General features: G+C 39.4%; 1 protein-coding gene across 2 annotated transcripts; it reads left to right on the forward strand.

Annotated features, from left to right (window-relative positions):
• The first annotated feature begins 4,145 nt into the window (after positions 1-4,145).
• DAPP1 (dual adaptor of phosphotyrosine and 3-phosphoinositides 1) lies at positions 4,146-58,362 on the forward strand. 2 transcript variants are annotated; one of them, XM_033178242.1, is made up of 9 exons: positions 4,146-4,452; positions 23,747-23,869; positions 28,311-28,444; positions 41,459-41,589; positions 49,786-49,833; positions 51,213-51,275; positions 51,978-52,063; positions 54,287-54,374; positions 54,809-55,004. In XM_033178242.1, exons 1-9 carry the CDS (start codon positions 4,352-4,354, stop codon positions 54,872-54,874), a joined length of 840 nt encoding a protein of 279 aa, XP_033034133.1. In that variant the 5' UTR covers positions 4,146-4,351; the 3' UTR covers positions 54,875-55,004. The 2 variants fall into 2 exon arrangements, with proteins under 2 accessions (XP_033034133.1, XP_033034126.1); XM_033178235.1 differs by lacking the exon at positions 54,809-55,004 and adding an exon at positions 56,344-58,362 and having other exon boundaries at positions 4,151-4,452.
• The last annotated feature ends 2,586 nt before the right edge of the window (positions 58,363-60,948 follow it).

Raw genomic sequence — 60,948 nt, forward strand, 5'->3', positions numbered from 1 at the left:
TACAAGGAGATTCCTAGGACACTTGGGTGCAGGACAAGGATTCCCCTCTACCCCAGGGTCTCTGTTTTCCATCTTTCCTGAAGTGGATTTTATGAACTACACAGCAGTGCTACTTCTGGAAAACTTTATCACACTTGAAGTGATATCAAGAGATTAAACCAAGTGACTGAACTGACAAATAGAAAAAATACTTCACATTAGAGAATGAAGGGTGAGAATGGAGTTCAGGACTAAGTGTTGAAAGTGAAAGGTAGGAAAACAATAGAGAAGAGAAATAAAGAAGAAGAAAAGAGGAAGGTTGGGAAGATTTCTGCTTGGTTTGTCTCTGGCAGATGTCTTAAGTGTGGTTGGGAAGATTTCTGATGGCTTCTTTCTGGCAGATGTCTTTGGAGTGCCTGGAGATGGTGCCTTCTGGTTCTGCTGTCCACACTCAGGCCAAAGCTTTCCCTGGCTGCTCCCAGCCATTGTCTGAGCACGATGGGGCTACTAGATCTGGCTCTTTCTGCCCAATGCAAATGCTTGCTCTGGGCCAAATCCTTGCTCTGGGGCTCCCCATGGGCCTGACTGAAGTTTTCTTAGAAATGCAGTCCAACGTTCTATCTACCCAGTTCCTCCCTTCTCTCTCTCTCTTCACAGATGTCAGCTTATCCTGAATTGAATAATTGATCCCTAAAATTCTTATCCACCTGGAACCTTAGAATGTGATCCTATTTGGAAATACAGTCTCTGCAGATGGAATTCATTAAGATGAGTTCATAATGGGTTAGGAAGGGTCCTAAATCCAATGACTGATGTCTTTATAAGAAGTCCAGGTGAAGATGCAGAGAGGAGAAGGTGGTGTGAAAATGCAGGCAGAGGTTAAAGTACTGTGTCTACCAGCCAAGGAATGCCAAGGATTGCCGGTGACCACAAGAATCTGGTAGAGGGGCCTGGAACAGATTCTCCCTCAGAGTCTCCAAAGAAACCCATCCTACCAACACCTTGGTTTAGGACTTCTGACTCCAGAACTGGGAGGCAATGCATTTCTATTGTTTTTAGCCATCCAGTGTGTGGTGCCCTGTTGAGGCAGGCCTAGGACACTCACACACAGCTCTACATTGTGGTCTGAGACTCACCCTGTCTGTTCTTCTTCTCACCCCTGTCCTTCATAGGACACATCCACCCAATAAATTCCCTGTACTTTTCATTCCCTGTTGGTGCCTACTTTCCAGAAAGCCTATACTGCCACACACCCCAAAATTTAAAAAAGAAGAAATCCAAGTTTTAGGCTTTCAATCAAAAGCTTCAGAAAGAGACTCTACCACTCAGTCAACAAGAATCATTGAGCTGCTAGTTCTCCCCGCGTACTGTGCTGAGTGAAACAGGTATAAAGATGAACAAGACAGAAACTCTGCCGTTAAGTGCTCTCTCAGTCCAATTAGATGAGAGTTTTGTCTTGAGGGACACATAACAAAACAAAATAAAATAATCTCAATACAGTGGCAAAAATGTTGTCATCAAGATATGAAGTACTTTAAGGCAGTGCAGGTGCTTAGCAACACGGACAGTCACCTGACCCCGTATACAGAGGGAGTAGCCAGGAAACACCTCTCAAAAAGAGATAATATTTATGCTGAGACTGGAAAATGCAAAGGAGTTGGCTGGACAGAACATAGAATAGAAAAGCATTCTAGGCAGACAAAGAGTGTGGACAAAAGCACATAGATTATTTTGGAGACTAAAATTAAGTTGATCTTAAGTCTCATCCACTTTGGGGAAAAAAGAAAGGAGATAACATGGTCAGATAGCTTCTCAGAAGTGGTCTTAGAATTGTGCTGCAGTTGAGGATACAATGTGGAGTTGGGGACATATTTCCTAAACCTCCCCCAACCCCTGACCCCTTACCAGTTAGACTCACTTCTTGTTTTGCATGGGATTTTCAAGACTCTGTATGCAGTTGGGTTTTAGACATAACAGACATGACTGAGGGTCTAAGGCATCCAGCAGAACTCTGCTTAAAATCACCACCGAAAGGAAGCCTGCAATACCTGTGTGGAAAAAATTCACTGCTGTGAACCAGCACCACTGAAAAGAGATTGTTGAAATAATAAGTAAATTACGTGATTTTTAAAAACATACCTTGTACTTGCTTGGAAGCAAAAGTTGAGGTCCCTTTAATAAACATACTGGATGTAGTGGCTCACACCTGTAATCTCAATATTTAGGGAGGCCTAAATGGGAGGATTGCTTGAACCCAGGAGTTTGAGACCAGCCTGGGCATCTCTAAAAAATAAATAAATAAACAAATATTTAAGAATTATATCATTTGAATAATGTATAACATATATTACCAAATATTTTTATGAAGTTTCATTTTGTTGAAACTATCTAGTAAGCCTCCTACAGCTGTTACCACTGCAAAACTAAGTGTGCAGTTAGTGGAGCGGGTGCGGTGGTAGGGATACTGGGAAAATTGAGTAAATGACAAAGTGGAACAATGACATCAAAGGAGAGGACAACAGATAGGACAGCAGCATGAGAAAGGGAGAAAGACTGGAAGATTCAGAGAGAAAAGCGGGACGATCTTAGAAAATTCTGCTACTTGAGCTTCCAAAAAAGTTAAGAAAAAGAATAACCAAAATTGCTAAAAATGGGAATGAAATAGATACTAAAACACCAAATAAAGGGCTCTAGAAAGGGAACAGGAACTCTAGTGCACAGGTGGTTCCCCTGTTGCTGCTGTGTGCATATTCAGTATCTCCCTGGCCTGCACTGGCCTCTCTGTTTGAGTGAGCCTTGTCCTCCTCTGTGAACAAACTGTAGCCAAAAGAATTTTAAGTGCTCATTTAGTCAGTTACACATGTATTATCAGAGCTTAGTCTTCAGCAGACTGCCTCTAGACACTCAGGAATTTCTCACTGGCAACCAGCGTTACCCAGGGTCTCACCGATCCTGGGTGAACAGTGGTAATAGGGAGGAATATGAAGGATAGAACCATGTGAGGTGAACAGCAGCCTCTTGCAATCATCTAGTCCTTTAGGAACAGCTCTGCTGTGCTGCTAGTCCTCAGGCCACACTGTGAGAACAAGTTACAGAGCACCCTGGTGAGTGCTGAGTGAGTCAGGGAGTAGAGATAAGAAGAAATAGAAAAGGAGAGGGAGAGAGAGACCTGTAGGTACATAGAAAAGGCAGGAAGCAACATATGTCCTTGACTCATTTGATACTGCACTTTGTCCTACTTCCCAAGGATTCAGTCACTGCCATTTACCTTTAGCATTCCAGGCAGATAGAATCCCCCTCTACATATGAATCTGGGCACAAAGCCATGCAGGTGTGAGTAAGCCCATGAAGGAAGTGGCACTCAAAGACTCCAGGAGTTCAGGCCAGGCACAGTGGCTCATGCCTGTAAGCCCAGCACTTTGGGAGGGTGAGATGGGTGGATCACCTGAGGGTGAAACCCCGTCTCTACAAAAATACAAAAATTAGCCGAGCATGATGGTGGGTGCCTGTAATCCCAGCTACTTGGGAGGCTGAGACAGGAGAATCACTTGAACCCCGGGAGGCAGAGGTTGCAGTGATCTCAGATCACACCATTGCACTCCAGACTGAGTGACAGAGCGAGACTCTGTCTCAAAAAAAAAAAGAGAAAAGAAAAAAGAAAAAAAGACTGCAGGAGATCTAATACGCCCCATTAGGTGAGCACCAGAATGGCCCCTTGTAACTTTTTCCTACCTTCTTCTCTCCTAATTCTTCTTCCATGGAGGAAACAATAATTATCTCTGAATCATCCCTATTCAGAGAATTGAGGATATATTAGAAGGTCTGGGTAAACAAGCACAAATATTACAAAAGTGCTAAAACAGCAAACTTCAGGGTTGAACTTGTGGTCTGCTTCTGTTTTTTCTACCCACTCTAAAGGTGTTCCTGATATAGAAGCTTCCTCAGTGTTCCCTGTGTTGGTGTATAAGACAGAAAGAAGATTGGTAAAAGAGTGCACTCATCCTTCCCTGAAAACCAGAGGCTGATAGCATTAGGGAGAAGCTAGGGTTTGGCCCCACACAAGCAGTTTGCACTGTTGTCCAATCCCAGGTGGGGTGACTGCCTCTTCATTTCCTTTGATAGCAACTGCCTGTTGCGTGATGCAGTGTGGGTGTCCTCAGAGGTAACTACCTAAGTTTGCATACTTCCTGACTGACAGAACACTCCTGCCAGTGCCTCCAGGCCAGGGTGGTGGGTTTGGTGGGAGGAGTAAGTAACCAAGTTTCACTTCCTTGCCTTGGAGACTCAGAGCCACAGCAGGCTGCTGTCTCACAGAGGGAGAGGGTGGCAGGAGCAGCCGAGTTGTCTCTCTCTGCCTCTGTGAAGGGCGCGAATGGGCAGAGCAGAACTTCTAGAAGGGAAGATGAGCACCCAGGATCCCTCAGATCTGTGGAGCAGATCCGATGGAGAAGCTGAGCTGCTCCAGGACTTGGGGTAAGGGAGCAGATCTCCTTTCAAAGTGCCTAGTGGGTGGACATTGACTCCGCACTCCCACCTTCATGCTTTGATTAATGACTATCTTCAGCACCTTGTTGCCCTCTGCCACCTCAACCGTTTATTTTTTTCCACTTTATTCATTTGTATCTGTTAAGTATCTTCCTGTTTGGGGCTAATTCCGTTGGAAAAGCCTGCATTATTTTTCTAGATGTGAAAACAAGTAGGTTGAGAAAATAGGGAAAAAAATCAAATGTTGGACATTCTTTGAGAGGAGGGACAGAATTGGGATATAGAGGTGACGTTGCCTGGCTTCCTTGATGTTGCTCTGGTTTATGAATAAATGTGTTGTTCAAGAGTTTCCAGCACTGACCCAGGGACAGTAAAAGGACCGTGTTGCTGGTAAGATAAACAGAAAGCCTACCCTACTGTAAGGGAGAGGGACTTTTTCAAAAGATAGAGAATGAGGAAGTTTCTGCAGTAGTCTTCCTTGTATGTTTTTTCTCCTGATACTGCATTTGGGAGCTTTTATATATGTCCAGAGGGCCAACTTTGAGCCTTTAAATACCAATAATCCATGAAGAGGATAAAATTTCTGCTTCAAACAGGTAAGCATAGGTAGGTGGAGTCATCGGAGCTCTGTCTTTGAGAAGTGACCCAGATGACAACTCATCCGGGTATTTAATAAAAGAAGCAAGTATTACACAAGAGAGGAATTGGGGATTTCCTAGAGAAACTGAACCTTCTGCCTAATGCACTGGGAATATCCCAATGAGGGTGGCTTTGGCACCTGTGCATGAGGAGAGGTAAAACCTGTACCTTCTGCCTGGATAAATAGCTCTAAATCTTGATAACAATCCAATGACATGGGAGCTGTTGTCATCTTCATCTTAACAAAGGATGAAAACAAGCACCAAACAGGTTTGAATAACTTGCTTGCTAGTCACATATCAATTACATAGAAAAACTGGGCATCCAACCTGCCACAGGCTATGTCCTAAACTGAAGAAAAACCAAAATAGAGTTGAAACCTCTCTGTGTTAAGGCTGCAGAGATTGTATCTTTTTATGTTGTATTACTGTAAAAATTTATCAGTAATTCCTGTCTTTAGATTATAAAACTGAGGTCTCGGAATTGAACTCTACTTTCATTGGCAAATCACATAAAACACTTGGAATTTTCATTAAAGAAAACTCCCCTTATTAGGAAGCCAGAGCTCTAGAATCTCTCTATCCCTCTAGATTGAATCCCCAAACAGAAGAGGCAAAGGGCCCTTCTGTGAGCATCCAGCACAGTTTTCACCAAGTCCAAACGCTGAAGCTGAACTGTGGCCCGCAGTGCCTTATCGAACCATTAAGCTACAATGCTTTACATGTTCTGTTAACTGATTCCCAGCCCACTGTAATAGAAAACCCCAAAGGAGGAGACAGAAGAATTTATTCAATTCTGGTCGTTTAGTTAAACAAACAATCCTAGAACCCAGAGTCTGTGGTTGAGTACTGCGGGAACATGCTTAGATGACAAAGATGAATTAGATGCTGTCTCTGTGCCCCACCACGATGCCAATAGCAAGAAGCAACTACAGGTGAACCCCACGGGGGAAATAGGACTGTGGACTGTGTCTTTCCTCCATGTGCAAAGAATAGACATTGAATACAAAACCGGGTCACACCACTTCCCTGCAAAAAAAGGATACATTCATGTCCAGATTTCCCTATTTCAGAAGGCCTGAACAATTATTAAACACGAGGATGATTTCTATAGCAATGGGCAACCTGCAGTTATCTGGGAAAACTGCTCTACAGTCCAGGTTCTTGACCTTGGCTGTGCTCTGGAACAACCCAAGGAGATTTTCCTTTTTTTTTTTTTTTTTTTTAAAAAAAAAAAGAAAGAAAGAAACACTCCTGACACCCAAACCACAGACTTGACAAATGATTTCAGTATCTCCGAGGGTGAGCGTTTTCTTGTCAAACTCTCCAAGTAATTCCAAAGTGAGACCCTAGGTTGATGATCACTGCATAGAATATGTATCCACGAAATGCATTAGGTAAATGTGGTCTTATTTTTCATTTTAAGTCTGTTGGGTGTGTACTTGAATCTTAAAAGTACTAATAAGTGTTGATATTTTGTTTATTGGTTTAGGGGTGTTTCGATTAGCAACTTTATTAAGGTGTATTTTACATATCATAACATGTACCCGTTTCAAGTGTACAATTCAAGACTTTTGACTAACTTTACAGAGTGATACAACTGTCACCATAAATCAGTTTTAGTACATTTCCGTTCTCCCAAAAAGAACCCTCAGATGTAGGGTTCTTATTTAAGCATACTCAATAGTGTGCTGGAAAAACACCTGGGGTGAGTTGAGGGGTGGAGAAAGGCCTGATTTCAAGAATTTGCCTAATTCCCTGGTATAAATACTCCCACTATAGACAATTTCAAGCTGCCAACAATTTAACATCATTGACTTGAATATTTAATAATCAACTTGTGCCAGTACTTGCCCTGCAGCACCTCACTGATACACTTTTTATAGATAACAATTTGAGAACTCTTGACAATGACTTGTTGCCTCTGCTAGAATACTGAACGTAACTCAAACATAATATTAACTTTTTCTTTGAATCTTTAACCACTGGTGAGAGAGAATCTCTACCAAACCTTCTGATTAATTTAGTTTCCAAAACCTCCTTAAAAACAAAATGATTTAATGTAACTGATAGATAAAAGTTGGCTGGTTTTAATGACTTAATTTTTCAATTATTTTGAAGAGGTTATTTGAGTAGTCAGATAAATCCTTATGTTTATATTTTTGATAGACATAAACAGATAAGTTAGTGGTTAAATTACAGAAATATCAGAAGTCTTTGTTCTTGGGCATCTGTTTTTTTCAGGCTCTTGAATATGTAAATCCTGTAAATTGAGCCCTGAACTGCAGCAAATCCATCACTTGCCTTTCTAGGACATATACAACTTGCTCAGAGTACAGGTTTATTATTTTCTAAAATACCTAAGTCAAGCAACACCATGCTTTTCCATGTCTCATTTACACAGTGTCAGCCTAAAAATGTTAATTTTCTTTCATCTAAAATACATTCATGTGTCCAGAAGCAAAGGAGAAATAAAACCATCTTAAATTGTTGCTCAGCTTTGCTTACACTTTGCAGGGGAGGGTACGGGTTTAGGGGGAAGAGGGGTGTGGGGAGGGCAAGAAGTGAGGGGCATAGAGAATCAGAGGAGAAGAAGGAGGTGGACCATGAACCAGGAGATGAGTCAGGCTGTTTGCTGCTTGCAAAATGAAGAGATGGCAAAGTTAAACAAGTAACAAATACTGGAGATATCACCTAAGTAACAAACTGGTAAAGAATAGCTAGTAAAATTAATGAAAATTCCAGCAATTCTTTGGCTTTAACAAAGGTTACTATACTATTTCTACATATAGCTCTATATAAGTATAAACACAAAAGAAATAACATAAAATGAAAATATTTTAGCATACTTTACAATTAAATATTCAAATGATCTAGTCAGTCATAACTCCATGTGAGAAACATAATAAACATTCTCTTTTTTAGATATTTTCTCAAATTGGAAGTTGTATAAGAAAGTGCCAGTGTTTGGCTGGGTTGACCAGTGCCAAAGAACTAGATTCTAAGCTCTGAATATTTAAATTAATTGATAGCTAATTCTTCACATATAAGAGAAGGTTAGAGTAGATCATGGAGCAGCAAACCTTTTTTTATAAAGGTCTGGGTAGTGAACGTTTTAGGCTTTGCAGGCCTTACAGTCTCTACCTCAACTACTCACATCTGCTGTTGTGCAAAAACTACAAGAGAACACAGAAACAAATGACCGTGATGGTGTTCAAACAAAACGTTATTTATATACTGAAATGCAAATTTCATGTAATTTTTATGAATCACAAAGTATTCTTCTATTTCCCCCAAGCATTTCAAAATGCACAGCCATTCTTGGCTCCCGGTCCATACTAAAACAGGTATCTGGCAGGAATTGACACTCAGCTGGTGATTTGCTGACCCAAGGAATAAATTATAACAAACAAAATGAGTCCCTATTATAAGGCAGGCATTTTGTAGACAGTAGCTCTTGTCTTCAAAAGGCATTGGTATTCCAGCTTTACATAGGAAGAGACTCAAGAGAAGAAAAATCAGGTTGCCTACAGTCTCGGAGTGTCTGTGTTCAAAACCCATGCTGGCTTCACAAACCAGGTTGTTTCCCGGCTGTGATAGTCCTAATTTACTGATCACCTATTATGCACCAGCACCATGCCATTCACATGCATAATGCCATTTAGCCTTCACAAGAACACTTTCAATACGATATCACCATACTCATTTCATAGATGCAAAAGGTGACTTCAATAAGCTAAGTATACAATCCAGATCACAGACTTTGTAAGTAGTGGAGCTGAGAGACACACCTAGGGACTTACCTCAGAGCTTTCCACTGCGTGGTGCTGCTTTGTAGAGCCCACTGGTCAAGGGTATATATTCTAATAATGGCAATTAGTAATTATTGGATGCTTGCCATGTGCCAAGCACTAGTTTAAGCCCTTTGCCCAGATGAACTTGTTTAATTCACACATTGCTGTGAGGTGGGTATTATTACTAATGTCATCCCCATTTACAGATGAGAAAAGTAAAGAACTGAGTTTTAATCACATGCACAAGTTTCCATTCTAATATACCTTCAAATCCAAGTGTTTTGCTCCAGAGCCTTCATGCTTGATGTAAACTAATGTAACCACTAATGTAAACTGGTTTGCATCAAATTTCTCTCATCTTATTATACTAGTACATGTTCGTAGTGCTTAATATGAACTGAGAGAAGCAAAGAAAGTTCGTGATTATAACAAAGTTTACTATAAAAGACATTATTCTTTCTATTCCTCACATAATATACATACACATGTACACAAAGCCAGGCCAGCATCCTAGTTAATCAGATGTTATTGAATTTTGTGTAGATTTCATTTTCAGGACTAGAAAAATTTATTCAGCTAGGAAACGTATAGTAAAGTCAAAATTTCAGTGGAACCTGTTTACAGAGGTGTGAGACCAACTACAGCAATACAGCTTGTTCCTCTTCTGTGCACAACTTTGTAATCTTGGATTCTAAAAACGGAAGGTAGTTCTTCTGTGGTTGTATAGTGAGTACGTAACTAGTGTACAGTTCCATCTCTTCTTAACTCAAGTGAATTTCCTCTTCAGTTGTGGTGTTTTTCTGTTCCTCTGAAGGGTGACTTCCTTCTACTTACAAGTGGAAATCTGTCCCACAGATTGTCCATGTTGGGTGGAGTAACTTTGTTTCATTCATTCACTCTTCTACTGGGTCATAGATCTATCTGTTGAATGATGATGCCAGGCAAGGCAGCATAGTGGAGACTACAATAAAGAAGGCATGGCTGTGCAGAGATGGAGGATTCATATGCGTGTAGAGTTAGAATGCAGTGTTGTGCGGGCTGAGGGCTGTGACAGTGTCTAGACAAAACAACCTCCTATGGAAGGCTATTTCTCCACAGTGGAAGTGGAAAAGATGGCCTTGGAGCTGATATTATTTTTGTCAGTTGAAGTTAGAAAATATGACATTTTCTACAGAGAAAACGGTATGAATAAAGGAGTGATGGTAGGAAAATATGCAAGGATTTGGAATCGAAAAAGCTCACATGAACTCAAACCGGCCCAGTCCCCAGGACCCATCTGGTTTGTTAGCATTCAGGTGGTCTGGTTCTGGTCTCTACCTCCATCAGTCTCGTCCTATGAGAAGCTTCTACTTGACTTTTCTCTTGTAATTCTGCTTTCATGACCATACTCTTAGACATTTCGTTAAAGCCTGCATTAATTTCTGGCTCCTACCAACTCCCCTAGAGGATCAATTCCTATTCTGAGCCCATAGACTTCTGGTTTCTACTCCCTGATGGAGGCCTGCCTCTACCAGGAGCACAGTGCACACTGCTGGGCCTTATTGGTGTTCCTTGCTCACCACCTGCTTCTCTATGCTCATGCTCCCCCTGACCCTGACCACTAGCACCTGCCCCCATTATCTGTTGTTAGACCTTCTTTGTTTAAAAAATGTTTATAACTTTAAAAAGCATAAGAGTAATCACTTGTTTTGATAACAGTATGATGGTTATGTGAAAGAATGTAACTTTTTAGAGATGCATGTTTGATTAGGGTTAAAGTGTCAGGATATCTGTAATTTAAAACTGCTCATCAAAAGACTCAAAATTAAATGTTGTATTAAAAATGTAGCAAAAGGTTAAACATTCTTCTGCCTAAAATATAGGTATTATTCAAATGCAGTAACATTGATGCTATTTTTCTATTTTCCAGTATATCTGAAATTATTTATAACAAATAGTTGAAAATAAGTTATATATTAATTATTAAAAATTAGAGAAATAAAGAGAAGCATCAAAACATAAAGAAAAGCACTAAAATGTCAGTCATGTACTACCACCTAAAATAACATTGTTCATCTCAATTCCAGGTTTTAAAAAATGTTTTTCTGTACACACATGCACACATATACAGAGATTGAATTGTAATCATATTATGTGTATAATTTTGCTTTTGCTTTTTGGTAGGACATTTTTCCATCATCTCCTTCTTGATCTGTCTCCAAGTAGGCTCTTGTTTCCCTCTGAAAGCATGGATATTTGGGTTGATCTAGATTCCAGAGGGCCTAAAATAGATTTGGTCAGTAAACAATGTGGACTCACTGAAGGTTTGTAGGAATGTGGAAGTACATAGTCATCATGTTTTGTTTTTAGGTAGATTAATCTAGTAGTTCAGCATGATGGGTGGCAAGGGGCTAGAGCCAAGATAATGAGTTAGTGAGGGAGTTTGCAGATTGGTGAGTAGGAAACTAGAGTGCCGACCTGGGAATAGTCAGGAAGGATCAAGGGTAGAATCCAGTCATTCCATTGAGCTAAGCAAAATAAGCGATTCATGTCCAAACAAAACTAATTCTACTGCTTTTGTGTACATTTTCAAAAAGGTATCAGAGAAGTTTTGAAAACCTTAATGTCTCACAAATATAACTCATTGTTTGCTTTATCATTATAAATTTCTAAATTTTCCTGGATTTCATGTTACTGCTCCTAGAGTTCTGACTTATACAAGTTGATTGTATGTTTTAGGTTGATTCATCAGATAATCTTGAAACCATTTTGCAGATGTCAGTCCTGAGGTACTAAGAGGTTTAGCCACCTGCTTTAGGCTAGAGCACAGTAAACTCCTTTTAATGGTGAACTCCTTAGGAGCAGGACAGTGGGTTATTCATCTTTGCCTTCTCCACCCGAGCATACCACTTGATAAAGAGCAGGTGTTTAAATGTTTGTTGAATTGCCCCAAGTTGAGTCAAGGCCAAGACCAGAACTCAAGCCTCCCCGACTTAAGCCAGTGAGCTTTCCACTGCACCAGCGCTGATGATGTACTTGCATCCATCACTTTCAGACTCAGTCCCCATATGTCCGGTGGTTTTTACTAATGGAATAAACTGACATTGGTTAGAGGTATTGCCTGAACTATGGAATAGAGAAGAGATAACTAATGAAACAAGAATCTGCCTGTATTTTTTACAGACCCCAATGTTCTTCTAACTCTTTCTTGTAACTGAAGCTTCCTGAAAGTGACCCTCTCTGTCTCCTATACTAGCCCACAATGGTAGGTTGTCAATGGCAACCACAGTTCGAAGACAATTACCCTGAACCAGCACTTTATGAGGTATAAGTTACAAGAGTAACCATAGTAAGCCCAGAGTCAAGATTGATTTTACTTGAAGATGAGCCCTCTTAAGAGAACTTCTGATTTTCATTCCCTGCCTAGTCATTCTAGACCTTTTCAAGGTTTTTTCCAGTCCAAATAAAATGGTCCCTGAGCCTCATTTACTGGGGAGCAGTGGTGCTCTTTTGGTCTTGCAGCCATTCCTGCATTGTGAAGGCTTCCTTGGGGACCGAACAGAAGAATCTCAGCACAATGAGATGCGATTTTCACCCCTCCCCCAAGTTGTGGCTCTGTTCCTCAGGTCTGTCCGTCTGACTTCCCTGGGTTTGTTGGTCCATCTCTGAGTCAGGCTCTGTGGATTTTTCTTTATCTTTAAAGACACATCTTTGTCTCTTATTGTTTTCTCTGCCCCTGTCTCCTGGATCACTCTTTGGGTCTGTATGTGTGTTCCCTAAGTCTCTGTCCCCATGTGCTTTCTGGCTATCTGTGTGAGCTGGCAGGTCTATCTTGATCTCTTGAGTTTTGTGTCTCTGTGTTTCTATCTGTCTGTATGCAGCTCTTTGACTTATTTGTCTCTGAGTCTTTGTGCCACTCTGTCTCTGAATCTCTGAGTCTCCATCTTTGTCTGTCTCTGTGTTTTCATCTTCCAGAGCTTCTTGCCTCATTCCTCAGACTTCTTCACAAACAGGTTCATTCTGATGCCAAACTACTACAGAATTATCTCCTCCCTTTCAGTTTTGATTTCCATTAGCTGAGCCTTGACTCCCACCAAAAAACTTGGGATCTGCCTTTAACTCACAGATCAATGAGATATTTGCATACTCTGTCTCCATCATCACTCAGGTCTGTTTTCTAAAGGCTGGGGCAGCTGATCTCACCATTTAGCTCTGCTCTTAGCTCATGTAAACATGGGCGTTTAGAAAAGTAATTTTGAAAGATACAGCCCTGCTGCTTCCATCACAGAAACCTCCCTATTGGAGAGACTCTGAAGAATCTCTTTGGCCTCCCCTGTATATAACACTACACCTGTATGAGACCATGTAAGAACTTCCAAAATCCTTTATAAGGCCTCTGCTTGATTCTCTCTATTTAAACAGGTCCATTGCTATTATCAATGGAAAAATAAGCCCACACTTGTGAACATGTGACTTAATGGGCTTGTGTGAGCAACACCATCTTTTGTAGATATGTCACGACCTGATTCTAATAGAAATTACAGCACTGGTAGCTCTTGAGTTACATAAGACACCCTAAACCCATGATTTCTAATGGCATAGAGGGCCAAACACTTTACCTTCCACAAAATCAAAGTATCTAGCACCAACCCTATGAACAAATGAGCATGAATGAAATAAGCAGCCAAGCAATCCCATGGAATAGTTCAAGTGGTAAGAACAGATTAACCCTTAGAGTGTGAATGCCTAACAGATTCATCTTATGCTCTACCACCATTGTGTTCAGAAAGATTGTGAGGCTAAGTATAGGCTCAGGAAGAAAGACACATCAATTAGCTGTGCCATGTATGACCTTAGAGAAGGGGTGTGGCCCATATGTTATGCATTTGTCATCTTTGGTCTAGATAGTTCAGAGGGGTGTCAGTGTCATATAAAAGTGAGAACAACTTTGAAAATGAAGAAATAAGAGAAAATTTTCTAAAGAAGAATGCTTTTGTTGGCTGTTCAACTCCAGGGCGTTTTGGCTGCTTTCACACAATCAGGAATTTTTGTTCCCACTTTGGGTTGAAATGTATGTCCTCTTTATAACTGTGATGAAACAGAATTGAGGGTCTATTTCATGTATCTTTTCCAGGCAGGGAAAAATATATCAATAAATATGTGAATAATCTATAGACATGAGTTACTAAGAAATTTTGTCATCAAGAAATGTACTATCTAAATGGATGTGTGGCATGTGTTTTAAAGTGCAAGATTGCTTTCTGTGTCCACCAGTTCTTCCAGAGTTCTTTTTCATCACTCCCCAACAGGGACCCTGTGCTCCAGATAGGCATTTGGTTGCCCGTATACACCAAGCACACCAAGCACACGTCAACTCCAGTGCCTTTACTTATGTCATTTCTCCTCTCAGAATGCCTCTCACTGCCTAATGAAACCTATATTCATTCTTCAAACTGCAGTTTATCATCTTCCTGCTCCATGAAGTTTTCCCTGATCATTCCAGCCCACTGTGAGCTCCCCTTCCTATGCTATAATATCTACTGTCCGTATCACTGAGATAGCAGCTATTTGGTGATTCTTCTACGTTAACCTGCAGATCCTTCTCTTTTCCATTCTGTTGGTACTGAAAAGCCACTTAGTACTTTGCTTTGCCCTTCTCTTCAGATGCCAAATTCTGTGAACTCGAACTGTTCACATTCTTGAAGTGAATTAAAGTTTTCAGGTCTAAGAGTCCTTCCCATGCATGCTCCTCAAACTCTAAACTGCACAACAATCACGTGAGACTTAGCAAGTTGAGGGAGGGGCCTGAGGTTGTGTGTGGTCCAGGTTGGCTGCTCGTTAGCATCTCTTTTCACTTGGTATTTCCCAGTAGTAAAAAGTTTCTTATTGCACTTGATTTTAAAACCATCACTCTTATAAGTGCAGATGAGGAAAATGACCTAATTGGAAGTTTTAATCATCAGTAAGTCCAGTGTGAATCAGCTGTGTGATGAAATTGTGAAGAAACTAATGCAATCTCAGGCTGCTTTATGTGTGCCCAGCAGCCAGAATAAGGGAGCTCCTGTGCTGCTTTGTTTTGCAGGTTAGAGCTTAATGTTAAGGTAGATTTTTTAAGTTTGAAAGGTTTTCAGAGGAGATGAGGTCTCTGGATGATAAGGTCCCTGGATGATAAAGGAACTGAAAGCATGTCATAAAAGGAAAAGTTGAAGATGATGGAAAGAGAAGAATGTGCATTCTAAATGCTTTCAACTCTTTCTACATGTATCATCTATGTAACTCCAAGGAGTAGCTCTGAAACCATCTGCTGAAAGCCATACAGCAAAAAATGGCAATTCAATGTAGCCCAAGAGTTTTCTAACCATGAATCATGAACATATGGACTGAGCTTGCCTATACAAGTACTGAGTTCCCCATCATTAGCAATATGTAGGCAAAGATTGGATGAGTCCTATAGAGTTTAGAAATTATTCAAACACTGCGGTTGTGCATTTCTGACAAGATCCCAGGTGATGCTGATGCTGTTGGTCCATACATTGAGTAGCAAAGCTTTGCATTGTTGTTCAAACACCAGGTACAACCCGTTAGTAGGCTTAAAGAGAACTTAATGGGTCACATGAATATTTGTTCAAAATAAAGAGAAAAGAAAATTTTCAAGTTAATAACCTATAGAAAGATAGGTGTTATGTCCTGTAACTTTTTGGTTTTTTTGTGTGTGTTTGTGACATATGTATGTTTATATGTACACAGAGTGATATAAAATGTATTTTATACTGTGAGTCAATTCAAAAAATTTAAAAGGCTCTCCTTTAAAGAACAGAACAAATGAGGTATAAAGTTAGATTAGTAAATTAAAACAATAAAACCCAATGGGATAAGAAACTATGAAGTTTCCACTATTCTGGAGCAATTTTCCAGAAGATTCTAGCTCAAAGAGGCCCCAGAATGAAAGGAAAGGAAGTTGAACTGAGGACCAGCTTTCTGGATCCAGCCTGTCTGCATTCTCTGTGGCTGGGTTTATTTTCTATATCTTACTAAAAGGCAGCTATGAAAATTCTTCAGTGGGCGGGTGTTTCCTAGTTTTTTATTGTATCATGGAAAGGATAATATCACTGTTTCCTTCAAGTTGAATTGCTGGTTTTCTTTTTTTTTTTTTTTTTTTGACACGGAGTCTCGCTCTGTCGCCCAGGCTGGAGTGCAGTGGCTGGATCTCAGCTCACTGCAAGCTCCGCCTCCCGGGTTTATGCCATTCTCCTGCCTCAGCCTCCGGAGTAGCTGGGACTACAGGCGCCCGCCACCTCGCCCGGCTAGTTTTTTGTATTTTTAGTAGAGACGGGGTTTCACTGTGTTACCCAGGATGGTCTCGATCTCCTGACCTCGTGATCCACCCGTCTCGGCCTCCCAAAGTGCTGGGATTACAGGCTTGAGCCACCGCGCCCGGCCGAATTGCTGGTTTTCATAATCTTATAAACCCAGTACAAATATTCCTTTGGAGCTTGATTAGTCTTTTCTCTGTTGACGCTATCAGCCCTAGACATAATTATGGCAATGTGTGGGCCTTGGGGAAAATGGAGACTATAACATTCTTTCTAATAGGAGTTTCTTACTCTTTTTTGCTTCTTCAGGGAAAATGAGACTAGAAGAATTTTTTTTTTTTTTTTTTAGTTTCAAAAAATGAACCTATTCCCAACTGCGTAACAGTGTGTTCCTACCACTTTGCACAATGTCTAGCATATTCATAATACATTGTTTAATTTAGCAAATGTAGCTCATTTTTTTTTCTGTAAAAGTTAAAGAATTGCATAAAAAGTTTATAAAAGAAGAAAATTGTTCCAATACATGAAAATAAGAAGGTTTTCTGGCCAGGCGCAGTGACTCACGCTTGTAATCCCAACACTTTGGGAGGCTGAGGTTGGCGAGTCACCTGAGGTCAGGAGTTTGAGACCAGCCTGGCCAATATGGTGAAACCCTGTCTCTACTAAAAGTACAAAAATTAGCCAGGTGTGGTGATGCACACCTGTAGTCCCACCTACTCAGAAGGCTGAGGCAGGAGAATTGCTTGAACCTGGGAGGTGGAGGTTGCAGTGAGCCGAGATGTCACCATTGCACTCCAGCCTGGGTGACAAGAGCAAAACTCTATCTCAAAAAAAAAAGGAAAGTTTTTTTCCTAGGCATTCTTACTAGTCACCTTGATGGATGAGAAAACTCAGGTTGCTGCTTGCCAAGGGGTCACATAGTGAATAAGTTAAAAATTGTCGGAGCAGATGGACTACCTGAGGGAATGACCAGAGACAAAGGCATGGCCTCTCCTCACCAACAATTATAAAAATTTCATTACCAATCACATTGAGAAGCTGAAAATAGCTTTTCTATACTATCGAGAATTTTTTTAAAGTGTTCTAGATGAAAGAATTAATTATCATTCCATTCCCTCTATAGAAAATTATATTATTAAATTATTACATGAAGAGACAATCAAAGACCAGACAGCAAAACTATAGAGAAAAAAATTATAACATTTGATTCAACGGTTAATTAATAAAAATAAGTTATTTTCTCTGTGTTGTGATGTTTGTGATATTTTTCAGTTTTTAAAATTTGTAATCTGTGATTTCTCATTTTAAATCAATATTCCTTTCTTTTTTGTAATTTTGTGTAATTTTTCTTAAAGAGACCTCTAGATTTTATAAGCTTCAAGACCATTCAAATCTGCTTCTTATCTCTAATAATTGGAATATTCAATTTAGTTCTGGACCAGCACAGTGGCTCACACCTATAATCCCAGCACTTTGGGAGGCCGAGGCGGGCAGATGACCTGAGGTAAGGAGTTCAAGACCAGCCTGGCCAACATGGTGAAACAGCATTTCTACTAAAAATAGAAAAATTACCCAGGTGTGGTGGCACATGCCTGTAGTCTCAGCTACTAGGGAAGCTGAGGCATGAGAATTGCTTGAACCCAGGAGGCAGAGGTTGCAGTGAGCCGAGATCGTACCACTGCACTCCAGCCTGGACGACAGAGCAAGACTCCATCTAGGGAAAAAAAAAAAAAAAGAAAATCGAATATAGATCTAATTATAGAAACTTTAAGGTCCATGCAATTAGATTTTATGTAATGAGCTATTGAATATGCATATTAAGCCACAGGTGGCTCTATAAACATCAAACAAGGAACTGTCAGTATCCAGTGCCACATATACAGCCTCAATGTCCTCCAGCTTCATCTCTCACCATGCCCGACTGTTGTCCTTCATCACTCACTTTGAATTCTCACATGACTGCATGATATTCTGATTCTCATACACACCTGGCGTTCTCTCACTTCTAGGCCTTTGCTGCTGCTATTTCCTCCCACGTTATATCTCCCTGAACAACTGCTACTCCAAACCCCACCAGACTTTTAATGGGAAAAAGCCAAACTCTCTCTTCCTCTCTCTTTCTCTCTCTCTCTCTCTCTCAATCTTCACCTAAGTGCCTAGGCCAGTCCAAGTACTCAATAAGCAGTAGTTGAATAAATGAAGGAAAAAGACAAATTATTAATAAGGTTATCTCTGGAAGTTGGGTTAAGGAAAAAATTAGCTATTTTCTTTTTTTCTAATCAAATTTGTAGTTACTCAATATAGAAATCTTTTTCTTTTTCTTTAGAATAAGCTAAATTAGAAAAATCTGATCAAGCTAAAGTCCCCTTTGAACCAATTCTGGTTTCTTCTACAAAGAAAATCATACTTATGAATTTGGTATATATTTTTTTAAACTCTTATTTTATGTTTTTATATATCTTAATATGTAAGTGCATTTTTGTTGTTGATTTTTTATAGGGGAACGTGTTAAAACTAAGTGGTAGCGTTTGGTGCCTGCAACTAGTTTTTCTAACTTTACAATATATGTTGGAATCTATCAACTTTGGTGTGTGTGTGTATACATGCACATCTTCAGTGATTCTCGGCGGGGGGGGGTGCGGTTGTGATTGACATCATGAACAAGATAATTCTTGGTTCTTCAAGACTGTATCATCTGTAGGATGTTAAGCATCCCTGACACCCTCTCACAAAATAACAATAGCACCCGACCTCCCTGCCCTCATTATCTGGCAACCAAAAATATGCTCACACCTTTTCAAACACTTCTGATTAACTTTTTACATAATCTCATCCTTTTAGCACTCAGCTTTATTTATCATCTCCATGTTGATGGACATTTAGGATGGCTCTAGATTTTTTACTCTTACAAACAGTTCTGCAGTGAACACCCTTGTTCATATTTTCTTCTGCTCATGTGTGGGTGTTTCACTAGGCGGAAACTAGAAGAGGAATCACTGGTCATATGTGTAGGTTCAGTTACACCCTATGTGCTAAATTCGCCTCCAACTTAGACCCTTATCAACAATGGACAACAATAGCCATTGCCCAAATTCTCCAATACTTAATACTATCTAACCCTTTCATTATAACTGATCTGGTGGATAGAGAAAAATATCACATTATTGTTTTAATCTGTATTTCTCTGATTAACAGTGAGATTATTTATTTGAAACACATCTTTCCTCTTCTGAAAAACACATATACTTTCTCTTCGTTACATGTATATATTTTGATTTTTACTATATATCCTGTATAATGAGAATAAAAGGTAATACACACTTAAAAAAAAAAAACAGGTTATCTTTCAAGACCTATACAGATGTTGGCTCATTCATGGAATCTGATTTTGATCCTTCTCCTCAGAACATCCCTTGGTACTTTATTCTCTCTTGAATATCGTTTGCAATATGCTTGTCTTATCCTCCTGACTAGATTAATGGTTACTTGTCACCCAGTATGAGGCTTTTTCATTTTTGTTCCCTTTGACCTGCCTAGCACAATGCCTTGCATAGATTTGAAGCAATGATTGAAGGCAGAAAAGGTTGATTATGGGAAAACTAGCAACTTAACTCTATTTTTAACTTTTATGGACACAGTCTTGAGTCATCCTTATCAAAACTGGACATATTTCTACAAACGATACACAATGTCATTAGGATATATATTCACTCCCCTGGAAGAAATGCTCATCAGAATGTTCCTGGAAAGGAACGCTTAGCTCAATCAAAAGGGGAAGTTTAGGATTTTATGGAAAAGCTATTTGGGGAATGAAGATCCTTATTGCACCATTGACATCATGGAATGTAGGTGGCTGCCTGGAAAGCTCTATACTGGGCTTGCCCAGGCCCTGGAGTCTGTAGAATCCTGAAAAGGCAATATTGACTCAAGCAAAGCTGCCACCAAGGAATTGCAGTCTCCAAGATTTTTCCAGACTGCAGCATAGTGTGATTCTTCCTGCATTATATTCAAGTATTTCTTATGTATTTATGGTATATAGTTATTATTTTTTAAGTTATCATTAAAACATTATTAGTAAAAACTGTTATCAGGCTATATAATTAGATGTCAGAAGAATTCTATAAATGCTTTAAACACAAACTTCCAATTCTATTGAAAAGAATCCAAAGGAATGTCCAAATCCTTTAAGTGTTTTGGAATTTTGCGAATCAAATATTGCTTTAAATAAACAACTGTTATCAGGCTATATAATTAGATGTCAGAAGAATTCTACAAATGCTTTAAACACAAACTTCCAATTCTATTGAAAAGAATCCAAAGGAATGTCCAAATCCTTTAAATGTTTTGGAATTTTGCGAATCAAATATTGCTTTAAATAAACAATCTACTGGCTCAAACTGAAACTTATGCTGAAATGTTTATTATAAAATTAATTATTGGCAAAATATATCTAAGTTTTAATAACCTTGTGGAAACTTCACCTATCAAAAAGAATTAGAATTTTGGCTTCAATTGAACTTGAAGTTTATTATTGCTTCACTTACAATTCTTCCAATTGTTCTTTGAAAGCATTTTGTAGTGAACAGATTTGAACTTGTCTGGGAATCACTTCAATGAATGGAGCTGCTTTGGGTAAATAGCTCTGTGATTATTCTTATAAAATGTGTTTCATGCCATTGCTTCCACTAGCAAATATATTTCTAATATAGGATGAAAGCATCTCTGCCCCAAAGATAAAATATGCTAAGAAACATGCATTAGGAAATGCAGATTTAGAAAATAGGTATCCTGGAGACTTATATAGAAACTTCCTTCCACAGATGCACTTGCGTTTACTCTTTATTAGGCTAAAATTTTACGCCACAGGGATGTCACAGTGGATGCCAATGTGGTTTGTGACAGCAAGATCCCTTAATGCCAGAACCAGGCTATTCCTCAAAGCGTTTTTACACTATACACACCTCTTTAATAGCATTTAGTTCATCACACTGACACTTGTGTAATTGCCTGTCTCTTTCGTCTTCACTGACCTAAACTGTGGTCCCTAGCAGTCAGCAACTGCCTCTGCTATCTAGCTTTCTGTTATCTAATCTAAATAAAAAGTAACAAAAATTATATTTGAGCAATAAGAAAATCATGCCACAGAGAGTAAACTGAAAGTTACGGCTTTGTGGATCTCAGTGGCTTCCTGGTAGCAATTAATGCATACTAAGCACAGGCTTTATGAAGCACATCACCCGTGTTAATGTGTGCAGGACTCACAACTGGCCTATGCGGTATGCCTACTTGTCATACTATTTTATTTATTTATTTATTTATTTATTTATTTATTTATTATTTTTTTGAGACGGAGTCTCACTCTGTCTCCCAGGCTAGAGTGCAGTGGCCTGATCTTGGCTCACTACAACCTCCGCCTCCCAGGTTCAAGCGATTCTCCTGCCTCAGCCTCCCGAGTAGCTGGGACTACAGGCATCTGCCACCACTCCCGGCTAATTTTTGTATTTTTAGTAGAGACGGGGTTTCACCATATGGCCAGGCTGGTCTCGAACTCCTGATCTTGTGATCTGCCCGCCTCGGCCTCCCAAAGTGGCTTGAGCCACCGCGCCCGGCCTTGTCATACTATTTTAAACATGAGGAACCAAAGCTCAGATTGGTTAAGTAACATGTCCAAGGCCATACAGCTAGTAAGAGGTACCAACTGGATTGGAACCCAGGCAAAGCAACACCTGGGGCCACAATCCTAATCATCACATTGCATGCCTCTATGACATTGTTTAAAAGAATGTGAATGACCTGTCATTGGAGAAAAGAAAGATGGTGCAGAGCAATATGCCTAGAAAATAAAAATAATAAATAATGCTCTTATGTTTGTAGAATCAGGAGTGGGGGTACACACCCAATGCCTCTAGATGTGTAGACTATTTTTTTTTTTTTTTTTTTGAGATGGAGTCTCGCTCTGTCACCCAGGCTGGAGTGCAGGGGCGTGATCTCGGCTCACTGCAAGCTCTGCCTCCTGGGTTCATGCCATTCTCCTGCCTCAGCCTCCTGAGTAGCTGGGACTACAGGCACCTGCCACCATGCCTGGCTAATTTTTTGGCAATTTTAGTAGAGATGGGGTTTCACCGTGTTAGCCAGGATGGTCTCAATCTCCTGACCTTGTGATCCTCCCACCATATGTAGACTATTTCTTAAGAGGAAGCATGGGAAAATGGTTACCATGGTGTCCTCTAGGAAAGTAGCAGGGAGCCTGAGGGCCAAGGATGAGGAAAACATGTTTTGCTATGTCTCCTTTTGGACAATTTGGACTTTTTTTTTTCTTTCTTTCTTTTTTTTTTTTTTACCATAGATATATATTACCTTTTCTAAAACACAAAGATCAATTTGAATCTCCTTGTGGCATTCCCTAGCTCTTCAGATGTTTGTCAGGCTGAAACAGTACTTGATGGCATTTACTTCATACTATAATTGCTTCCATCCAGCTTCGTTTCACTCATGACAATAGACTTCAGTATTATAGCTCAGAGGTTTCGCCATGAAAAAGTACCACACTTGAAAAAGAGTGTGAGAAACCAAAAAAGAAAAAAGGAGGAGGCAATTTGTCAAAGCCTATTTTGACTTGGACTTTAAAAACCAATTCTGATTACAAAGCAACACTGTATTAGTTTGTGAGGGCTGCTATAACGAACAACCACAGCTGGGCAGCTGACTATAAGAAATCGATCGCCTCACAGTTCTGATGGCTCAAGGTCGGAAATCAAGGTGTCAACAGGATTGGTTCCTTCCAAGGGCCGTGAGGGAGAACCTATTCCAGGCCTCTTCCTGTGGCTTGCAAGTGACTGTCATGTTCATGTGGTGTTCTCCCCATAGGCAAGTCTGTCTTCTGATTTCCCCTTTTTACAAGAGGAAATCAGTCATATTGAATTAGGGTTCACCCTAATGACCTCTTCTTTTTTTTTTTTTGAGATGGAATTTCACTCTGTTGCCCAGGCTGGAGTGCAATGGCATGATCTTGGCTCATTGCAACCTCCGTCCCCCAGGTTCAAGTGATTCTCCTGCCTCAGCCTCGCGAGTAGCTGGGATTACGGGTGCCTGCCACCATGCCAGGCTAATTTTTGTGTTTTTAATGGAGACGGGGTGTCACCATGTTGGCCAGGCTGGTCTCAAACTCCTGATGACCTCAAGTGATCTGCCTGCCTCAGCCTCCCAAAGCGCTGGGATTACAGGCGTGAGCCACCACACCCAGCCATGACCTCATTTTAACTTGGTAAAGACCCTGTCTCCAAACAAGGTCACATTTTGAGGTACTGGGAGGTTAGCCCTTCAACATAAGAACCTTCAGGACACAATTCAACCCATGTCACACTACTATTAGTCAACTCCGTGCTCTCCTTTCAACCCCACCCAGCAATTTCCTTGTCCTGATGTTGGGGCTGAGAGCTGGATCTCTGGGCTACTTATCTTGAAGAATGTTGCTAGCTAATCTTTGCGAGGAAAAGCCAATGCAGGGGAGTCATGCCATGGTTTGGCCTGAGTGAAAGCGCTGTTCCCTCTTTTCTAGGTGGTATCATGGCAACCTCACGCGCCATGCTGCCGAAGCTCTTCTCCTCTCAAATGGGTGTGACGGCAGCTACCTTCTGCGGGACAGCAATGAGACCACTGGGCTGTACTCTCTCTCCGTTAGGTAAGGTGCTTCAGGGCTCTATGACTTCAGCATGGGCTCCTCTGTCACTTACTGACTTTATCATCACTCAAATTGTCAGATAGCAAAACTTCCCAATTCCTGTTGGACCACCAGGTTAAAGGATTCCAAACTCTAAATGATGAAGGTATAAAATACATTCCTGCTCCATTCATTAGCAGGAAAAAAATTGTTAAAGCTGGAGGAGACATGAGGAATTATTTGATACAAACCTTTCATGGGGCTGTTGAAGAATCTGAAACCCAAAGTGGTGGAATGTCTGGTACCCCAAAAATCAACAATAGAAACAGTGCCAGAATCCAGATTCCTGACACCTGGCCGAGTGCCCTTTTCACTATTCCCTGATTTATCTGTAAATGCAGAATGATTTATGACTGTACAGCTTTCATAGTCACAACCTCAAGCAGGCAATATGCAACTTTAAAATTTTTCCTATAGTGGGCTAACTTTTCTTATTGAGTCTCCATTTCTCCCAAATGGTGAGAAAGTTAATCCAGTCCCCACCAGGTTCATCCAGCCAAATGCAATCATTGTCCAGATCTTTCAGGTCCTCCCCACCCCACACCCGTTTCTTCCCGGCTGGCACCGCAGATCAGAGAGGCTGACCCAGCTTCTGGTAGTCAGGGGAGGTGGCTGGTTCTCAGTCAGGATCTGACACTCTGCCTTCCACTGACATGCAGCAAGTTTTCTTGGGTTCTTAGGCACTTCTCCATGGATTAGGCAGGGGATGTGAGGACTCCTTGAAATTTCCCTCAGCCACCCACCCATTAAGCTCAAACTGTTATTGTGTTACCGTTCTGATGGCACTTCCATATACCATGGAGAGTCACTCTTCCCTTCATAGTGCAGTCCCTCAAGCTAATCTGGCCTCAGAGGCTCTCTCACTTCTTTCCCACTCTACACGGTCACTACTTGTCACTAACTCAGTAGCAGCATTCACACTCTGTCTTTGGGCTCCGGGCCTTGCTTCTATATTCATTTTCTATGCTACATAACAAATTATCAAAAACTTAGGGACTTCAAGCAACACAACTTGATTATCTCAGTTTCTGGCTGGATTCTCTGTCCAGGTCCTGCCAGGCTGGAATAAAGGTGTTGGAGAAGGTTGTGGCTCTGATCTGGCATTTAGTGTCTTCTTCCTTCACTTTCTCCTTTCCTCTTCATTCTTCATCCATTTCCTTGCTGCCCTAGAACTGAGGTCCTCACTTTCCTTTTAGCTGTCAGCCAGAGGGGCATTCTCAACTCCGAGAGGCCACCCACAGTTCTTTGCCACATGGCCCCCATGGCTGTTTACCACATGGGTGTTTACTTTCTTGCATGCCAGCCAGAAAACATCTCCCTGACATTTTCTTCTATGAGCAGCCAGAGAAAACTCTCTGTTTTACAGGGCTCATGTGATTAGTTTCAGGCCCACTCCGATAATGTCCATATCTTAACATCAACTGACTTGGGAATTTAATGACCTGCAAAATCCCTTCCCAGTAGCATGTAGACTAGTTTTTGATTGAATAATTGGGATAAAGTGTATACTCCACAGGCTGGGATTTGGGGCCATCTTAGAATGCTGCCTGCCACAGTTCCCATTCCTGGAACAGTGAAAATCTACAGGCCTACTTGAAGTGGGTGTGCGAAACAGGTAGAGGGTGATGGGGTAAGTAGGGGTCACAGAGGAGAAAAAAGCATATTCATTAACATTTCTCATGTCACCCTGTTATATTTTATTTATACATTTTCTAAATAACATAGATGAAACAATTACTAATCCAAGATGGCATTCTGTTTGAGTGGCAACAAGAATTGTGCTTTCTCTGCTCAATAGCAAATGTTAAAAGTCCATCTAATGGTTGAGTTGTAGATGCTTTATTGCATACACCAGAGGTCCCCAACATTTTTGGCACCTGGGACAATTTTTCCACAGACCGGGGCAGCAGCAGACGGTTTTGGGATGATTCAAGTGCATTACATTTATCGTGTGTTTTATTTCTGTTATTATTACACTGTAACATATAATGAAATAATTATACAACTCACCGTCATTCAGTATCTGTGGTAGCCCTGAGCTTGTTTTCCTGAAACTAGATTGTCCCATCTGGGGGTCATGGGAGACAGTAACAGTTCGTCAGGTATTAGATTAACATCAGAGGCACACAGCGTAGATCGCTTGCATGTGCAGTTCACAACAGAGTTTGCGCTCCTATGAGAATCTGTTGCCTCTACTGGTCTGACAGGAGGTGGAGCTCAGTGAGAATGCAAACAATGGGGAGCAACTATAAATACAAATGAAGCTTCACTAGTTCACCCATCACTCATTTTCTTGCTGTGTGGCTGGCAGGGGGATGGATGGGGACGCCTGGCATGAATCTTCCAAAAATGAAAGTTAATTAACTTTTGACCTATGTATGTCTCATCTGAGCAATTAGATCATAAGCTTTTTATAAATCAATGACATATATTTCATATACATAAAGAATAAATTATTGATTTTCATTACAAGCACTAGAGAATGCTTATATTAAAAAAATGACCAGCAGAGGTGACAAAAACCACAGACTAATTCAGGAGAATGACTATTTTTGTTTCATGAACAAATATTCACTTATTTGTTCATTCTTTTGCTGATGAATATTTGAAAGCATTGATTCTGCAACAGCCACTTTGGTAAGTGCTGTAGAACAGTGGTCCCCAACCTTTTTGGCACCAAGGGCTGCTTTTGTGGGAAATGGGGGTTCAGGATGAAACTGTTCCACCTCAGATCATCAGGCACTAGATTCTCATGAGGAGTACGCAGCCTAGATCCCTCACATGTGCAGTTCACAATAGGGTTCAGGCTCCTGAGACTCTTATGCCACCACTGATCTGACAGGAGGCAGAGCTCAGGCGGTAATGCTCACTCACTGCTCACCTCCTGCTGTGTGGCCTGGTTCCTAACAGGTACCCAGTCTGCAGTCCCAGGAAGGGGGACTTCTGCTGTAGAAGATTCAAATACCTTATTTTGGGGAATTATAGCCTCACAGAGCCAAAAAGACCACATACAAGTAACATACTACAAAGTAGAGGTTGATAAATAACATAAAAGAAAGCAAGATAAGTGTTTAGGTGGTTCAGAAGAGAAAAAGCAATTAACTTAAGCTGGAATTATCATGTAATACTTGACAGAGGAGGTGGTACTTGAACTGCAACTTAATGAGTGGCTGGGATTTCTGCCAGCAGAGACAAAGAGAAAGACTGTTTCAGGAAAAAGTGTGAACTAAGGGATAGAAGTGGAAATTCCTTGAAGAGCAGTAGGTCCAGTTGGACTAGGGCAGCAGTTCTAAAGGTGTGGTCCCCAGACTGGGTGTGTCACCTAAGACCATACTAGGAATGCACAGTCTCAGGCCCCACCTTGGATCTACCAAATTTGAATCTGCAGGGGTGGAGGTGGAGGTGGCAGCAAGCTGGGTTTTCACAAGCCTGTCAGATGATTCTGATGCATGCTAACACTGTAGCATGGGCTGCACTGAGAGGAATAGCAGGAAGTGAGGCTAGAAAGATAGAATGGGGTCAAATAAAGTGGAGAGGCAGATATATATATACATATATTATTTAATACTCTGCTCATTTCAAAAATGAAGTAGAAAATGACAATGTAGGAAATTTGATATTTTATTCAGTAGGCAGTGGAACATGCATGGGAGGAAAAGAGCTGGGCTCACATAACTAATCAAGCGACAGAGCTGAATTCTGATTGACTCCCAGACAAGCAAGGGAGAAAAGCCCAAGACAGAGGAGAGTGTGGTGAGGGTGTCATACGTCATTTCTGTCATCATTCCTATTCTCTGCCCTTCTTAAACTCATGCCCCATTAGCAGCATAATGTTCAAGGACTCTTTTGGTAAGTCTAGGAGTAGATAGGGAGAACAGTCTCTTGTCTTCCATTAGAGTGAAAAGTTGAGGCAGGGCGTGGTGGCTAACACCTGTAATCTCAGCACTTTGGGAAGCCGAGGCGGGAGGATCACCTGAGGTCAGGAGTTCAAGACAAGCTGGGCCAACATGGCAAAACCCAGTCTTCACTAAATATCCAAAAATTAGCTGGACATCAAGACAGACACCTATAATCCCAGCTACTCAGGAGGCTGAGGTCAGAGAATCACTTGAATCCAGGAGGCGGAGGTTGCAGTGAGCCGAGATCATGCCACTGCACTCCAGCCTGGGCGACAGAGCAAGACTCTGTCTCAAAATAATAAATAAATAAATAAAAGTTGAAAACAGCACACTTTGCCAAAAGAAACTGGTGATGCTCTTTAAAATTGTCAGTGGTTTCAATGATTTTCTAATTCTCAGCTCTTAGAAAGGGTTAATAGTGATGCTAACATCTAAGATCATATTTCCCTTCAACAAGGTATTTATTTGTTAAATAACATTAAATACTTATTTTTCCCTTTTAGGGCCAAAGATTCTGTTAAACACTTTCACGTTGAATATACTGGATATTCATTTAAATTTGGCTTTAATGAATTCTCATCTTTGAAGGATTTTGTCAAACATTTCGCAAATCAGCCTTTGATTGGAAGCGAGACAGGTAAGCTATGAGCAGACATTTGACCTACGAAATACTGTTTCAGGATGGAGGAGAAATAAGGCAGATTTCAGTTAAAGAATGTCATAGTTGTCATTTATATTTCAATATTATCTTGAGGAGAAAACAATGTACTTTGTATAAAGTAGATATTTTCTCAGAGTGTGTTACTTAATGGATTGATTAAAAGCATTTCTTTAAAATGGGTTGTCCATTTAAAAATAACATACACAATACACACAAAAAGAAGAAAGGTAAAAATGACTTTTTGATACCCATAATTTCAGGTATGGGCAGTTTGCATATGAGTGAGACCCACAGAAGTAAATTTTAAGCATTTTAAAAATGAAAATTCGGCCGGGCGCGGTGGCTCAAGCCTGTAATCCCAGCACTTTGGGAGGCCGAGACGGGCGGATCACAAGGTCAGGAGATCGAGACCATCCTGGCTAACACAGTGAAACCCCGTCTCTACTAAAAATACAAAAACTAGCCGGGCGAGATGGCGGGCGCCTGTAGTCCCAGCTACTCGGGAGGCTGAGGCAGGAGAATGGCGTAAACCCGGGAGGCGGAGCTTGCCGTGAGCTGAGATCTGGCCACTGCACTCCAGTCCCGGCGACAGAGCGAGACTCCGCCTCAAAAAAAAAAAAAAAAAAGAAAATTCCCACTTAAATGTTCACAGGGATCGCTGAATATTGAAAATATTGACTAGGAAGTGCTCTCCTGAGTTATAAAATTCTGTTTCTATTGTCACAGTTTTTTAAATAAGATTTTAAGCTAGACTTAATTATGGCTGGAAAAGTTTGAATTTTCCTGTTTGAATAGTAAGAGAATTAAACCAGAAAATTCATGTTTAAAGAATAAACACCAAAAACAGTCTATCTTGGCACTTGAATTATCTAAGATTGAATATCTTGTTTATTTATATTATTTTAATGAAGTAAAAGGTCATACCTGTATTTGTGATACAGAATCACAACACTTTTGTCCTAAATAATGATAAATCTCAGTTAATCAAAGACTAGGAAATTCCAAGAACCTGTGACACAAGAGGAACTCAAGACTTAATAACACAACCGGTTACCATGAGTTTGAACATATGTGTTTTCTTGGCAAACTTGCCAGTGGGCTTTCTGTTAACTTCAGTGTGGTGGGAAGAGGTGGCATCATTGGCTTCTGTCTTTTCTGCTATTTATATGGCATGGATAGTCTCTGATGTGACTCAGACAGTGTCTAGTATACATGAAGTGCACAACGGAAAACTGGAAAATCGTTGCTCTGCTTTGTACTGACCACACCAAGCCTAAGACAGAATAATCCAAACTACAAACTGAAGCTATAACCTTTTTTCCCTTCTTTCTTCTGGTATAAATTCTCCCAATCAACCTTGAAAATTACTTCACCATTTAACAAGCAGTTATTCTCATGAACAAATGGCCAGTGGAGGTATATTTATTTCCATTGCTACCTTGGCCTTGGCAAGCATTTCAGTTTCTCAAATCCCTTCACTTCAGTCTCCTTTCCTACTTGCTTCCAATTCTATACTTGATTTTGTTCAGTTATTGGTCACAGGCAATGGAGAGGAGATTTTTAAAGCCAGGGCTTTGTTTTGTGTACCTCTAATTTTTGTCTTTCATATCTGCCAGGTCCTGGCCCATTGCAGGGCATTTTGGGTGAGTAAATAAATGAATAAATGGATAACTCTAAGTAAGAACTCTTTGTAGCCTTTGGAGCCACTAGAGTTGCCATTTTTCTGCTTTCTCTTTTTCCTCCAACCAAAGACAGCTCCCTTCCTTTAAACTCTTCTCCTAGACTCTATTTTCAACTTCTTTGATCATTCCCTGTGCTCCTTCCTGACCTTCTCCAAGTTAGGGAAAAGATACATATTCTGACTACTGGCAGATTTCAAAACATTTAAGATCAAAGTGAATGCAGTGCTTTCTGGTTGAACCTTTCTGGCACTGATCCAATTACTAGGCAAGAGGATCACCTAAGGATGCTCCAAAATAAAGATGTTTTGATATTGCATTTGGGACAATGATAAGCTTCCTTGTAAATAACACTGTTCTGAGTAAAGAAGCCTTATGATTAATGCATTAGGGATTGTAAGGATTTGTAATCCAGACTTCTACAGTAATTAGTCTAAAACTCAAACTTGCTATGTTATTATCTTGGCTATAATTACCATTTTATTTATTACAATGTAACTCAGGAACCTAATATTTTTATCCTCTCCACTGCCTCTCCTCTGTTCTACTCATTACCCAACAAAGCATTTGCTGCTGTTTGAATTCCTGCTTCCGGCCCCTGGTGCTGATGGATATGCACTTGACTTGCTGGCTTCCTGCCCTTGAGTTAGAGTCCGCTAGCTTTATTCCTCTTATCTGTCCCAGCCAGATGAAGGGAAAGCCATCAGGGCTAGGAACAACAGGCAAAACCCATGACAGATGAGTGTTCAAATCTTGCCCCTCTGGGAGTAATAAGCCTTGGGAAACAAGATAATGTGTTCAAGTCATGATGACTTGTAAGCCCAGAAAGTCCTCGAGGTTACAGAGTCAGCATTGCAGACTATAAAGAATGGTGAATGGAACCTGAGATGCCACCTTCTAAAAATAGGCCTTTTCTTCTGTTCCTTTAAGCATGGGCTCCTAGTATTGGCTCCCAGTGATCAGAAGATCTTCAGACTAATGATTTCATGTTCACCATTAGATGAAGTACGAATACTTCTTATAGTTTATGTCTGATTAACATCACCAGGAAAAGCATTTGTCCACACAATGGACAAGCCCCTCCCAGGGCTCTCAACTTCAGATTACCAGAATGAGAAGGACTAGAATTGGATATTTCAGGCCACTCCTGTCAGTCAGACCCCGTGCAGGCCCAGCCTCACCCTGCAGGGCCTAGAGGGTAAGATTATTAAAGAGAGACTTTCTTATAATACATTTATCTACTGGCACAAGTGGCATTACCTTTGAGGGCAACATAAATGATATCCAAATAACCAAAACTTTACACTTTTGCCTTGCAGTTATATATAATGCCTTCAGTAGAGTGAAACCCAGAATATTTGATTCTGGGTCGTAAGAAAATCTTTCCACTCAAAATAGATAAAAGTGTTGACCTAAGGGGATTAATGCTATTTTAAGATATCTTTTTTTTCCTATTCCCTACTCTTTACACTTCCAGGATTTCTGTTTGCTAATCTGAAACGTAAGGATTTCCTAAACAACATCTAAGCCTCCTGCCAACTTTAAGAGTATGTTATGATAATTTCCCTTTCCCTTGTCATAATCTCTATTTCATCTCTCTAATCTCCATTAAAGTTCTGTTCACTCTAATTTCTTTTTATCAATACTCATAAACACTCTTAAGATACTTCCAATTCTCAAAACCTAATAATTCCTGAGTACATGATAGAGATATACAATGTACTCTCTTGCTTTATTTTTCTCAAGGGCCCTTTTACCTTCTGATGTATATAGTTCACTTAGTTTTTTAAAAATCCTTTTTTTTCCACACTAGTGTGGAAACTCCATGAAGAAAGGGATTTTTGTCAGCTTTGCTTCCTGCTGTGTCCCAGGACCTGAAAAAATAAGTACTAATCATTTCCACAGTATGTCGGATGCCCCATTCCCAATGCCTGCATTGCAGTTTTTTATGGCAACACCAAAACTAGCAAACTTGTGACAATTTTAACTTTCAAAGTTTATAAAAGCATAATTTGAAATGTTGTTTTGTGTTGCATGTATGCTCAGTGATGATTAAATTCAGAATTTGCCTTTCATTTGTGATAGTGTTGCAGGACTTTTCCTTACTTCAGCTAAAGATTGGGTCCCTCTCCGTCCCACAGCCACAAAAATTTAGGCTTGCAGATGGTTTGAAGGGTGAGTGAAGCAGGGTTTTATTGGATGAAAAGAAAGAAAAGAGGGCCTAGCCAGTGTCTCTGCTAGAGCGCTGCCTGCCGAACAGTTTGAATTCTATGTTCCTCACAGGAAGAGGAAGGGCCAGGTTCCTCCCCGCTGCAAAGGGCGCGGACTTCCTAAGGCTCCACCTCAGTGGGCAGGCCAGTTGGAGTTTTTCTGTCTTAATAGTAGGATATCAAATAAAACATATTCATGTCTGTGCATGAACTCTAAACTAAACTCAAATAGATTAGAAAATTTGAGAAACTTTTTTATTAGTATAAATATGTTTGGTCCATTATTAATTTTGTCATATCCTCTTAGAATTAGCTAAGTTTCATATATATAGTCTTGAAAATGTAGATGGCATTTATCTTTATGCTTAAATGTCTAAATATGATTAGAACAAAAAAATTACTTTTACCATTACCTTTTGTTTATATTTCAATAATTCTTAACATGAAATTGCCATGTATAATTTATTATATTGTGTTGTGACTGTAATCACCTAACTGGCATGCAAAAGTATAATACATGTTAAGTTCTATGTTTGTGCTTACCCTTTATAATAGTTGGTTCTCAGTTTTAAAGATCTCATCTGGTTTTTTTTGTAAATGTCAAATCTCCATTTCTCTTTTTGTTTTGATATGGGGATTCCCAATCTTTTGACGACTGCTACTGCTATTATTATTTTATTTTGTGACACTACCCAGGTGGCGTTTTTAAATAATGCGGTTAAAATTAATTTTAATTTGAGAACTGGGTGATTCTTCAGAAAACAACTAGTGACAGCTTAGAATTTTGCCAAACTTCTTTAGTTTATGTTTGCCAAAAATACAAAATGTTCTCAGTTGATAGATGAGTTTTGTTCAAAAAAGGAAAAAGCAGCTGAGAAGGGAATTAAGGCCAACATTTTTAGTGTTTGCTAGTTTCCAGGCATTCACCTACATCAACTTATTTCATCTCAACCACCCACAATAATGCATACAACAGTCCTATTTTCAGATGACGAAATGAAAACTCAAAGGTTATAAGTTACTTGTCCAAGTTTTCACTGCTGGTAAACATTAGGGCTGGGACTGGTAAACATTAGGGCTGAGATTGGAATCTGGGCTAATCTGGTTCTAAAGCATAGATGCTTTCCATGCACCTTGCTATCTTCTGAAACTGGTCCCACAGTAACAATACATTGTTGCCATGGTACGGCATGATCTTAAATGGATTTGGAAGAATTCAGAACTGATATTGGAATCTGGGCTAACCTGGTCCTGAAGCATAGATGCTTTCTATGCACCTTGCTGTCTCTTGAAACTCGTCCCACAGTGGGACTGCAATACATTGCTGCCATGGCACAGCATGGCCTTAAATGAATTTAGAAGAAGTCTTGCCACAATAATGTAATAGAATGATTGTAGGATATGGTCAGGCTATAACACATGTCTTAGTCCTATCCCTCAGTCTCTTCTTTATCTCTTCTTTAAAGTCTATAATAGTGTGTTTGGTACATGAAGTCAACCTATTGTTCTAAAGAGGGTGAATCAACTTTAACTTCTGCCTTTGTATTTATTGTTATTCCCATTTTATTTACATGAATTGCTATTTCAGAAATTATACTAGAGGAAATTTTAAAACATAAAAAGGCTGACAAGAAAACATCCCCCCAAATATTCAGGTTCATCTTAGTCATGAGTCTCCGGCAAGGATATCAAACAGCCTATCTAAGTATAACAAGGTAAAATAAAAGTTAAAGTTTGAATGAGAAACTGAAAGAAAGGGAAAATGAGAGGTAAGATCAAATGACAGCAGGAACAAAGTATTTCAAATGAATATTTTACATTTACAGGAAGCAGTACAAGCATTTGGTAACTAAGCTTCTCGATGTTTTGTTCCCCTTATTTGGGCCTGTATGCTTAACCAGATTTACAGGATGTTAGAGTTGAAAGGGAACTCAGGGACTTTTGCATTTTTCCTTTATAAATGAAGAAACTGAAGTCTGCTTAGAAATGGGGAAGCAAAAACTCACATCTCCTTTCCTCAAACTGCCTCCTAAAGAATCCATTTCTTCAAACTTTGATTTATACGTGTCAACTCTTGCCCACAATAGAGCACAGTAGTTGACATGCTCTAGAGGTTTCCATGGTGACTACATTGAGGCTGAGAATAATTATGGTATAATGAGTAAACACACGAATTATAAGTTTCAACTCCAGCCTCTGCCATTTGCCGGCTCTGCGTGTCTCCTCAGGCAAGTTACATAATCTCTCTGAGCTTCAGTTTCATCATCTTACGAAACTGATTTGATGGTCGTAGCTCATACTTTAATGACTTATTGTGAAGATTGAGTGAAATTAGGCACATAGGACATTTGGAATGATTCTTAGCATAGTATAAGTATTCAATAATTATTATTTATATTTAATAAAACCCTTTTATGGTTATTAATTCCATTAGATGCTATGCAAAAGCTGTACGTTCTTTGATAAATCATTAAGAGTTAGTTTAGGGACAATTGAATTTCCATTTGTCAAATGTTTGTGATGTTCTCTTCAAACTTTAATCCAGTTCCATAGTGGACTCACATAAGTGGTAGAATCAAGTGAGCACTCCAGAAAGAGTGACTTGACTTGGATATTTGAACAGAATTTTCTCCTACACTGACTAACTGATATGCCTCTCCTAGTTCAGTACACTTCATCCTATGAGAGTGGAAATTAAATATTAAAGCCCCTTCACATGTAAATGAACATGGCTTAAAGTCCATTTGCAAAGCAGGTGGCAAAGAAGGAAGGAAAAAGATCTTGAATAACCCTATTCTCTCCTGCCAACCCCAATAAATCTACTTCTTATTGGAAGGGGGGGGAGAGAGGAACTCATTATGCCAGTTGCAGAGCTTGTTTTCTGAACCTGAGGGCAGTAATGAAACGTGGATGGGCATGATCTGATTTTAATTTAATTCAACAAAGTGTTTTGAGTGAAATGGCACTGTGAGCCACTGATAATATAGAAAGATAAATCAGATATTATTCTTGCCTTCAAACACCTTACAGGATAGCTGGGGTACCTGATGAATAAGCACTGACCTCCCTGCATAAAATAAATACTCTAAACAAAAGTCTTTCTTTAGGAGTTTTGTGTGCCCTGTGCTACACTCTATTTCAGATACCAAACCAATGCCTAAGAATTGAGACTGTTCTTACTCTCTTTCTGAATTTCTGCTGGAATACAAGATAAAGGGTCCTTCAATGTAATTTCATATTATTGCATACAGTTATGTATGTAACTCTTACACAGAGTTACCATTCAGTCAAAGTAAATGGAAATGCCTGCTGCGGTCCAGCTCTGAACATCTCAAAAACATACCTCCGCTAAGCATGGCTGAAACTGGGTTTCATGTCAAAGGCAGGAAAAAATAGTCACCTTTACGTAGTTCAGAAACTGAAGTGAAACTTACAGCCAAGTTTCCAAGGCCTGTGGTTACTGGTCTTCCTCCCTCTTCTTGCTCTGCTACCCCTGCCTCCTGTTGCCTTTTTCTAAATCTCCCAGCTGAGTCCTGGAGTTCATTTGGTCTGAATCTCAGTAAACCAGAGTCCCTTTCATTCCAAGCTGAGGCACTATCTTGGACCTTGGATGCAGAGTATTAAGAGTCTGTGGTAGCCACAGTAGTTAAGTTTGTTTGTTTGTAGTTTGTTTGTTTGTTTTGAGACAGAGTCTCACTCTGTTGCCAGGCTGCAGTGCAGTGGTGCCATCTCGGCTCACTGCAACCTCTGACTCCCTGGTTCAAGCGATTCTCCTGCCTCAGCCTCCCGGGTAGCTGGGATTACAGGCACGCGCCACCACTGCCCGGCTAATTTCTGTATTTGTAGTAGAGATGGGGTTTCATCATGTTGACGGGGATGGTTTTGATCTCCTGACCTCGTGATCTGCCCCCCTCATCCTCCGAAAGTGCTGGGATTACAGGCATGAGCCATCGCACCCGGCTGATAAGTTTCTTTTGATTGGAAATGACAGAAATCAACTCTGGCTAGCTGTTTTTTCTTTTTTTTCTTTTGTCTTGTTTTTGATTTTGTTTTTAAGTGAGTAGGGTACAAGAACAGGAGAACAGGAGCAGAATTTTTTTTTTTTTTTTTTTTTTTTTTTTTGTGATAGAGTCTCATTCTGTCGCCCAGGCTAGAGTGCAGTAGCATGATCTCGGCTCACTGCAACCTCTGCCTTCCAAGTTCAAGCAATTCTCCTGCCTCAGCCTTCCAAGTAGCTGGGACTACAGATGCGTGCCTCCACGCCCGGCTAATTTTTTATATTTTCTTTTTTTAGTAAAGATGGGGTTTCACCATGTTAGTCAGGATGGTCTCGATCTCCTGACCTTGTGATCCGCCCGCCTTGGCCTCCCAAAGTGCTGGGATTACAGGCGTGAGCCACCGTGCCTGGCCCAGGAGCAGAATTTTTGAAAAGGATATTAACAATATACCCCCTCAGAATTTAAGGGCAAGTTGAACAACCAAGAGACAACAAGGAATCTGCTTAGTAATCATGGCAACTCTGAGGCTTTTAGTCAATTGATGTGTCTGTCTTAATTCAGCTCTGATCACCTCAGAAGTGTACCTCCACCCAGTCTTTCTGAAACCAAGTTTCATGTCAAAGGTAGGAAACAATAGTCTACTTCATGTAGTTCAGAAATTGAAGTTGGTGGACCTTCCCTCTAGAGAAGTAATTAAGTGGATACCCAAGAAGTGAATCCAATTAGTGTGACCAGATCAGGTGTTTGAAGGCAGGGCCAGGTCTGGGGGTATTACATGGTTGTAGGGAATCTATCTCTGTACACCGGGAGGTATAATCTCTGCAGAAGGGGAACTCATTAAGCCTCACAGCCATGCCAAGAAGTCTGTATATTGGCTTTTCCTTGGGCAAGAATAGTCAGCTAAGGAGAACTGTCTTTTAGGACACCAGATTTGTATCAATATAAGTTGCCATTTTATAAGTACGTTGTCATCTTCTTCATCTCACAATTTAGTTTAGCTTCATTTGTGGGGTTACTAGTTAAAATCAATCTACAGTCAGATCTACTCTCCTGGTTGACTCCATACCATTTTCCTTTGTTTTACTCTTGTTGAATTAAACTTTAGAGGAGATTTTGAAAATAGAATTTGGGTTCCTCCACTAGAGATTTGAAGAGCTGTGCCTGCGATTGTTGTCCTTTCTTGCCCTAGGCCTGGAGAATTGTGGACCTGGGAGGCTGGTTCATCCCAGGCTCTTTCCTGGCTCAAGCCTGCATTACTGTAGCATTCATTCATTAATTCATTTACTCATCTGCCTTCATTATGTCAGAAACTGTATCAGGTGGTATGGATACCAAGATAAATTTGACCCATATGTGGGCTGAAGAGGCTCACAGAGGTTGGAAATGCACACATTGGAAAGGCAGTGACTCTCTAATACCAAGAGGTAACAACACTGCAGGCTCAGGCAGTAGCCCAGCCCAGAGATCCTTATCCTGCAGCACAACTGGCCCCGGCGGCCATTTCTCCTACAGGGACTGATACTGTGGTAGCAGGATAATGCCCCCACAAAGACGTCCACATGTCTCCCTGGACCTCTAATATATTGTTACATGGCAAGAGGGAATTAAGTTTGCAGATGGTATAAAAGCAGCTGATCAGATAACTTTGGGGTGGGGAGATTATCCTAGATTGTCTAAGTGAGACCATTATAATTGACAGGGTCCTCATAAGTAGTAGGGAGCCAGAAGAGGGAGAACCAGAAAGATGGCAGCAGGAGAAGGATCTGACTGGCTGTTACTGGTTTTGAAGACAGAGGAATATGGCCACAAGTCAAGACATGAGGGCACCTTTCAAAGCTGGAAAATTCAAAGGAATGAATCCTCCCTAGAGCCTCTACTAGGAAAGCAGCCTTGCCAGTTTTAGACTAGTGAGACCCATTTTGAACTTTTGACTTCCAGAACTGTAAGATGATAAATTTGAGTTGTTTTAAGCTATTATGTTTGTGGGAATTTGCTACAATAGCAATAAAAAATTAGGCCAGGCACGGTGGCTCACGCCTGTAATCCCAACACTTTGGGAGGCTGAGGTGGGTGGATCACCTGAGGTCAGGAGTTCGAGACCAGTCTGGCCAACATGGCGAAACCCCATCTCTACTGAAAATACAAAAATTAGCCAGGTGTGGTGGTAGATGCCTGTAATACCAGCTACTCAGGAGGCGGAGGCAGGAGAATTGCTTGAACCCAGGAGGCAGAGGTTGCAGTGAGCCAAGATCATGACACTGCACTCTAGCCTGGGTGACAGAGCAAGACTCCGCCTCAAAAAAAAAAAAAAAAAAAAAATTAACACAGGTATTATTATGTAAAGTGTGTGTCTGGTCATATCAAGTGAGTACATCTTTCTGGAGTGTCATTTAAAGCATTGTTTTCATATTAAGTATTCAATATATGAAGTAGAATGAAAATTAAGCATCAACTTTGAAGATAAAGCATATGAGTTCAAAATGTATCTAATTTGGGAGCTGCTTTGATCCCTAGGCTTCAATTCTCATCTCCTCTTCTGCAGGGTGAAAGTGTTTAAGAGGCACCAATTTAACTCTAGTAATCACAAGTTGTAATTACTGGACTACCACCATTTTTATTCCTGGCAGAATGTTGCATCTAGGTCTTTTTTAAGATTTCAAAATTCATGTCCCCAAAGATGCAATCATTCAATTTTTATTTAAGGATTTAAAAATATTATGTTAAATAATAATAATATCTAATATGTTATAATTTTCCCACCAACATTTATTTGGTGTCTTCTGAAAGAAGCATAATTATTCTCACTAGTCAGAAAAGGAGCAGAAGCTTGTAATGGTTGTCCAAGGCCAATAAGTACTGAATGGCAGTAGTGACAATTGAACCCTGTTCCTCTGCCTGTGCATCCAGTGCTCTTTCCAAGGGTCCAGAGTGACTATGAGGCACATCACTGAGAGTGTTTCTTAGGGGTAGGAGCCAGCGCTGAATTTACCATGCATCTGCAATGTGAGCACTGTGTTCACAGAGCCCCTGAGTCTGCACAGCGGCTACTCTTGATATAGGTACTGCTTTTTTCATTCTGACTGTAAAACTGTAGTTGGCCCCTTCTCCTCATATGACTGGCTCTGTTCTTATGGGAAGATCACATCGACAAAAGAGAGCACAGACAATGCACAAGAATGGGACCGTTCTGATAACGGCGAAATCCACTTTTCATTGTGATCCCCATGCCGCAATACCAATGAGAGGCAGAAAGAGGAGGGGCCGGAGGCTTTCATTCTTCTCTGAGGTCAAGATCAGACACCCTCTTCTGGCTTTTCTCAACAGCTTTTCATTTTACAGCAGCACCTTATCTGGGCCCAAGTGTCAAAAGCCACAGTTCTGTGTTTGCAGTTAGATATTGCATGTACTCAAGTATCACAGAAGGATTTTGTTTTGTGTAGATTTTTCTTTTTTTTTTTGAGACAGAGTCTCTCTGTTGCCCAGGCTGGAGTGTAGTGGTGTGATCTCAGCTCACTGCAACCCCCGCCTCCCGGATTCAAGCAGTTTCCCTGCCTCAGCCTCCCGAGTAGCTGAGACTACAGGTGCCTGCCACCATGCCCAACTCTTTATTTATTTATTTATTTATTTATTTATTTTGTATTTTAGTAGAGACAGGGTTTCACTATGTTAGCCAGGATGCTCTCGATCTCCTGACCTCGTGATACACGCGCCTTTGTCTTCCAAGGTGCTGGGATTACAGGCCTGAGCCACTGCGCCTGGCCTGTTTTGTGTAGATTTATCATTAACATTAGGGTGTTTTTTAACCACAAAGGAGATATTTTTTATTTTCTCTCTCTTATTCTAATTCAGGTTCTCTACTTTCCAGAATCTTTCAAATATTTTCAGACATCCTTCCTTATGACCCTTGGAAAATATCACCCTCTCCCAACCCCACCTTTTTTATTCTCTATCCCTTTACCATGTCCTATTCATTTTTTCCATAGCACTTCTCACACATAAAATATTTTTTTTAATTTTTTTCTGTCTCCTCTACCTAGAACATAAGCTCCATAAGAGCATTTAAACTTCTTTGTTTGCTGTTGTATTCCCAGTACCTAGACAAGTGCCTGGCACAGTGCAAAGCTCTGTAAATATTCGTTGAATGAATTGCTGAATTCTTTATATCTCTTCCATCTCTGGTACAATCTTAGGCCTGCTATAGAAAAGACCCTAGTAAAATTAAAAGCAAGAAGCTATAGCAAGGAAGAAAAAAAAAATCCCCTTACGTTGCCTCTTTTTGTAGTTAGTTTCTGATTGACTGATTGATTGAGGGAAGGATTTCAAGAAGGAGATGTCAGAAGCATAGATGCAGAACTGCTCTGAGCCCTTGGAACAAAGTTCCCCAGTCCCCCATTCCTGGTCCCCTGGGCTGAGCCCTTTTTCTGCCTGAAGGCTCCCTCTCCAGGTGGAAGGGGAGGCAATCACTTGTGAGTACCAGCTTGTTCAGGTCATGTTCACTTAGTAATGCAAAGACTTTGCTTGGTTACTCTCATTAATTGGGTAGTATCAGAGAGTAGGGAGAAAGCTCACTTTTTTGAAATCTACTAATTTGTTACAAGTTTATTCTGAAACTGGCAAAAATAAGGGCAATGGAATAGATCTTCCTCTACCCCAGTACATTTGTTTAGTCTTGTTTTCATGGCTTTCATAAAGCCTTCCTGGAAAACTTCCAGTTACTCCTTAAGATCTAAGTCAAACGTCATCTCCTTTACGAAAGCTGTCCTGAATCCTTTCATGGAAAGGTTATTCAGGCAGTCTGGGGACTATCATCATGCTTCACTCGCATGGCTGCCATTGGTCTCATCACCCTGTTCATTTAAACGACCATATCTGTTACCAGTTCTGAGCACCAGGAGGCCAAGGAGCATCTCCACCAAGCTTTGTATCTCAGTGTCCAGCTTAAGTGCCTGACACCTAATTGATGTTTGATAATGTTGAGAAAATGAGTGAGGGAATACGTGAAAAAAATAAAAGACTTTCCAATCCAGCCACAGTTATCCAGTTAGCATTTGGACTTTCCTTCTGGGAACACTGTTCGATTATATACTTTTTGTCTTCATTCAGGCACTCTGATGGTTCTAAAACATCCCTACCCAAGAAAAGTGGAAGAACCCTCCATTTATGAGTCTGTCCGGGTTCACACAGCAATGCAGACAGGAAGAACAGAAAATGACCTTGTGCCCACAGCACCTTCTGTAAGTGACCTTCAATGTCACCACAAGCTCTCTTACTGTCTAAAATCAATCGAGTTCAATAAAAGTTAATAAGAATGTATTTGTTCACATAAAAATTCTAGTTTGGAATATAAAACTTGGAAAGGAATGTAAGATTTGAAGCCTATAACTCAGTTCATCTGGTCCTGGGTAGATCATAAAAATTACAATGCAGCTGGACATGGTGGTTCATGCCTGTAAACCCAACACTTTGGGAGGCTGAGGTAAGAGAATTGCTTGAGCCCAGGTGTTGGAGACCAGCCTGGGCAACATAAACATCTCTACAACAAACTTTTAAAAATATTAACTGGGCATGGTGGCTTGCACCTGTAGTCCCAGCTACTCAGGAGGCTAAGCTGGAAGGATTACTTGAGTCAAGGATGTTGAGGCTGCAGAGAGCTGTGATTGCGCCACTGCACTCCAGTCTGGGTTACAGAGTGAGACCTTGTCTCAAAATGAACAAATAACAGCAATACAATAGTAATAGGATTTTAAATACTTCGAAAATGGAACTTAAATCTCTGTCCTTAGTTAATCAAACAACTTCATAGTAGAATGGGAAAGAGAAGTTTGCATTCACATAGTTTACTAAACTGTTTTCTTCTACAATTTTCTTATATTAAGAAAATATATATTTTTAATATTTCAACTACCTATGGAAGACAAATATTCTCCACCCTTACTATAAAAACTCAGTGTATTATTTTGTCTAGCTTTTTTCCTTTACTGACTGAAGTTTACAGACAGAAAACACTTGTGCTTCTTTGCAACGTGAACCATTGTTCAGTTTCAGTGCAACCGGGGCACTCATTGTTTGTCCAAGAGTCCATTTATGTTTGTTTTGTGAACTGTGACTCTGCAGAGGTTCCTCTCCAACACCCCTTTCCCTTCATTCTTCTGAAGGCGCTTCTATTTGTTGTCTCTTCCTTGTTTGCTGAATACTACTGGTATTAGAACCTCGATTTGGGCAGATGATGAAGAAGATAATACCCAAATAAATATCAAGAACTAATTCTGGATAGTGATTATGACACTGAAAAATAATCACTTGAAGATATTCAGCTACAAAGTATATTGAAATAAGTGTAACTTTCTATATCTGCAGTACTTTTCTCTACCCTTGACCAGAGAGATCTTTCTTAAAAAGAAGCCTTGCCACGTGACCTCTGCTTTACATCCTTTGGTGATGCTGTTTGTCTTCATGGCCCACCTGGACCCTGCTTGGCTCTCTGTCTTCATCTCATGCTACTCCCACATTCACACTGTGAAACCTGTCTCTCTCAACAATGTACTCCTTCTCCTGTCCCTGCATCTGAAATGCTGCCAACAACATTGCTATCTACTCATCCCTCAAGACTGCTATCAGGGATCAGTATCTTCCAGGAAGCCTTTCTTCACCCCCTCTAGCTTCTTTTACAACGCTCCTCTTCTGTGCTCCAGAGCACCCTCTGTTTGCCTTTATTCTAAACTTACCATGCTGTGGGCTAATTACCTTCACATCTCTCTGCCCTCCCCACCAGCCAGAAACATCTAAGGACATGAATCATTGCTTGTCCTTGCAGCTTTACAGCCTAGTCTGGCTCATGGCACATCTTACATTTTCATTGCAGTGCTACATCTCCTCAGAAATAAAAATCCTGAAAATTGACTGAGAAAGTTATTTTGGCTTTGTTAGAAGTGGAGGAGAAGGCATCATAACTCAGAACTTGAGAAATTTAGGAACACAGGACAATAAATAGTCCAAAGGCAGAAAAGAGCAAAGAACAAATCAAGATCTACTCTGCAACCAATTCTTATTTCCAGTTGACCAGTCCCTTCATAATTTCCTCTTTACCCATCCTTACCCTTAATATAGGTCACCAGTCACTTCAACATCTATTTCATGTGCACTGTTAGTTTAACTTCACATTCTCCTCTGCTACACTTCCCCTAAAGGTCTCCACTCAAGGTCAATCAAACCACATCCTACTAAGTGTGTTCTTTATCAGCAATAAAATACAGATAATACCTAATTTGTGAGATTGGTGTGAGCAGAAGATATAGTATCTTTATGCAGAAATAAGCCTCTTTAAAGCACATTCTGGAAACCTTGTTACTTACCTTCTTTGCTCACTCCAGCTATCAGATGGATTCACCTCTTTTAAAATGGAGTTTTTAAAATAGTGGTGAGTGATTGATTGACAATGACTTGAACTCACACTGTATAACGACAAGCTTATGAAGTTGATTGTACATCACTATGGACAAAAAAAAACTGTAAAGGTTTCCTAGAGGATCTGAAATGTTTCTCATTACTTCTTATTGGGAAATCATTGGTGACTGGACCAGCATAACTGGGGAAAGAGTTCTGGTCTGATCAGAATGCTCTTGTCCCTTATTGAACACAAGTTCTAAGCCTTCATTTGCTTCCCCAAATGACTACATGATGCTGCACCTCCATCTCCAGTCTGAGAGCCCTGAGGGTTTTCAGACTTCTGCATTTTCCTTTTGGGGTGTAGTTCTGGCTCAAGGTTTAGCAGTGGAGGAAGAGAATTAAAAGAACTTCTTATTTGAAGTGAAAGTGAAAGATGCCCCACTGCCCAGAAATGCAGATGATTGTGTAAAACTGTTTAACATCTTTTAGTAACTGCATTTGGGGAAATTGCTATTTATGTCTCATAAACAACATAGCATTTAGTTCCCATGATAGGATTAAATTTAATTAATTCATTTATTAAACAAACTTTTTTTTTAAAGTTTTTCTAATACACTCACAACTGTTTTAAGCACTGAGAGTTTGGCAGTGATTTTGACAACGGTCCTCCTCCCATCACTGAGCTCACATTCTAGTGAAGATCACAGATAATAATCAATGCAGTAATCTAATACCAGATGGTAATACATCATGAAAAGAAAAAGTAGGATAAGGGGAGAAGAGGGAAGCAGGGGAGGCCTCTGTGAGGAGGAACCATTAGTAAGAGATTTCACTGAAGGGAAGGAGTGATTCATGTCAAGATGTGGAAAGAGTGCTGCAGGCAGAGGAAATCGTACAAAAGCCCTGGAGTGGGAACTAAATTGAGGTGTTTCAAAGGCTAGAAAGAAGGTCAGAATTATGGGATGAAGTGAGCTAGAGGAAAAGTTGTAGAAGGTGAGATTATTGAGGTAATGAGGGGTCAGATCACATAAGGCAATGGAGTTTTCAAAGAGCAGCACCTCCCAGCTGAACATTTAGAAATATGAGTGTTTCTGCTGGTGCAATGCTTTGCAGCACTACTATCATGAGTGAGTGTCAAGAGCCATGAAGAGTCTGACTTTACCCTGCTTGCAAGCTAACAAGTTAGTCTGCTACAATTTCATGGATGCTGATGGATGACACAAGACTTCTAGGTAAGAGATGAAAAATAGTTTGTTATTCACAGGAAGAGCAAGAGCTAGGATATCAGTATTTGTGCTAGTTCCCTGTGCTGAGTCGAAGTTCCCAAAGGGCAACACATAAAGGGCCAGTTGATATCCATAATGGGTTGCCCTACAGGAGAGGAATCCTGAGCCTTGGGAACCCAAATCTTTTCTAATGATCAGTAGACATGTCATTTGCTCTGAAGCGAAATATTTCTGTATTCCAAGGCTGCTTGTATAAGCATGCTTTAAATATCAGTCTGCAACAAAGAGCTGTTAATGCCTTGCTCATAAGACATTTGGAAACATAAGAGACCCGTAGAGAATTGTTTCCCAACAGTGATCAGGGGCCAACTATTCTTCAAAGAATGGTAAAGAATTATCTTGCCCAAAAATCTCAATAGTACTTTTTGTCCATAACATAAAAATTCTTTACCTTCTGAGCTTGTTTAAAAAAAATTATTTTACACGGATTGAATGTGATACATGAAAGAAAGAGTAGCAGAGTCATGGCAGAGAAACCCTGCTATTTACTGAGAAGACTGACTCTGCTGGAGGGGTGGGTTGGGGGGATGAGAAAGAAGAGCTCTATTTTGGACATGTTAAATGTGAAATACCAATTAGTTGGTTGGTAGAGATTGAAATTAATATAGTTCAAGTTCCTGACATAATAGGTCCTATCTAAAATGTTAGTTTCCTTAGCTTCCCTTTTGTGGTATTTGACATTTTTAACAACTCCCTCCTTCTAAAAATTCTGTTTCCTTAGCTTCAGCATTATCTTTCTCTTTTTATTCTGTAATCTTTGACACATTTTATAGTTCCTCTTCTTGGACACTTTCCTTGCATATTGCCCTTTTCCAGTATTTTGTTTCTGAAACTCTTCTCAGGTTTAATATTTTGTTGTTTATCCTTTCAGTCTTTTGTGTGTGTGTATACACACACGCACGCACACACACACACACGTAAAATAATGAGCTCTTCATTGTAGAGTTGTAATATTCTTGTTTAATTAACTATATATTTAGCATTTTTTTCATGTAATTACTTAGTTTTCTAAAACACCATTAAACAAATTCCATAATATTCCATTATTTGGGTATATCAGTTTATTCAGTTAATCTGTTATTACGTTTTTACATGCTTTTTTATTTGAAATAATGTCAAAGTTACAGAATAATTGCTAGAATAGTACACAGAACTTGGTTTTCCCCAAGCCATTTAAGAGTAAATTGCCTACATGGTGCCCTATCACCCTGAATAATTCAGTGTGTGTTTCCAAAAATAACGGCATTTGCCTACATGACCACATAGAGCCTTTCAAACTAGAAAATTAACATTGAGGCCGTGCCACTGTTTCATCCACAGATCTAATTCAAGCTTCACTAGTTTTCTCAGTGAGGTCCTTCAGAGTAAAAGGATCCAGTTCTCAAGCACAAGTTGCACTTATCTGTCCTGTCTCTGGAATATTCTTCACTTTGGAACACTTCCTCAGTTTTTCCTTAATTTGGTGACTTTGACACATCTGAAACTTAAAGGCCAGTTATTTTGTAAATTGTTCCCCAACTTTGGTTTATATGATATTGAATCATGATTAGATACAGGTTTTTTCATGTTGGGTACAAATACCACAAAAGTATGCTTTGTTTGCACTCCTCACTGCATCCTCTCAGACATAACACAATTGCAATCTGTCCCACTATGGTGTGTTTGATTCCTTAAGTGGTGTCCGCCAGGTTTCTTCACTCTAAAGTCACCATATTCCTTTTGTTATTAAAAAATATTTGGGGAGAGGTTGTTTGAGACTATAAAAATATTCTGTTGCTTATTAAATTTTTACTCACAAATTTCAGCATTTACTGATGTTTCTTGGCTGTTTTAATCATTACTATGATTGTTATCAAATGGTGACTCTCTGATTCTCTTATTCCTTTTTACATTTATTGGTTGTCATTCTACTGTAAGGAAAAGCTTTTTATTCTTCAAAATTTTCAATCATTTTATATCAAATGGTTATAATCCTAACTATCATTATTTATGTTGATCCTTCAAAATTTCTCTGATTTGGCCAGTTGGAGAAAGAGCCCTTTCAGTGATATCTGTGTTCATACAACCTCAAAATTTTTTTCTTTTTTTTTTTTTTTTTGTCGCTCTGCACTCAGTCTCCCAGGCTGGAATGCAGTGGTGTGATTACGGCTCATGAAGCCTCGACCTCCTGGATTCAGGTGACTCTCCCTCCTGAGCCACCTGAGTAGCAGGGTCTACAGGTGTGCACCACCACTCCTGGCTAATATTTGGTTTTTGTTTTGTTTTGTTTTGTTTTTTGTAGAGTCATGGTTTCACCATTTTTGACCAGGCTGGTATCCAACTCCTGGGCTCAAGCAATCCTTATGCTTCGGCCTCCCAAAGTGCTGGGATTATAGTTGTGAGCCTCCGTGCCTGGCCTGGCCTCAAAATTCTTTAAGAACTTTCTTACTTTCTGAATAGCAAGATGATTCAGATGTATCTTGTTCTTTCTTTGTACGCTGCTCTAGAACCAGCTATTTCTCCAAGAAACCCTGCTCTGTTTCAGCAGAATAGTACTTTAGAAATCGACATCTAGCTACTGTGTGCTTATTGTTATTGGGATGTAACTCTCCCAGCCCACTCACGAACAGAGCTGGGAAGATATGTATGTATACACACATGTACACACACATACTTTTACATCTGTATTTATCTGTCGATTCATTCATCCATCCATGAGTTCACAACAATACTTCCAATACCACAAAGTTCATTCTAGTTTTTTCCCTTCTCCCACAGTGAGAAAATATGGATCTTATCATCCTCAGTACACTTACTTATGTGATGATCAATTGAATATAAGAAATCTCACATCGCTGTTTCTACTACCCAACCCCTACCCCGACACTCCAATCACCGAGTTATGCTTCAATGCCCAGTTCCAGGTCACTGCTGCTCCCACACTCACTACAGATGCCTACCTAGCTCAACTTGGCTCTGAAACTGTGCAGTAGCTGCCCAATCCACCCCTTCAGGCAGAAGCCCTCCACACCCTGCCAGGCTTCAATGCCTCGCACACAGCTGCTGCTGCCACCGTCATCGCCATTGTCCATACAGAGGCTCCCTGTGCCCTGCTTGGGCTCCACCACCTTGTACTAAGGTGCTTGAAAGCCCTCCACACACACATCAATGCCTGCCTTGCTTTACCTGACCTGTTGGCTTCTGATTACATTTAAGGCTGGGAGACAAGTAGGTAGGTAGGATGGCAGAAAGGATAGTCCTTTGTTTTTGAACATTTAGGTGGTACCCCAATGGGGGCTCTTATAAACAGTTTTTCTGTTACAGATCATAGATTTTTAAAGATAAATCTGCTCTATAATTATTTACTTTCTTACCATCTTGAGACCCTGAATAAAATTAATAGCCTCAATGCTTTCCCATGCAGCCTTCCACTTATCTATCAAAACCTTAGAAAAATACTACACTTATATTATATTGTTTGGGTGGAGGTAAGATGGGATTATTCCCTAGCTTGATTTCAGTAAATAATTCTATCAGGATATTTTATGTGATAATTTACTCCTAGTTATTTTGCCTCTACAGGTTTTAACCTGTAGCAGCCCAAAATAATTACTTTTTGCCCTTCCATAACACCTAAACTCAATTGTGCCAATTCAATGTCTTTAATGTCAAAATAAATCACACTGATTATGAGATATCAAATTCACCAGTAATGATTAATATTATTTAAGTGAACATTTGGGTAGTTTATCCTTAATTTTATATCATAAGATTTTAAAAGAAGTGTTTGCTTATTTCCTGCTTTGACTCTTTTTATTGTGGTAGAGATGGTTGTTCCTCTTTTTATTTGGTAGGGAGAATTCACCTCAGAAAAAAATATTCTGGAAATTACCATAGAAAGAACCTTGGTGTCAACCAAATCACTTCCCAATTTTTGTTAATTTTGTTTCTTACTAAGACATATGATGACATCACATTTGAACAAAATATTCTACTAGGAATTGAATTGTTTTCTGGAATTTATGAAATGATAGATTTTTTGATGTTAGGCTACTTGTCTTATGCAAATTTCTGTTCACACAATTCTCTACCCTTCCTTATAATTCATAGGTGCTAGCTAAGTGTGTGCTGTTGTTTTTACCTTTAAATTAATGACAACATGAGTTAAAAGAACTGGCTCATTCTTATTTCAAAGTCATTTTGGATAAATCAGGTGTAAATAAATCTACACTCCTGACAGTCTTTCTCGGAACATGGATCTCAAGGGAGTGTAGGACCTGGGGAGGAGGATTATGTGATAAAATAAATGGTAAAAATGCTGTTTCTAAGGTTCCCTCTTAAAAATTTACAAAGTATATTAGCATAATATAGACTGTGGGAAGCCCTGAAGTAAAACATTCTTGTTTTCTTAATCCATTCTCCCAAACATATTGACAATAGATGTGTGCGTGTTTATGTGCTAATAACCCTGTAACAATCCAAACAGCTGGATTTCACATGACACACTGACAAACACAGACTTTTATAAGTGAAACGATGTGGTTTACTGTTTGCAAATTGCTAACTAGAGTTAGTAGCTACCGAATGAGGCGGGTAGATCCAATCTGAAAACAATCTCTCACCGCACATGGAAGCTTTTCAAGTGCCTAGGTGAAAAATCATAGACAGTAATTTAAAGATCAAATGCAAACAGTCTTCATTTAAAAATAGGACAGGAAAGGAAGGACAAACGTCCTGTTGTGACAGTTCTGGGCTTCATTCAGTGCTTTTCTTTTTCAGCTGGGCACCAAAGAAGGTTACCTCACCAAACAGGGAGGCCTGGTCAAGGTAAGGAAGTATGATTTTGCTCATGCCAGCCACAGAAAAAGAGAACACGTCATGTAGACTCAATTCGCATCTTGATGGTTTTTCTTGGAAGCATAATTGCCTGCTCATTTTAACCCACTTATAGTATTTACCTGACTCAAGAGTCCATGTTATGGCTCATTAGTCGAAATTCTGGAAAATGACCTGACTATTCTTTGACAAAGCCCTGCATAGGTATAGCCTATAGTTAAAAGTCAATAAAATATAGTCCTCTTAATGGAATGATTCAGGATGAAGATAGCAAGTTAACTCTAGAACATCTTTCGTTCTTTTTCTAAAACAAGGAAGAAGTCAAAATTGTATAAAATGTTTCCTTAAAGATAGGCTCAAAACATCACTGATGCTACTGAAACTATGTTATAAAATCCCAAGAAAAACATAATTTAGGTTTTTACAAGTTCAGAGTATACAAATGTTCCCCATTTATGAGATTGTACCTTTAGAATTCCTTTGTTTCATCTGAATGTGCCAAGAAGACCTTCATAGAATGTGCCTGCTCCTTCTTATTTTAAGAGTCACAGTATTTAACCTCTCACAGGTATTGGCGTGCTTGGAATGAGCCTAAATAATTTCGTTATTTGTGTCCCTTCTAGATCAAATGCTCCCGAGGACAGAGAGTATTCATATTCATAGCATACTTATGTTTAAATCCTCTGTTACTTCTTTTAACTGGGCACATTGCCACACAGGATAGAGTAGGATGCTGTTTGTATATAAGAAGGTAACAGCGGGCAGCGATGGTTTTTACCACTGATACCTTGGAGTTCTTAGGCAAGGTTTAGAATGGCCCGTGAGTCAGGGTTCCTAAACCTCGGTTTTCTTATCTGTAAGACAAGAATAATAACGCTGGCATTGTTGTGTGAGGATTGAATATAATATATAAAGCCTCCAATGATAGTGTATCGTCCATATTAGGTACTCAAAGAACAATATTTATCTTTATTATAGGGTTAATAAAATGGAAATTGTAGTGGTTTGTTATAAATCATATTGAATATTTATGATAGACTTAATTCTTTTTGTATTTAAAAATATACTAATGATATATCTGCCTTCATTTTTGTTATAAATCACATTGAATATTTACGATAGACTAATTCTTTTTGTATTTAAAAATATACTAATGATATATCTGCCTTCATTATGAGCTTAATGTAAGAAATTATTTGAATTTTTATAGATATTTTGAAACTTTTTTTTCAGAAATGACACACAAGAATTTTTTCAGGGTTATAGTATTTAATTTTTTAGATACTTTTAAAATGAAAATAAATCATCTAGTTCAAATATTGCATTCCTGCATTCAAAACTTTGTGTTTCTGTGTGTGTGTTTTTCTCAGACCTGGAAAACAAGATGGTTTACTCTGCACAGGAATGAACTGAAATACTACAAAGACCAGATGGTGAGAAACATGATAATATATTTTTCCTTTAAAAATCAATTATCTAGATGAAAGAAACTTATGTCTTTAAAATCTCTGAAATTATTTTTATATCCACCTGAAACACCTAATAAATGATTGGAGATATGAAATCTTGATTCCTGAAATGAACAGAGTTATTTTGCAAAGATGAGATGTGTATCCCAGAAATTGCTCTCTTGGATTGGCTAAACTATAGTTCCCCAGGGCACATAATTCCCTCTGTTTAGGGCAATGTAATTATTCTCTTGCCACAATTTATTAACTGTATCTCTGCGGCAATTTGTCCCTTTATTAAAAATACAGTCTGTCCATTTCCCATGCCCATTTCATTAAGCCAATTTAAAATTATTTTTTCTCACTTTTCTTACATAAAATTTCTAAGAAAGTAGAAGTTTTTAAAAAATGAGAGAAAAATATGCCTGTCTTCCATGTGTTAAAATCCATCTTCATCAGTAAATTGATAAAGGTAGTATCTTAATGTCCAGTTTTATGAAAGGCTCGTTCCAAAACCAAGGACTTCCCTTGGTAGGGCTGTTCTATCGTCAGTCCTGTTAGTGAAATTTGACAATTGCACATAGTGGAAGACTTGTGAGGGGAATAAGTGAGGGACAGATTTATCTGTTTTGTTTTGTTTTTGTTTTTGTTTTTAAGATGATATATGTTGCTTTTTATTTTATTTAGTCACCAGAACCAATTCGGATCCTAGACCTAACAGAATGTTCAGCTGTACAATTTGATTATTCACAAGAAAGGGTAAACTGTTTTTGGTAAGTGGTTTTATTAAGAAAACATTTTTTAATGTCTTCTTGCCAGACACTTATTTTGGCTAAGGAATAGAAAGCTGTATATCTCAATGTCAACAAAGTTCAGATCTGAGGGGCATGCCTACATATTAGGAGTGTTTTCAGCTGAGCGTGACATAACACCTCATTTAAAGTAGCTTAAACAAACAGGCAGATCAGTTCAGCTTACGTTGTGTACTGGAGAAGTATGACTCACATAGAGGATGCCATTCACATCTTAGACAATTTAATTTCTTTGAGGTTCTCTCCCCCATTTTAATTATAACTTTGTTGACTCTAATGATAGGTGATTTGTATTGTTATGATGATTTCTGGCAGATGGCACAAAAATATTTTTTTCTAACATAATCAGTATATTATAAAAATGTTCTAACTGGGAGAAGAGTCTTGAGAAAGGCATGTCTTATTTCCCACTACCTTTTATTTTAAAGTTTTTCAAGCACACACAAGTTGAAAGACATATGTTTATATACCCTCCATCAGCAGTTATTAATATATCTTGCCGTATTTGCTTTATCCCAGTCTATCCACTTTTTTTTTCCTGAATCAGTTGAAAGTAATTTGCAGACATCATGGCACTTTACCCCTAAAGACTTGAGTATGTGTCTCCTAAGAATAAAATATCACATATAGGACTACAATATCATTATTACACCTGAGGAAATTAATGTTAATTCTATAATATCAACTGAGAATGGGTGTCTTGTTTAAAATTTGCATAGACATGCCCTATGAGCTAGCAGAGCTTTATTTTTTCTCATATATCCAAAAATCAGGAGGTAAGCAGCTATGGTGACAAGGTCAGGTCCAGGGTCTCTGCAGTTCTCCTGACCTTTTCTCATGCTGGCTACTTCAGGATTCAAGCATCTACTACACCTGTAGGTCTCATGTTTTCAACAAAGTACAAAGAAAGATGTAGGGATGGTATCAGCCATGTCTGTCCCTTTTTATCAGGAAAACCAATGTTTCTCCAGAAACTCCCCTATAAGATTGTCCCTTATATCTCATTGGCCAAGACTAGGTGCCATGGCCATCCCCAGCAGCTGATGATAATTGGCTTATACAAATTAGGATTTATTGCTTGGGGTTCTGTTAGCAAGAGAAAGGAAAAAGTATCTGTATTAATTGGCAGTTAATAATGTCTCCCATAGGGAGTACCAAACAATGACAATTACAGAAACCAGTTTTCGAGTATATGCACTATATCACTCCCTCCCCACCACTGTCCACTCACCCTCCACTAGACCTCACATCAAGGTATTACCTTCTGTGCACAAGGACTTACCTCTTACCTATTCAATATTAATTGCTGGCATCAACAAAATATACAGCGTAGGCTTTAAGATATAGAAACCCTCCTGAAGGCTTTTTTTCACAAAAAGAAAAAAGATTTTTGGTATTTTGCATCTCAACTGTAAGTACAGGGAAGTATGTTCAATGTATAATTTAGGGCTGACCTTATTATCACTTGCATAATTTTAACTAGGTAATCAGACACAGTCAAATGAAAAATTACTCTATATCTAGGAAAAGTATTTTGTGCCAGTAGGAAAGTTCATATCCCTGAAGCAGAGACTGACTCTTGGTCAGAGATGGGAGAAATAACTAATTGAGTTTTGTTGTCTCTTTTTACTCTCTCGATAGTTGAAATTGCCAGCAACCACAGAAGGCAGAGTTATCCTCATTGAATCAATCTAACACAAATGAGTTCTTTTTAGCAAACTTCCCTGTCTTGCTTATTCTTTGAATCATAGCACAAGTTTTTGAGAGATCTTTGAGAGATCAGCTGAATAAATACATAAGTATTAGAGTTAGCCTAAGACATAAACCACAAAAGGATCTGGGGGTGTCCTGAACATGCTTCTTTCTTCTTCAAAGTCTTATTCGAGTATATACATCTGACCTGGAGTAGTAATATGAATCTACAACTTCCTTAACATTTCTGCAGTTTGCTGGCAGTAATAGGTCCGTATATACCAGCTCTTCAAGGTACTTACCTGGACCTGTTATCAATTCATTTTTCCCTTGCAATACTCTAATTAGTGTTCAACGTATATATATATAGCTAATCAACCTATATATGGTGTGTGTGTGTGTGTGTGTGTGTGTGTGTGTGTGTGTGTGTAGAGAGAGAGAGAGAGAGCTAATCATCTGCAATATCTTATGTTCTTTCTTTTGTCCTATTAGTTTGGTATTTCCATTCAGGACATTTTATCTCTGTGCAAAGACCGGAGTAGAAGCTGATGAGTGGATCAAGATATTACGCTGGAAACTGGTGAGATTTTTAAGTCTTCAGATATGGAGTCTTGAGAAATAACATGTTGATGATTTCAAACATATTTCTATCAAAAGAGTCAGACTATCCCTGAGAATCAAAGAGATGTCTGGGTGCCTACTTCCAGGCTTGCGGAACAGTCTGTTAATTCTTCTGGGACATGAGAAGAGATGAAGACAGGGTTGTAAAAAAGGAAGAATTAAGCTGTATTTGGATCTTAGACATAGAGCCTTAGCCTAATAACCACCTATCAGACTTCCTTTAAGGTGTGTGAGTTAGTTCAGCTTTGCCTGGAGGGGGACATTTACGACCAGAAGGTCTGACAGAGGAAAGCCAACCTATTTCTCTAGTTGAAAAGCCTCTTAAATTGTTGGAGAAGAAAGTTTGCCAGAGGAACTTAGCTTCATTTCCAGTGTAAGCATCACTTTATGCAGGTCAAGGACAAAAGCTGGTTTATTTTGTCTGCTCTCTATATATCTCCCGGGGAGAAGACTGAGTGAGTACTTACAAAACTTCACCAATCTTCTACGTGTTTTTCACGTGCTTGCAAGTTAGTGAGTTGTTAGCCAAGAACTTGTCCTTAAAGCTGGCTAAAATTTCCTGTAAATACCATCTTGAAAGCTTTGATGATTTTTTTTTTTCTTTTTTTTTTTTTGAGACAGAGTCTTGTTCTGTTGCCCAGGCTGGAGTGCAATGGTGTGATCTTGGCTCACTGCAACTTCTGCCTCTTGGGTTCAAGCGACTTTCGTGCCTCAGCCTCCCTAATAGCTGGGATTATAGAGCCCGCCACCATGCCCGGTTAATTTTTATATTTTTAGCAGAGCCAGGGTTTCACCATTTTGGCCAGGCTGGTCTTGAACTCCTGACCTCAAATGATCCACAGCCTCAGCCTCCCAAAGTGCTGGGATTATAGGTGTGAGCCACCATGCCGGACCAGATGATTTCAAACACAAAACATTTTTCTTAATTAGTTTTTGTAAAATTGTTTCATATGTGAAAATTCCTTTCTAGATACTGAAATTTTTGCTTTCAATTATCTTTTTAGTTTGAAATTCAAATAAGTATACCATTCATTTTTAAATTGTTCCAATGTATTTATTATTCAGTGAGGGATAATTTGTCTTGTGAAACCTTTGCTCAGATATGAATTAATTTCTTATTCTATTTTTAATTTTCAAAGTAACACAAAATCATTATACAAGAATTATAGAAAATATATCAAGTATACACACTTTTAGACTTCTTTCTGTACAAATAAATATTTAAAAACAAAATTTAATCACTTGCTAGAAGTAAAAACCACAATGATGTACCCCTACACACCCTTCAGAATGGATACAATGAAGACTGTCAATATCAAGTATTAACATGAATGCAAAGGAACTAGAACTCTCCTGCATTGCTAGAGGGAATGAAAATGTGTATGACTACCTTGAAAAATTGCTTGCCAGTTTCTTTTAAAACTATACATATGCTTACACTATAATTCAGCATTTTCACGCTGAGATGTATATCTAAGAGAAAAGAGTGCATGTATCTACCAAAAAATGTTACAATAATGTTCATAGCATCTTTATTGATAATATACAAACAATACAAATCACTTGCTGGTGTTCTATATCTGCTCACTTCACTTAGCAATATATTGTGAACATTTTTCCATATTAATTTTAGATCTATATTTTTCTTTTAACTCATTGAATACTATTGCATTTTATAGATTACTATAAGTATTAGACCAATTCCCAATTTGTACATGTTTTAGCAATCACTTTACAATATGTGTCCTAAAAAAAATGCAGAAAATTTTTCTGGACACATGATAATTAGCTTATAGTTGGGGGTGGGCACATGATAATTAACTTATATGACATCCTTACTAATCAAATGTCTTATTTAATATTTGTTAGAATCCAGGGTTCATTACAATCACTCAATAATGGATACACGTGTGTGTGCTTTATTACAGTCACAAATAAGAAAACAGCTTAACCGAGGGGAAGGCACGATCCGATCTCGGTCGTTCATCTTTGAATAGATCTTTCTTGCCAAGGACTGCTCTGGCCCAGGAGTAAGGTGGAATGTTCCCTGATGCTGCGATCTGCAGCAGGCTTCAAATGAAAACCAGCTAAGGATTTTCCTTTAAAAACAAATCAGAAGTAGATGCTGATTGGGAGCCATATACCACGTTGGTGATTCACGTTGCTGCCCTTCCATGATGTTGCCATCTCCTTGAGAATGCTGAAGCAATCACCATTCTGATAGAAAGTGCTTAAACCACCACTCTTAGGTCTGCTCACTCGTAGAACACACAATGGAGGAGGAAGGGTTTTTGTTTTCACTCATTGTGGTCCCCAAGCCTATTGACATAGTTGCCTAGAGTCCCACTCTGAGTCATGGTCAGCCTGTCTGACATCCAGGTTGTGCTACTAACCAGGAAGGAAACAGATACTTAGAAGCTTAGATGACTTCTGCAGGATTTATATTGAGACAGCAAACATCATATATTTTCAGGGAAGAGGTTTTTTTCTTTTTTTAATTTTCCCCCTTTATACAAAAAAAAAACAAGAACATTTCCAAAACTAAAATGGAAAATGCTTGTGGCATTTATTTTCTCTTTTTAAAAGGTTCAGAAATTTGGTGAGTCCTTTGCTTCTAATGATAAAACTGTGAGAGCTAGATGTCCTATGGGCAATGAGGTAGTGTAATAAAGGTAAATGAAGGTACAATTTTTAAGCCATTATTTTCACCCTTTGGGGGTAAACGTTTTAAAGAGTGAGAAAGCATAAATTGAGGAAGGGTGATAAAGCAGTAGGTAACTTTTAGTTTAATAATAGTTATTGTCATGAGGGTAATCATAATAGATGCTTGTAAGCACTGAGCTATCTTTAACCATTTCTCCAAATGACCAAAAGACACTTCTCAAGGACAGTGTATTTTAACAATTCCTTTCCCAGAATTAGTTGTATAGGGTTGACCCAAGAGATGTAAGAAAAATCTTGCATAGCTCCCTAAGCACCCCGGGCCTTATTAAAGAGCAACTTCTATTTCCAGTTAGGGGAGTAACACTAAAGCTACATGACATATGTAATAATGATAGGTAATAATATGTTCCAAAGCTTTCTCAAACTAGAATAAGGAGACAAACAGAAGAATGAGATACTGATGTCCAAAGTTCATTGGTAGAATCTAACCCCTTCTGTTATCTTTTTTAATACTATTTTTGTTTAGATAGAAGTTTCAAAGAAGATAAAAATGCTTGAAGAGCCTGAGAGTAAAAAGATTATGATGCAAAGTTATGATATAAACTGCTCTTGCAGTCCAAAGGAATACCTGGTTAAAGAAGTTTCTTATTTAAACATCTAAGACTCAGAAATTACATTAAAGTTTTGTATATTTCAACACCGTTTTAAATGTATTTTGTTATGTTTGTATTATATGGGATAAAGCAAATGTTGAGTTAAAATGCATTGTGTTATTTGTAATGTAAGAAGTTACTGGCTGGGCGTGGCAGCTCACGCCTGTAATCCCAGCACTTTGTGAGGCCAAGACAGGCAGACCACTTGAGGTCAGGAGTTCGAGACCAGTCTGGCCAACATGATGAAACTTTGTCTTTACTAAAAATACAAAAATTAGCTGGACATGGTGGCAGGTGCCTGTAATCCCAGATACTCAGGAGGCTGAGGCAGGAGAATTGCTTGAACCCGGAAGGTGGAGGTTGCAGTGAACCAAGATCGTGGCACTGCACTCCAGCCTGGGTGACAAAGTGAGACTCCGTCTCAAAAAAAAAAAAAAAAAAAAACCAGAGGTTACAAATGGATCCTCACGGATGTGTATGGTTCCATGTTTGTTTTCTTAGAAACAAATGTGTTTCTTTGTGTGTAATACTGTGTTTTACTATGTTTACCTTTTATAAAACATAACCTGTTTATTTATATTCTTTGACTCTGTTTATTAAAAAGAGCATGATTTTGCTGTGTATGTACTATTTTGCTATTAAAATATATTTTAATATTTGTAACTTGAAAGAAATATACAACTGATTAATATCATAAATAGCAATGAAGAATTCACTTCACTTAGACTATTAACCACAAAGGATTGGAAGTTGAAGAAATAGTCCAAGACCTCAAGGAGTTCTTGGTTGAATATGGACAAAGCGATAAATATATATATATATATATATATATAGCAGTAAATAAGACAATTACTGTAAGAGAAGTACACAAAGCTATATGATGGAACAGGTGCTTCAGCAGGGGATAAACAATTTGTTGGAGGGTTTTGACATGAAAAGGGTGAGCTAACATGTACCTGCTATGTAATTAGTACTAGGCTAGGCGTTTTGCCTGCCCTCAGCATTCCTGCAAAGAAATGATTCTAACTCCTAAGTGGAGCCTATGAGGGTTCCTCAGCTATTTCTCCAAGTCCAAAAAGAGAGAGGATGTTTTGTGCCAATGGCAGATCAGAGTGGGGGAATATGGGAGAAAAGAGAGTGGGATATCTGCATTATGACCTGTCTGCTAACAGGTATGAACTTACTAAGACAGAGTATTAGCAGTTATTCTCAGAATTCCCTCTGGGAAGATCCTGGTCCACAGGAGCAGTTTTCTCTGGACCAATGGAGACACCAACATGGTGAGGGAAGGCTAATACAGATGGTCCCTGACTTATCATGATTTGATTTAGGATTGTTCAACTTCACAAAGGGTCTATTGGGGTATTAAATACATTTCCTCCTTTGATATCTTTGACTTAAAATGACCTTATTGGGATGGAACCCCACCATAAGTCAAGGAGCATCCGTACTATTTCTGAGGGAAACCTTCACCCTATGCCAGAACAGCTGGACATCAGAGAACTCAGTAGGGCAGGACCCTTCTTTTCCCAACCACACGGCATGCAAGAGAGTGGGTTCCTCTCACTTTATTTCTCACAAGTGCTTGGCATGCAGGTCAGGGCATTATGCTCTGTCCCTGTTTCAGGCAGAAAGCAAGAGAACTATTATACGGAGAAGGTCCGTTCTACTTCCTTCCTTTTCCACTATTCAGATCCTCTGCAGCAAATCCGTGTTTCTATCAAACTCCTCCTAGTCAAGTATACTACATAGCAGAGTGCCAAGCTGAGCCTACGTTCTGTTCTCTATGAATTCAGGCTGTCTGACCATGATGTCAAGCAGAGTTTCTTAAACTATCTGTGGCAAAGGATCTGATTTTCTTTCTCTTGTTTTTGTTTTTTTTTTTAAATTTATAATCTATCACAGACTGAGATCTCATAAAATTCAATAAATTATTAGAAAAATCAAGCAAAAAATACAAATATCACAATCCCAGTTTAATATTATCAGATTCAACAGACACAAAGTTACTATGTTAAATTGTTGTAAGTGTTTCAACATTTAAAACGGGCATTTCTGTACTTATCTTGCTAGCAAACAGTGTGCACAACAGCCCAGTCTGTGGACCACGTTGTGAGTAGCACAGGTCTAGCTGACTGGCAGGTAAAAGGAAATAGCCTTCTTGAGAAAGAATTCACCTGAAGACAGAAAGGGTTGAAGTGCACATGTTTTGTTGATGGAATATGGGCATCATTAGAGGGGAAAGGTGATTCAGAGCACATTCTTGATTGTTACTCAGTCCCTCCTCAGCAAAATCTAAAGGAGCTATTTCACCAGAGTCTCCAGTGCACAGACAGTGAGATAGTAAGTTGTGTCACATTTCCAGCTGTGAACAAAGATGGCACTCTTGGCCTTAAGCAAGGGTTGTGTGCCTTTGTAGACAACAGCAGCCACAACCTCACTTAGCAGTAGCAACAATGGCCAGGGTTGTGGGGCATAATCATCCCAGAGAGCAAGAACAAAGAAAATAAAATAATGGCAGATGCCATGTGGTTACAGGAGTACATGTGAAGGGTCTATGAGGACTTCCAGAAATATCTGGGAGGCATTTGAGAATGACCATATTTTCCACAGAAAAAGCAAGATTGGAGCCAGAGAAGTTAGCCCAGCAGGTCCCTGATCCCATCTTACGATTATTTCCCCTGTTCCAGATGCATCATTGGTATAGCCATCCAGGCATACCTTGAAGATATTGCAGGTTTGGATCCACACCACCACAATAAAGCAAATATTGCAATAAAGTAAGTCCCACCATTTTTTTGTTTCCCAATTCATACTAAAGTTATTACTAAAAAAATTATAATGATCATCTGAGCTTTCAGCAAGTTGCAGTCGTTTTGCTGGTGCAGAGTCTTGCCTGGAAGGTGATGGCTGTTCACTGATCAGGTGATGCTTGATAAGGGTTGGGGTGGCTGCAGCAATTTCTGAAAATAAGACAAAAATGAAGTTTGCTACATCAATTGATTCTTCCTTTCCTGAAAGCTTTCACTGTAGCATAAGATGCTGGTTGATAGCATTTTACTAACAGTAGAATTTCTTTCAAAATTGCAGTCATTCCTCTCAAACCCTGCAACTGCTTTATCAACTAAGTTTATGTAACATTCTAAATCTTTTATTGTCGTTTCAACAAGTTCACAGCATCTTCAGCAGAAGTAGATTTCATCTCAAGAAATGACT

The sequence above is a fragment of the Trachypithecus francoisi genome, unplaced genomic scaffold (genome assembly GCF_009764315.1).
Source record: "Trachypithecus francoisi isolate TF-2019V2 unplaced genomic scaffold, Tfra_2.0 Contig01566, whole genome shotgun sequence".
Classification (NCBI taxonomy): Eukaryota; Metazoa; Chordata; class Mammalia; order Primates; family Cercopithecidae; genus Trachypithecus; species Trachypithecus francoisi.

What these genes read in the sequence shown, in the direction of transcription:
- DAPP1 (XM_033178235.1), top strand. Translation starts at nt 4,352, where the DNA reads ATGGGCAGAGCAGAACTTCTAGAAGGGAAGATGAGCACCCAGGATCCC. An exon ending in TTGTGCCCACAGCACCTTCT is followed by an intron (nt 41,590 to 49,785) that starts GTAAGTGACCTT and finishes TTTCTTTTTCAG; the next exon opens with CTGGGCACCAAAGAAGGTTA. An exon ending in GAAAGGGTAAACTGTTTTTG is followed by an intron (nt 52,064 to 54,286) that starts GTAAGTGGTTTT and finishes TTGTCCTATTAG; the next exon opens with TTTGGTATTTCCATTCAGGA.